This window comes from Microcebus murinus, chromosome 22, assembly GCF_040939455.1.
Source record: "Microcebus murinus isolate Inina chromosome 22, M.murinus_Inina_mat1.0, whole genome shotgun sequence".
NCBI classification, from domain to species: Eukaryota; Metazoa; Chordata; class Mammalia; order Primates; family Cheirogaleidae; genus Microcebus; species Microcebus murinus.
In genome coordinates this window covers 34,739,638-34,810,958 of record NC_134125.1, presented here as the reverse complement: position 1 = coordinate 34,810,958, position 71,321 = coordinate 34,739,638, and the positions used below count along the sequence as shown (strand labels likewise).

General features: G+C 58.2%; 1 non-coding gene and 2 pseudogenes across 1 annotated transcript; all 3 read left to right on the top strand.

Moving 5' to 3' along the window:
• The first annotated feature begins 21,162 nt into the window (after positions 1-21,162).
• On the top strand, positions 21,163-21,281 carry LOC142863821 (5S ribosomal RNA). Its single transcript, XR_012914454.1, has one exon. It is a non-coding gene; the product is annotated as a 5S ribosomal RNA (ribosomal RNA).
• A 13,727-nt stretch (positions 21,282-35,008) lies between these two features.
• On the top strand, positions 35,009-35,126 carry LOC142863759 (uncharacterized; annotated as a pseudogene).
• Positions 35,127-38,511: 3,385 nt separating this feature from the next.
• On the top strand, positions 38,512-38,629 carry LOC142863764 (uncharacterized; annotated as a pseudogene).
• Positions 38,630-71,321: the final 32,692 nt, after the last annotated feature.

The following is a 71,321-nucleotide window of genomic DNA, read 5'->3' as shown; positions in this document are numbered from 1 at the left end:
AGGACACAGCCAGATCCACACTGCGCCTTGCCTACCCGTCTCCCGTGGGTGAGTGGACACAGCCAGATCCGCACTGCGCCCTGCCTTCCCGTCTGCCGTGGTTGATTGCACACAGCCACATCCGCACTGCGCCCTGCCTGCCTGTCTGCCGTGTGTGAGTGGACACAGCCAGATACGCACTGTGCCCTGCCTGCCCGTCTCCCGTGGGAGAGTGGACACAGCCAGATCCGCACTGCGCCCTGCCTGCCCGTCTCCCGTGAGTGAGTGGACACCGCCAGATCCGCACTGCGACCTTCCTTACCGTCTGCCGTGGGTGAGTGGACACAGCCAGATCCGCACTGCGCCCTGCCTGCCCGTCTCCCGTGGGTGAGTGGACACCGCCAGATCCGCACTGCGCCCTTCCTTACCGTCTGCCGTGGGTGAGTGGACACAGCCAGATCCGCACTGCGCCCTGCCTGCCCGTCTGCCGTGGGTCAGTGTACATAGCCAGATCCACACAGCACAATCTCTGCACGTCTCCCGTGGGTGAATGGACACAGCCTGATCCACACTGCGCCTTGCCTGCCCGTCTCCCGTGGGTGAGTGGACACAGCCAGTTCCGCACTGCGCCCTGCATGCCCGTCTGCCGTGGGTGAGTGGACAAAGCCAGATCCGCACTGCGCCCCGCCTGACCGTCTGCTGTGGGTCAGTTTACATAGCCAGATCCACACAGCACCCTCTCTGGCCGTCTCCCGTGGGTGAGTGCACACAGCCAGATCAACACTGCGCCCTGCCTGGCCGTCTGCCGTGGGTGAGCGGACACAGCCAGATCATCACTGCGCCCTGCCTGCCCGTCTGCCGTGGGTGATTGGACACAGCCAGATCCGCACTGCGCCCTGCCTGCCCGTCTGCCGTGGGTGAGTGGACACAGCCAGATCCGCACTGCGCCCTTCCTGCCCGTCTGCCGTGGGTCAGTGTACATAGCCAGATCCACACTGCACCCTCTTTGCCCGTCTCCCGTGGGTGAGTGGACACAGCCAGATCCGCACTGCGCCCTGCCTGCCCGTGTGCCATGGGTCAGTGTACATAGCCAGATCCACACAGCACCGTCTCTGCACGTCTCCCGTGGGTGAGTGGACACAGCCAGATACACACTGCGCCTTGCCTGCCCGTCTCCCGTGGGTGAGTGGACACAGCCAGATCCGCACTGCGCCCTGCCAGCCCGTCTGCCGTGGGTGAGTGGAAAAAGCCAGATCCGCACTGCGCCCTGCCTGCCCGTCTGCCGTGGGTCAGTGGAGATAGCCAGATCCACACAGCACCCTCTCTCCCCGTCTCCCGTCGGTGAGTGGACACAGCCAGATCAACACTGCTCCTTGCCTACACGACTCCCGTAGTAGTGTGGACACAGCCAGATCAACACAGCACCCTCTCTGCCCGTCTCCCGTGGGTGAGTGGACACAGCCAGATCCACACTGCGCCTTGCCTACCCGTCTCCCGTGGGTGAGTGGACACAGCCAGATCCTCAGTGCGCCGTGTCTGCCCGTCTCCCGTTGGTGAGTGGACACAGCCATATCCGCACTGCGCCCTGCCTGCCCGTCTTCCGTGGGGGATTGGACACAGCCAGATCCGCACTGCGCCCTGCCTGCCAGTGTGCTGTGGGTCAGTGGATATAGCCAGATCAACACAGCACCCTCTCTGCCCGTCTCCCGTGGGTGAGTGGACACAGCCAGATCCACACTGCGCCTTGCCTGCCCGTCTCCCATGGGTGAGTGGACACAGCCAGATCCGCACTGCGCCCTGCCTGCCCGTCTGCCGTGGGTGAGTGGACACAGCCAGATCCGCACTGCGCCCTGCCTGCCCGTCTCCCGTGGATGAGTGGACACAGCCAGATCCGCACTGCGGCCTTCCTCACCGTCTGCCGTGGGTGAGTGGACACAGCCAGATCCGCACACCGCCCTGCCTGCCCGTCTGCCGTGGGTCAGTGTACATAGCCAAAACCACACAGCACCCCCTTGCCCGTATCCCGTGGGTGATTGGACACAGCCAGATCCACACTGCACCTTGCCTGCCCGTCTCCCGTGGGTGAGTGGACACAGCCAGATCCGCAGTGTCCTGCCTGCCTGTCTGCCGGGGGTCCGTGGAAACAGCCAGATCCGCACTGCGCCCTGCCTGTCCGTCTGCCCTGGGTCATTGGACACAGCCAGATCTGCACTGAGCCCTGCCTGCCCGTCTGCCGTGGGTCAGTCGACATAGCCAGATCCACAGAGCACACTCTCTGCCCATCTCCCGTGGGTCAGTGGACATAGCCAGATCCACACTGCGCCTTGCCTACCCGTCTCCCGTGGGTGAGTGGACACAGCCAGATCCGCACTGCGCCCTGCCTGACCGTGCCGTGGGTGAGTGGACACAGCCAGATCCGCACTGCGCCCTGCCTGCCCGTCTGCCATGGGTGATTGGACACAGCCAGATCCGCACTGCGCCCTGCCTGCCCGTCTGCCGTGGGTCAGTGTACATAGCCAGATCCACACAGCACCCTCTCTGCCCGTCTCCCGTGGGTGAGTGGACACAGCCAGATCCACACTGCGCCTTGCCTGCCCGTCTCCCGTAGGTGAGTGGACACAGCCAGGTCCGCACTGCGCCTTGCCTGACTGTCTGCCATGGGTGAGTGGACACGGCCAGATGCGCACTGCGCCCTGCCTGCCCGTCTGCCGTTGGTCAGTGGACATAGCCAGATCCACACAGCACCCTCTCTGCCCGTCTCCCGTGGGTGAGTGGACACAGCCAGATCCAAACTGCACCTTGCGTACCCGTCTCCCGTTGGTGAGTGGACACAGCCAGATCCGCACTGCGCCCTGCCTGCCCGTCTCTCGTGGGTGAGTGGACACAGCCAGATCCGCACTGCGCCCTGCCTGATGGTCTGCCTTGGGTGAGGGGACACAGCCAGATCCGCACTGCGCCCTGCCTGCCCGTCTGCTGTGGTCAGTGGACATAGCGAGATCCACACAGCACCCTCTCTGGCCGTCTCCCGTGGGTGAGTGCACACAGCCAGATCCACACTGCGCCCTTTCTGCTCGTCTCCCGTGGGTGAGTGGACACAGCCAGATCCACACTGCGCCCTGCCTGCCCGTCTCCCGTGGGTGAGTGGACACAGCCAGATCCGCACTGCGCCCTGCCTGCCCGTCTGCCGTGGGTGAGTGGACACAGCCAGATCCGCACTGCGCCCTGCCTGCCCGTCTCCCGTGGGTCAGTGGACACAGCCAGATCCGCACTGCGCCCTTCCTGACCGTCTGCCGTGGGTGAGTGGAAACAGCCATATCCGGACTACGCCCTGCCTGCCCGTGTGCCGTGGGTCAGTGGATACAGCCAGATCTGCACTGCGCCTTGCCTGCCCATCTCCCGTGGGTCTGTGGACATAGCCAGATCCGCACTGCGCCCTTCCTGCCCGTCTGCCGTGGGTCACTGGACATAGCCAGATCCACACAGCACCCTCTCTGCCCGTCTCCCGTGGGTGAGTGGACACAGCCAGATCCACACTGCGCCTTGCCTACCCGTCTCCCTTGGGTGAGTGGACACAGCCAGATCCGCACTGCGCCCTGCCTGACCGTCTGCCGTGGGAGAGGGGAGACAGCAGATCCGCACTGCGCCCTGCCTGACCGTCTGCTGTGGGTGAGGGGACACAGCCAAATCCGCAGTGCGCCCTGCCTGCCCGTATACCGTGGGTCAGTGGACATAGCCAGATCCACACGACACCCTCTCTGCCCGTCTCCCGTGGGTGAGTGGACACAGCCAGATCCGCACTGCGCCCTGCCTGACCGTCTGCCGTGGGTGAGTGGACACAGCCACATCCGCACTGCGCCCTGCCTGCCCGTCTGCCGTAGGTCAGTGGACATAGCCAGATCCACACAGCGCCCTTTCTGCCCGTCTCTTGTGAGTGAGTGGACACAGCCAGATCCACACTGCGCCTTGGCTGCCCGTCTCCCGTGGCTGAGTGGACACAGCCATATCCGCACTGCGCCCTGCCTGCTCGTCTGCCGTGGGTGAGTGGACACAGCCAGATCCGCACTGCGCCCAGCCGGCCCGTCTCCCGTGGGTGAGTGGACACAGCCAGATCCGCACTGCGCCCTTCCTGACCGTCTGCCGTGGGTGAGTGGACACAGCCAGATCCGCACATCGCCCTGCCGGACTGTCTGCCGTGGGTCAGTGTACATAGTCAGATCCACACAGCACCCTCTCTGCCCGTCTACCGTGGGTGAGTGGACACAGCCAGATCTGCACTGCGCCATTCCTGCCCGTCTGCCTCGGGTCAGTGGACATAGACAGATCCATACAGCACCCTCTCTGCCCGTCTCCCGTGGGTGAGTGGACACAGCCAGATCCACACTGTGCCTTGCCTGCCCGTTTCCCGTGGGTGAGTGGACACAGCCAGATCCGCACTGCGCCCTGCCTGCCCGTCTCCCGTGTGTGAGTGGACACAGCCAGATCCGCACTGCGCCCTGCCTGCCCGTCTGCCGTGGGTGTTTGGACACAGCCAGATCCGCACTTCGCCCTGCCTGCCCGTCTGCCGTGGGTGAGTGGACACAGCCAGATCCGCACTGCGCCCTGCCTGCCCGTCTGCCGTGGGTCAGTGGACACAGCCTGATCCGCACTGTGCCCTGCCTGCCCGTCTCCCGTGGGTGAGTGGAAACAGCCAGATCCTCACTGCACCCTCTCTGCCCGTCTCCTGTGGGTGAGTGGACACAGCCAGATCCACACTGCGCCTTGCCTGCCCGTCTCCAATGGGTGAGTGGACACAGCCAGATCCGCACTGCGCCCTGCCTGCCCGTCTCCCCTGGGTGAGTGGACAAAGCCAGATCCGCACTGCGCCCTGCCTGCCCGTCTCCCGTGGGTGAGTGGACACAGCCAGATCCGCACTGCGCCCTGCCTGACCGTGTGCCATCGGTGAGGGGACACAGCCAGATCCGCACTGCGCCCTGCCTGCCCTTCTGCCGTCGGTCAGTGGACATAGCCAGACCACACAGCACCCTCTCTGCCCGTCTCCCGTGCGTGAGTGGACACAGCCAGATCCACACTGCGCCTTGCCTGCCCGTCTCCCTTGGGTGAGTGGACATAGCCAGATTCTCACTGCGCCCTGACTGCCCGTCTCCCGTGGGTGAGTGGACACCGCCAGATCCGCACTGCGCCCTGCCTGCTTGTCTCCCGTGGGTGAGTGGACACAGCCGGATCCGCTCTGCGCCCTGCCTGACCGTCTGCCGTGGGTGAGTGGACACAGCCAGATCCGCACTGCACCCTGTCTGCCCGTCTGCCGTGGGTCAGTGTACATACCCAGATCCACACAGCACCCTCTCTGCCCGTCTCCCGTGGGTGAGTGGAGACAGCCAGATGCACACTGCGCCTTGCCTGCCCGTCCCCCGTGGGTGAGTGGACACAGCCAGATCCGCATTGCGCCCTGCCTGCCCGTCTGCCGTAGGTCAGTGGACATAGCGAGATCCACACAGCGCCCTCTCTGCCCGTCTCCCGTGGGTGAGTAGACAGAGCAGATCCACACTGCGCCTTGCCTCCCCGACTCCCGTGGGTGAGTGGACACAGCCAGATCCGCACTGCGACCTGCCTGCCCGTCTGCCGTGGGTGAGTGGACACAGCCAGATCCACACAGGACCCTCTCTGCCCGTTTCCTGTGGGTGATGGACACTGTCAGATCCACACTGCGCCTTGCCTACCCGTCTCCCGTGGGTGAGTGGACACAGCCAATTCCGCACTGCTCCCTGCCTGACCGTCTGCCGTGAGTGAGGGGACACAGCCAGATCCGCACTGCACCCTGCATGCCCGTCTGCCGTGGGTCAGTGGACATTGCCAGATCCACATGGCACCCTCTCTCCTCGTCTCCCGTGGGTCAGTGGACACAGCCAGATCCGCACTGCGCCCTGCCTGCCCGTCTGCCATGGGTGAGTTAACACAGGCAGATCCGCACTGCGCCCTCACTGCCCGTCCGCGTGAGTCAGTGGACATAGCCAGATCCACACTGCGCCTTGCCTACCCGTCTCCCGTGGGTGAGTGGACACAGCCAGATCCGCACTGCGCCCTGCCTGACCGTCTGCCGTGGGTGAGTGGACACAGCCAGATCCGCACTGCGCCCTGCCTGCCCGTCTGCCGTGGGTCAGTGGTCATAGCCAGATCCACACAGCACAATCTCTGCACGTCTCCCGTGGGTGAATGGACACAGCCTGATCCACACTGCGCCTTGCCTGCCCGTCTCCCGTGGGTGAGTGGACACAGCCAGTTCCGCACTGCGCCCTGCATGCCCGTCTGCCGTGGGTGAGTGGACAAAGCCAGATCCGCACTGCGCCCCGCCTGACCGTCTGCTGTGGGTCAGTTTACATAGCCAGATCCACACAGCACCCTCTCTGGCCGTCTCCCGTGGGTGAGTGCACACAGCCAGATCAACACTGCGCCCTGCCTGACCGTCTGCCGTGGGTGAGCGGACACAGCCAGATCATCACTGCGCCCTGCCTGCCCGTCTGCCGTGGGTGATTGGACACAGCCAGATCCGCACTGCGCCCTGCCTGCCCGTCTGCCGTGGGTGAGTGGACACAGCCAGATCCGCACTGCGCCCTTCCTGCCCGTCTGCCGTGGGTCAGTGTACATAGCCAGATCCACACTGCACCCTCTTTGCCCGTCTCCCGTGGGTGAGTGGACACAGCCAGATCCGCACTGCGCCCTGCCTGCCCGTGTGCCATGGGTCAGTGTACATAGCCAGATCCACACAGCACCGTCTCTGCACGTCTCCCGTGGGTGAGTGGACACAGCCAGATCCACACTGCGCCTTGCCTGCCCGTCTCCCGTGGGTGAGTGGACACAGCCAGATCCGCACTGCGCCCTGCCAGCCCGTCTGCCGTGGGTGAGTGGAAAAAGCCAGATCCGCACTGCGCCCTGCCTGCCCGTCTGCCGTGGGTCAGTGGAGATAGCCAGATCCACACAGCACCCTCTCTCCCCGTCTCCCGTCGGTGAGTGGACACAGCCAGATCAACACTGCTCCTTGCCTACACGACTCCCGTAGTAGTGTGGACACAGCCAGATCAACACAGCACCCTCTCTGCCCGTCTCCCGTGGGTGAGTGGACACAGCCAGATCCACACTGCGCCTTGCCTACCCGTCTCCCGTGGGTGAGTGGACACAGCCAGATCCTCAGTGCGCCGTGTCTGCCCGTCTCCCGTTGGTGAGTGGACACAGCCATATCCGCACTGCGCCCTGCCTGCCCGTCTTCCGTGGGGGATTGGACACAGCCAGATCCGCACTGCGCCCTGCCTGCCAGTGTGCTGTGGGTCAGTGGATATAGCCAGATCAACACAGCACCCTCTCTGCCCGTCTCCCGTGGGTGAGTGGACACAGCCAGATCCACACTGCGCCTTGCCTGCCCGTCTCCCATGGGTGAGTGGACACAGCCAGATCCGCACTGCGCCCTGCCTGCCCGTCTGCCGTGGATGAGTGGACACAGCCAGATCCGCACTGCGCCCTGCCTGCCCGTCTCCCGTGGATGAGTGGACACAGCCAGATCCGCACTGCGGCCTTCCTCACCGTCTGCCGTGGGTGAGTGGACACAGCCAGATCCGCACACCGCCCTGCCTGCCCGTCTGCCGTGGGTCAGTGTACATAGCCAAAACCACACAGCACCCCCTTGCCCGTATCCCGTGGGTGATTGGACACAGCCAGATCCACACTGCACCTTGCCTGCCCGTCTCCCGTGGGTGAGTGGACACAGCCAGATCCGCAGTGTCCTGCCTGCCTGTCTGCCGGGGGTCCGTGGAAACAGCCAGATCCGCACTGCGCCCTGCCTGTCCGTCTGCCCTGGGTCATTGGACACAGCCAGATCTGCACTGAGCCCTGCCTGCCCGTCTGCCGTGGGTCAGTCGACATAGCCAGATCCACAGAGCACACTCTCTGCCCATCTCCCGTGGGTCAGTGGACATAGCCAGATCCACACTGCGCCTTGCCTACCCGTCTCCCGTGGGTGAGTGGACACAGCCAGATCCGCACTGCGCCCTGCCTGACCGTGCCGTGGGTGAGTGGACACAGCCAGATCCGCACTGCGCCCTGCCTGCCCGTCTGCCATGGGTGATTGGACACAGCCAGATCCGCACTGCGCCCTGCCTGCCCGTCTGCCGTGGGTCAGTGTACATAGCCAGATCCACACAGCACCCTCTCTGCCCGTCTCCCGTGGGTGAGTGGACACAGCCAGATCCACACTGCGCCTTGCCTGCCCGTCTCCCGTAGGTGAGTGGACACAGCCAGGTCCGCACTGCGCCTTGCCTGACTGTCTGCCGTGGGTGAGTGGACACGGCCAGATGCGCACTGCGCCCTGCCTGCCCGTCTGCCGTTGGTCAGTGGACATAGCCAGATCCACACAGCACCCTCTCTGCCCGTCTCCCGTGGGTGAGTGGACACAGCCAGATCCAAACTGCGCCTTGCGTACCCGTCTCCCGTTGGTGAGTGGACACAGCCAGATCCGCACTGCGCCCTGCCTGACCGTCTCCCGTTGGTGAGTGGACACAGCCAGATCCGCACTGCGCCCTGCCTGCCCGTCTGCCGTGGGTGATTGGACACAGCCAGATCCGCACTGCGCCCTGCATGCCCGTCTGCCGTTGGTCAGTGGACATAGCCATATCCACACAGCACCCTCTCTGCCCATCTCCCGTGGGTGAGTGGACACAGCCCGATCCGCACTGTGCCCTGCCTGGCCGTCTGCCGTGGGTCCGTGGACATAGCCAGATCTACACAGCACCCTCTCTGCCCGTCTCCCGTGGGTAAATGGACACAGCCAGATCCACACTGCGCCCTGCCTGCCCGTCTCCCGTGGGTGAGTATACACAGCTCTGGCCGGGAGAACACGAGAGGTGCCCTCTCACCGCTGCTCCTCATAGCCGAACGGCACTCTGTGGTGTCCACGCGCCACATTTTATTAATGCACTCCTGGATGGATGGGCACTCGGTCGCTTCCACATCTTTGCGATTGTGAATCGTGCCCTAACTGTAACCCTAACCATTACCCAGCTCGTCTCCTCTGCCCCTACCTGACGCACTCCTCCCCACCAGGCCCCTCACTGTCCTGGGCCCCTGCCTGAATGGCTCCTTCCCGCCTGGCCTATCACCATCCTCTGCCCCTGCCTGACACCCTCCTCCCCGCCCGGGCCATCACCTGGGCCCCTGCCTGACTCGCTCCTTCCCTCCTCCCCACCCGGCCTGTCACCGTCCTCGGCCCCTGCCTGACCGGCTCCTTCATGCCCAGCCTGTCACCGTCCTCGGCCCCTGCCTGACGGGCTCTTCCGTCGCCTGGGCCTTCCAAGGGCTTGGTGTGGACGCTGCTGCCAGGAAGCCCTTCAGAAACCCGGCAACAGGGTGGCCGCAGCAGTCTCGAGCAGCCATACCTAAGTGTCCCTGGTGTCTTCCCTGAGGCCCTGCGGCTGCCGCCCCCCACAAGGGGAGAGCCGCAGAGGTGGGGACCGCCTCCTCACGGGGACGTACACCCAGCTCTCCACGTCGGATCCCGGGGCTCTCTGTCCTGCCAGAAGGCCCAGCGGGCCTACGGGTCCTTAGAGTGGCAAAAACATCCGAAAGCTGAGACTGAGGGTCCGGTGGGTGTCTGCACTTTTGTGCTGGGTACCCCAGGGAGGCCCGGGGGCTGGCTGGACAACGTGGTCTGCTGGGCGGGGGGTTTGGAGGAGCAACTGATGCCCTTTGCACTTTGGGTAGCAAGAGTCTGAGGTGTCTCTGAGCCCTGGGCCATGTCAGGGTGGGGGGGAGGAGGAGGAAGAGGAGGAGGAGGAGGATGTGGGAGGGGCCGTAACCTGCAGTCCTGTTCCCGGGGTGGCACAGCATGTGGCTTCTTCCACAGGCTGCTTGGCCTGAGCTCCCTGCACCTGAACCTTGGGAGGACTGGCCCTGTGCTTGCCAACACTTCCTGCAGGGACCCAGAGCTGGGAGGTTGCATCTCTCAGCCCTGGGTCGGGCAGAGCCCCAGCGGGCCATGCCCACAACCTCTCTCAGCACGGTCCCCCAGAAGGCTCCTTTGGGACCAGGATTCTCTTGCGGGTGACTGTTAAGGTCTGGCCCCTGGATGGAGGGGCACCAAGAGTAGAGGAGCAGGAAGGGGAAGGGCGTGGCCATGCGAGGGGACACTTTGAGGCCAAGTCCCAGCTTCAGCCTGATCCTCCTGGGAACCCCGGGGTGTACATCACACCTCCTGGTTGTCCCGCTCTGAGACCGGGAGCCGGGCTTCGCATTCCCACAGCAGCCGGTCGTGGGCTGAGGACACTTGGGGCGTTGGGAACTCCCTGGCTCCTCTTGGATTAACATCTGGAGCTGCTTGTGAATTGTGCCGCCACACACACCCGAGTGCAGGTGTCTTCCGCACAGACTGCGGGCCTTGCTCTTCTGAATGCCGCTAGCTTGCGACCCACCCACGGGTGAACCTGGTCAGGGTACTTTCTCTCAGGGGCAGACTCTGATCTGGGCGGGCTACTGGTGTCTCTGTTTGCTCGTTTCTTTCTTCCATTTCGGGAAAGGCTTCCTTACTGGGTGTGGAAATCTCCTATGCCTTTCCTCGCCTATTCTGTCAGCTTTAAAATTCTCCTTCAGTTGCCACCCTCACAGGTGGATTAGGAAACTCTTTCCGGTGCACTCATTAGTGAAATGACCTCAATGAAGCTGGAATCCAATATCTACTCGCCGATTTTTCGCGAGTCCACACACCAGGGTGGTTGGGGTCCAATGCAGCCCCGGCCAGGCCCAGGCCCCGTGGACTGGGCCACAGGAGGACACAGAGGAGGGTCCCGGCCCCCACGGTAGCGGTGCGGGCAGTTCTCCAAGGGCTTGGGCGTTTTCCAGAGGTAGGAGATGGAGGGGACTGATTTCTTCAGCACCCCACTGTGGACGGAAAAAATCCAAGCCCTGAAATATTTGAAAGAAGTTTATTCTGAGCCAAATTTGAGGACCATGACCCGGAGCCACTCTCAAGAAGCCTTGAGCAAGTGGGCTCGCTGTAGCTGGGTTACAGTTCAGTTTTATACATTTTCAGAGAGACAAAGGTTACAGGCAAGGTCACAAATTAATACATGAGAGGTATACATTGGTTTGGCCCAAAAAGGTGGGACATTTCGAAGCGGGGGCTTACAGGTTATAGGTGGGTTTAAAGATTCTTTGGCTGGCAATTGGCTGAGAGGGTTAGACTTTATCTAGAAGACCAGAAAGGATATGCTTATTTTAAGATAGGGTTGTGGGCACTCTGGGAGGTCCAGACAGGAGGACATTTTAAATTTACAATAGGCGCCTGCTAGGATGCTCAGTTAAGACATTTTAGATTTATGATAGGCATCTGCCAGGATGCTTGAGTTAAGACAGGGGCTTCTTATTTTTTAGGTGATGTTAATGCCATACCAGAATCAGGTCAGGGGGTAAACCACTGCTTCGTTTGGTTAACAAAAGCCGCTTTGTGGGAATTTATTGTTTGTCAGCCTAACCCTGCTGGCCTCCTTAGGAAGGAGTTTTTAGCAAAAAATTAGAGTTCAGTCTTCAGTTCCCCCTGTTGGCCAAAGATCATTCCATGGAATGCATGTGTAGGCCAACAACCAGCATGATGTCTTAGGGCGCTAGGAAGGCTCATTTTTAGAGTTGTCTATCTGGTCCCATGGTGCTAGGAAGGCTCATTCTTAGAGTTGTCTATCTGGTCCCACGGTGCTGTAGAATAGGCGATGTTATATCTTAGGGGAGGGACTTGACTCTATTTGATTTAGTAGTCAATTGTTAAAAGGGGCCAGATAGAGTCAGGCCTTGGGCTTAGTCTAAAAAACGTTTTGGACTAGATTTATTCTGTGAGCTATTATGATTTGGGCCTTTGACTGATTTTTTTTCTTCCTTTTCTTGTATCTGGTATAGCATTTACAAGAAACATATAATAATAATACGGCAATGAGTGTCATAAAAGTACTAAACAGAAGGTGCCCAAGAAAGCCATAGGTAGAATCAGAAGGTAGCAAGCAGCCTAACCAGCCAAAAAATCCTCTGCATGTATCATCATATTTTTTAATCAGACTTACAATATGTTTACCCTCTTTATCAACAGTCAATTGAACTTTATGATAAATTTTATTTGAGGATTGTAAAACTGATACCAATTTGGAGTCTAATAAATTTAATTTTTCCTCTGGCCAATTAGTCTCCATAGGTATAACATTCTGAGGAGGGTATAAATTGAATTCGAGAAACATTTGATTTTTAATATCTAAATTATTATAGGACTTGTTTACAGTTAGCAAATTTATTTTTCCCACCACCTTTGTGTTACACCATATACTAGTATTTAGGAGGGAAAAGGAGGTTTTGTTACAAAAGAAATCATATAATTTTATAATGTCATTTTGTTTTCCCTCTCAGCAAAAACGGCCCTTTTCTATATACCAGATGTTATGCTCTATGGGGGTGGATATTAGGGGCCAAATCTGGGAGAAATCAGGGTTCCAAGTGTTTTGAGGGCATAGCCATTCTCCTTTTCTATTCTCACAATCTGAGAGGGAAATGGGATGCCAGGTGTTTTCATTGGCTAAAATAGCCCATCGACTTCCCATGGGGAGTATTCTAGTATTATTGACAATAGTTCCAATGCCAGCTAGTTGAACTACAGGATATTGTTGAGCCTCATTTAACTTTGGTGCTAGAATTTTTAAAATACAATGTTTAAGATCACATCTATCATCTAAGAATTTTCATAGATTTGGGGAACCATATATTTTCCATAGGTGCCTAGATTGAGCCTCAGCACTGAGTACTGTAGGCCATTGTTTTATAGCCACTTCAGATTCCATTTGTAATAACATGGACATGAGTCCTTGTTGGGTCAGAGCACATGCTCGTTTCTACCTCTGGGTTTGGGCGTATGTCTTTAGGGTTTGTCTGGTCTCTTCTATCCACTTCATTAGAGCTGCATTATCTTTTAGGGCAGCTTCCCATCCCTTCCCTTTTTTTTGGAACAGCATTCCTTCTATGTGGCCTATTTTTGAGAGGGAATCTTTTTTTAGGGAATGTCTTTTTTTATTAGCTGCGAATTTAGCTTGCCCCAATATACCTAACCCAGCTCTAATTTTTCCCGTGAGATGGCGTTTTAGTCTTTTGGATGGCCAATTTTGGTGTATTCACCAGGAATGCTGTTGCCATTGTATACTAATGGCCTCAGTGCAATTTGGATAAATGGAGTCAACCCAGAACCGCTGGGTATCCCAGACAATTGTCAGATGGGTGGAGGTTACTCCTAAGTATGCCTTTGTCTGAGTGTGCCATAAGGCTTCCCAGAGGCGCCCTTGTCTTAGGGTGGAATTTGTACTGTCAGGGACTTCTGTCCACCAACTGACTCCCATAAATAGTTCTTTATGGGCAGTGTCAGTGTGGTTGGTGCTGGACAAGGGCATCCAGCCACAAGCACAGGGCTGGTGGTTGTCTGGGCAGCTTATGCTGCGACAGTTTACACAGGAAGCTGCTAGGTTTTTCTCATCATACCCAGGCAGTTGTCTGAGTTTGTCATCACCAATGTCTATTGTGACGCAGTATTTTATCTGATTAGATCTCTTTAATAATCGTCCTGAGGCATTATTCGGTAAATATTCTTGCAGGGCATTATACTTGGTTAAGGCTTTATAATAGAGGTACCCTGCAAAGGGGGCCCCTCTAGGGAGATTTACAGTGGAACTGTTCCATTCAGTGGCCTTCATTTCATCCTGATCTATGTCATACCAAATGATATGATTTCTACTGGCAGGGAAGGTAGTGAGGTTTGCAGGAAGCCAGGAAAAATCTTTAGGTTTAAAGAGAACAGGAGTGTGGGGTAGGCAGATAGGGGAAATTATGGGAAGGAGGATGATCAAGTGAAATATTTTTCTAATCTTAACAAGGAAATTCATAACCATATTCATTTAGAAAGTTATACCAAGGGAGATTCTACAAATCCCAAACAACCTCTTGGGGGTCTTGGTTAAGGCATTCAGGGTTTGCAGCAATATATTCTATAGCAAGTAAAGTAAGAATAAGAGTTATTTTAGGGTTTATAAGGACTGGCCTGGTCCAATGTCTTGAGAAGAGTGTCCGCTTTAGTTGTTGCTTTGGACGTTGCTTTGGAGGCTGGTTGAGACTCAGATGTTTTTTGAAGTCGTAGGCGGGTGTCAGAGATTAATTTAGAAGTCCAGGTGTGGTCGGGAGCGTGGTCAGGCACTCGTTTTAGATGTGAGACATGAATCTAAGAGGCGACCCCCTTTAATTTTGCAGCACAAGAGTTAGTTAAGAGTACCTGGTAAGGTCCTTTTCAGCGAGGTTGTAAGGAGTCTTTGAGTTGGTGCCTTTTCCAATAAACAAAGTCACTTGGCTGTAATCCATGATCCTTGGGGTCTTTAGCTCCCGTAAGCTCACTGTGGAAAGACTCTGTTACCATTTTTGCATTATTTGTTAGAGCTTTAAGTAGTCCCTGACAATAATGTAGTATTTTTTTTTTAAGTAAGGCTGGCTCATATAAACCCTCGTCCAGCCTCATAGGTCTCCCTGTTATTATTTCATAAGGTGATAGACAGTGCTTCCCAAAGGGAGAGGATCTAAGGTTAAGCAAAACCAGTGGGAGGGCTTTCGGCCAGGGGAGGTTAAAGGCCTCAGTTAATTTAGCTAATTGAGTTTTTATTGTGCCATTTGTTCGTTCTACCAACCCAGACGACTGAGGATGATAGGCACAATGGAAATGTTGTATTATGGGCCAAATTTTGCAGATGGATTGGATAATTTGTCCAGTAAAGTGAGTTCCACGATCACTGTGTAACTCAGAAGGGATTCCCCAAACTGGAATGATTCTTTCTAGCAGTATTTTGCCTACTGTTAAGGCAGTAGCCCTCCGACAAGGAAATGCTTCTACCCAGTGGGAGAACATGCAAACCAGGACCAATACATATTTGTAATTCTGGGATGGTGGCATCTGGATAAAATCCAGTTGCCAAACTTCAAATGGTATTGCAGGCAAAGGAAAGTGGCCTTGGGAGCCATGCAAAGGCTTGCCAGGGTTATGTTTTGGACATATAGTACAACGAAAATATACCTTTTGGGCTATTGTGGGGGATGGTTTCTAGAAATATTGTTTTCCCCATAATATCATTTTCTCAGGGGCCCAGTGAGTCATTTCATGAATGAATTGAAGGAGAGGAAATTGTGCACCTAAAGGAACTATAGGTTTTTTGTTGGGACCCAGCCACAACTCCCTATTTGGGTCAAATACACCTCCCTTTTGCTGCCAGATTTGTTTCTCTTCAGGGGTTGATGCCTGTTGGTACTGTAAAAGAATGTTAGTAAGAGTGTCGGTGGGTCGGAAGGGGCATTCTCGTACAGGACAGGTCATCTTTCCTAGGGCAGCATTTTTTGCTGCAGCATCAGCTAGATTGTTTCTCTTAGCTTCTTCAGTGTTATCTTTGGAATGCCCAGGAATTTTTATGATTGCCAGTTGTTTAGGCATTTGAATTGCTTTTAATAGCTCTGAGACTTGGTGCCCATTTCTTATAGGTTGTCCAGATGAGGTAAGAAATCCTCTCTGTTTTCATAGCATGCCAAAATCATGGGCTATGCTAAAAGCATAGCGGCTATCAGTGTATATATTAGCTACCTTCCCTTCAGCCAAAATACAAGCTCTAGTTAATGCTATTAATTCAGCCATTTGGGCTGATTTTACTCCTTTGAGTTGGGCGCTTTCTATTATGTCTACTGTGGAAGTGACAGCATATCCCGCCTGATAATGTCCCTGATGGTCCTTTAAATAAGAACCATCTGTAAACCAAATTAACTCAGCATTCTCGATAGGAGTTTCCTGCAAATTTGCTCGAGGAGAGAGTAAGATATCAGTTAGTAGACTGCAGTCATGTTTTTCTTCTTGCTCACCTGGAAGAGGGAGAAGAGTTGCAGGGTTAAGAATATTGCAGCGCTTCAAAGTGATGTTAGGGGCAGAAAGCAAAAGCACTTCATAGGAGGCAAGGCGACTTACAGAATAGTGTTGAGTGTGGTGAGAGTTTAGGAGAGATTCCACAGAATGAGGGGCATAAATTATTAGTGGGGACCCCAGGACAAATTCCTCAATTTTTTTTACATAAAATGGCTGCAGCTGATATAGCTCTCATACAAGGGGGGTGTCCTTTTGCTACTGGGTCTAACTGTTGGCTGAAATAACCAACTGGCCTGTGACTGTCGCCATGCTTTTGAGTTAATACTCTAAGCGCATTTCCATCTACTTTATGTACAAAAAGGAAAAAAGGAAGGCTATAGTTGGGGTGTCCTAAAGCAGGTGCCTGGGTAAGAGCCTGTTTTAAATCCTCTATATATTGCTTTTCACTTTCCCCCCAGCAAATTGGATTTGGTTGGTGATGCTTTAGTTTCTTGTATAAGGGCTGGGCCATTAATGAGTAGTTTGGAATCCAACTTCTGCAGTAGCCTGTTAGCCCTAAGAACCCTCTTAACTGTTTTTTTGTTTTGGGCAAAGGAAAGGCCATGATGGCAGAGATTCTTTCGGGGTTTATAAGAAGTCCCTTTGGGGAAATTGTGTGCCCTAAGTATTTAACTTGGGGAAGACAAAATTGTAATTTATCTCTGGACACTTTGTGTCCCTTCAAGGCAAGCTGTTGCAGCAGGTATATAGTGTCTTCTCTGCATTCACTCAGGGAGGGTGAACACAACAGCAAATCATCCACATACTGAATCAGAGTAGATTCATTTTGGAATACAATATCATTTAAATCTGCCTTTAATATTTGAGAAAAATATGTAGGACTTTCAGAGTAACCCTGGGGCAAGACTGTCCATGTATACTGGCGATTTTCCCAAGTGAAGGCAAAAAGATATTGACTATCCTGATCTACAGGTATGCTAAAGAAAGCACTGCATAAGTCAATGACAGAGAAGTGGCTGGCAGTGATAGGAATATTGGACAGTAAGGTGTGGGGGTTAGGGACGACGGGATGCCTCGGAACCACTGTTTTATTTATGGCTCTTAGGTCCTGAACAAACCGCCAGCCTTTCCCATTTGGTTTTTTGACTGGGAGGATTGGTGTGTTACAAGGGCTGGTGCAGGGTATTATGAGTCCTTTATCTAAGTAGTCCTGAATGATTGGCTTGATTCCTAGTAAGGCTTCAGGCCTAAGGGGGTATTGTTTAATGTTTGGCAGGGGCTTAGACTCATCTATGGTGATCTCTATGGGAACTGCTGACTTAATTCGTCCAATATCCGTGGAAGAGTTTGCCCATAGAGAATCTGGTATTTGGGATAAGAAAGGCTCTAAGTCCCCCTGTTCAAAATCTCCATTAACCTTAGCAAGCATGATACTGCATGTAGGGTTTTGTAAGTCTTCTGTGTCTCCCAAATTGAGAATCATCTCTCCCTTCTGTGAAAATGAGATGTGGGCATTATGGGTCTCTAGGAAATTCCGTCCCAGCAGGTGTATAGGAGCACTATCTACTAAAAGGAAAACATGCTGTCCTATAAGCTCTCCCAATTGAAATTGGAGTGGATCAGATTTAAAGGCAACAATTGGGGAGTTTGATACCCCTACCATTTGAATTTTTACTTTACTCTGAGGGAGAGGGTTTTCAATTAAGGTAGGGTTGAGGACTGACAGCGTGGCACCAGTGTCCACAAGGGCTCTGGTGTCTTCCCCATTTATGGATATTTCTATTTCCCCTAGAGTGTTTGTTAGAAGTAAGGGGAAAACCCTCTCTATTCCCTCGGAGCCTCCCTATTCTGGTTTTAAAGTTCCTTTGGTGCCTTCCTCTAAGGCCTTCTGCTCTTTTTGTGCAAGCACCCATTTAAGTTTCTTACAATCTTTTTTAAGGTGTCCCTTCTTTTTGCAGTAATAACAAATCACTTCCTCTGTGGCCAGCTGCGATCTCTGCAGGGGACGGAACCCCTCTGACCTTTTGACTTGGTTACTAAGTTGCTTTAGCTGTAAACTCATAATCTTGGAGGCTGTTTCTTTTTGCTTCTTAACTATTGTCTGTGACAACTGGTCAGCTAGGATGACTAGGTTGCTAGTGGGCAGGGACGCCCAGGCCACATTATTTCTCTTTACCAGGGTCACTAATTCGTCGTCTAAGCCTTGTATAAATCCAGAATTTAGTAAAGTGTCACTTTTACCATGCTCAAAATTTTTAGGAGGTATCCCTGAATATTGTTTGAATGTTTTTTCAAACCTGGTATAAAAGTCAGGTATGGTTTCATTTGGGCGTATTTTACATTGTTGCACTTTTGCCCAATCTATAACTTTAGGGAAAATCTGTGGTAAGTTTTCACAGAGGCGGTCACAGAGCTCCCTGCATTTTTCCCTTCCATTTGCATCTATTTTATCAAAATCTTCTAAAGGTTGTTTCCAACCTGCTACCCTGAACCATTCTTCAGCTTTGTTCTTGGGGACTAGTAACTCAATTAGCTGATACAGGTCAGAAAAACCTGGATCATAGGTCTTAAGTGTTAATTGGAATTCTCTGGCAAACCCAAGGGGGTCTTGAGTTGGATCAGGGAACCCAGACACCAGAGCCTTTAACTCTGTCTTGGTCCAGGGTGTATACAATATATTAGGGTCCCCTCTCTCAGTGGGTTTTATTTTAAAGGGAGCAACAACTATTTTATCTTCTCCTCTAGCTATTCCCGATCCTTTTACAGCTTGAGGCGAAGGAATAGGGGAAGGAGGGGGGAAAATGAAATCATCAGGATAAGGAAATTCAGAGAACAGAGGGTTAGGGGGAGCAGAAGGAGAGACAGTTTTTGGAGCGTTCCTGATTTCAGAAGCGGCTTTTGCTAGTTTCTTTAATTCTGAGACAGTCTCAAGTATTTTCTTATTAACTTCCTGGAGGGAGGCAAGTTTATCATTCCCTCTTTTGGACGATTCCAAGTGCCAGCAATAGTATGATTCCCATTCATTTTCTTTAATTCGAGAACCTAGTTTCTCTAGTTTAGCGCGCAAGAAAACCAATTTGGGAATATTAAAAGTTCCCCATTTTGGAAACCTCAGACCTAGGTCATCTTTAGTAAGATCTTCCCATTTATACAAATACTTGCAAGTAGAGGCGTCATAATTATCAAACATAAAACCAGCTGGGGTGCCTGAAGGAGGTCGTTCTTCTTGCCTTTCCTCATTTTTACATAATTTGTTTCCCATTATTTATTTTTTTTTTTTTTTTTAAGAAGGAACCGAACTGTGGTCTAGGGTTTGGTGTAGTGGATCAGAGTGTGCTGCTTGTGGGTGGGGCTCCTCAGTGTTTCACCACTGAGTCGGTCCCACCCTCTTACGTGTCCCAGTTTCTCTCTTCCGGGGTCTAGTACCTCCGAGAGGGCTCAAAACGCCGAGTGATCAGCTCTTATGCGCGTTACCTGGACAAGCCTTTTTTTTTTAATTAATTTGTTGGGGGGTTCCCTGTGGGGCTACTCGCGCCTCGGGGAATCGCCCCAGGCAACTCCCAATCAGGGCTCTGGTCACCCAGGGCTACCTTAGGTCTGGGAGGAGTAAGCTGCCCCTTATCTTCGGAGCTGAGAAACTCAGTCTCTCATTTATCTACGAATAGGACAGTTGGGTTCCTTATGCAAATATGCAGACAAGCCAATCGAAATTGGTCTTCAAGAGGAATAAGGCAGCAGAGAAAGCCCTTCAGAGTGCACTTTCACATCAAATTAGGATCCCAAACAACAATTCCTAGGAAGAGAACAGACAGCTCAGAATAAACTGGGACCTTCGACCAAGAGTGGGAGGTCCGGATCTCAGGAGGACTTACCGGTTCCCGCCGGAGGAGCGGCTCGAAGTCGGAAGGGCTTCAATGGGCCCGTGCTGGTACCTTAGCTCCGGGTTCGGGCGACTCCTTCGGGGGTCCCGAGTCTTCTCTGAGATCCTGCCGACTACGCCAAAATTGTGGACGGAAAAAATCCAAGCCCTGAAATATTTGAAAGAAGTTTATTCTGAGCCAAATTTGAGGACCATGACCCGGAGCCACTCTCAAGAAGCCTTGAGCAAGTGGGCTCGCTGTAGCTGGGTTACAGTTCAGTTTTATACATTTTCAGAGAGACAAAGGTTACAGGCAAGGTCACAAATTAATACATGAGAGGTATACATTGGTTTGGCCCAAAAAGGTGGGACATCTCGAAGCGGGGGCTTACAGGTTATAGGTGGGTTTAAAGATTCTTTGGCTGGCAATTGGCTGAGAGGGTTAGACTTTATCTAGAAGACCAGAAAGGATATGCTTATTTTAAGATAGGGTTGTGGGCACTCTGGGAGGTCCAGACAGGAGGACATTTTAAATTTACAATAGGCGCCTGCTAGGATGCTCAGTTAAGACATTTTAGATTTATGATAGGCATCTGCCAGGATGCTTGAGTTAAGACAGGGGCTTCTTATCTTTTAGGTGATGTTAATGCCATACCAGAATCAGGTCAGGGGGTAAACCACTGCTTCGTTTGGTTAACAAAAGCCGCTTTGTGGGAATTTATTGTTTGTCAGCCTAACCCTGCTGGCCTCCTTAGGAAGGAGTTTTTAGCAAAAAATTAGAGTTCAGTCTTCACCACAAACCACGCCATCCCACCCCACCCATGGGACACATCCCGAGAGGGAGACGCCCCATACACTCGCTCCCCTCCCCCTTGCGCTGTGCCCCAGCCCTGGCCTGGGGGAATACGCAGCAGCCCACGCACAGGGCGGGGGGCGGGGGGGCACAGGTGAAAGGGGTTGTGGGAGAGGGCGGCCCCTGGCTGGGGTCAAAGGGCGAGCGCCCCGCGCGTGCGCAGTCAGTGGCGGCAGCAGAGGCGGTGGTGGCAGCGGCGGAGACTCGCTGGGGGTGGGCAGCGGGTAGGTGAAGGAGGCCAGGCGAGGAGAGGAGGGGGGCTGGAAGGTCTCCACCTTGGCCAGTCCAGCCGTGGAGGTGCATCTTCTGTGAGTGTGAGTGACTGTGAGTATGTGTGTGTGTGTATAGAGAGACAGCCCCCCACCCCGGCCCGCCCCGCCCCGTCCGTCACCCCTGTCCCTCGGAGCCCGCCGGACCCGGCCGGCGAACTCAACAGTCCCGGCCCGGCGCGGGGCCTGGGGCGGGAGGAGGCGGCGGGGAAGCGCAGAGAGGCTCGGCTTCTTGAGCGTGGCAGGGGCGCCCTCCGCCGTCTAGGGCCACGCCACCCTGAACGCGCCGGATCTCGTCTGTTCTCCGAAGCTAAGCAGGGTCGGGCCTGGTTGGTACTTGGATGGGAGACCGCCTGGGAATACCGGGTGCCGTAGGCTTTTTTTTTTTTTTTTTTTTTTGCCTCTTGTTCTGTCCCCTTTCTGGGAGCGCAGCGGCGGCCCGGGGTGAAGGTAACCTCCACCCTCAGCGCCCGCCGCGGTGCCTGGCGCCCTACCCGGCGCCGTGGGGCCTCCTCTTGTCCCGAGCCGTGACACCACCGCCACGTGGCAGCATGCGTGCCATCTCTACTGTCAGGTGTCAGACCAAAGCTCTGGTGTGTGGGACCGACATGCTGGAGGAAACCTTGAGAACCTTGAGAGTCTGAGAGGGGAGGGAGTCGCAGAAGAATTCCCAGGATGTCATTTTGAGCAAGTATGTGACCAGAACTCGTCCCGTTGCTTTGGGAGTTCTATGGGCTACACTGTAGGAATCTTTGGTGGTGGCACCTGATGTTGGGGGATCCGGAGTCACACCCAGAGCTGCTGGACAGGCCCCATTTTACATTTCTTTTCGGATTCATTTTCTTAAAAAGTGTCTCTTATCTCTATTGTTGCATTTCCTTTTCTCTCTCTTTTCAAGCAGATTATGGGAGTACAAGTATTGAGGTGACATGTACTGCCCGTGCCTCCCTCCACCCTGTTTTCTGATTCATTTATTTCTCATTTTCCCCCAGCGTACTGTGGGGGTACCAATGTTAAGGTCGGGTGTGAGGACTAAACTCTAATTTTTTGCTAAAAACTCCTTCCTAAGGAGGCCAGCTGGGTTAGGCTGGCAAATGGTAAATTCCCACAAGGCGGCTTTTGTTAACCAAATGAAGCAGTGGTTTACTTCCTGACCTGATGCTGGTATGGCATTAACATCACCTAACAGATAAGAAGCCCCTGTCTTAACTCCAGCATCCTGGCAGATGCCTATCATAAATCTAAAATGTCATAACTGAGCATCCTAGCAGGCGCGTATTCTTTAATTTAAAGCATCTTAAAACATCCTAGCAGGCGCCTATTGTAAATTTAAAATGTCCTCCTGTCTGGACCTCCCAGAGTGCCCACAACCTTATCTTAAAGTAAGCATATCCTGCCGCACATGGTGGCTCACGCCTGTAATCCTAGCACTTTGGGAGGCCGAGGGGGGCGGATTGCTCAAGGTCAGGAGTTCGAAACCAGCCTGAGCGAGACCCCGTCTCTACCAAAAATAGAAAGAAATTAATTGACCAACTAAAAATATACAAAAAATTAGCCGGGCATGGTGGCACATGCCTGTAGTCCCAGCTACTCGGGAGGCTGAGGCAGTAGGATCGCTGAGCCCCGGAGATTGAGGTTGCTGTGAGCCAGGCTGATGCCACGGCACTCACTCTAGCCTGGGCAACAAAGTGAGACTCTGTCTCAAAAAAAAAAAAAAATTAAAGTAAGCATATCCTTTCTGGTCTTCTAGATAAAGTCCAACCCTCTCAGCCAATTGCCAGCCAAAGAATCTTTAAACCCACCTATAACCTGTAAGCCCCCGCTTCGAGATGTCCCACCTTTTTGGGCCAAACCAATGTATGCCTCTCATGTATTGATTTGTGACCTTGCCTGTAACCTTTGTCTCTCTAAAAATATATAAAACTGAACTGTAACCCAGCTACAGCGAGCCCACTTGCTCAAGGCTTCTTGAGAGTGGCTCCGGGTCATGGTCCTCAAATTTGGCTCAGAATAAACTTCTTTCAAATATTTCAGGGCTTGGATTTTTTCCGTCCACAATTTTGGCGTAGTCGGCAGGATCTCAGAGAAGACTCGGGACCCCCGAAGGAGTCGCCCGAACCCGGAGCTAAGGTATCAGCACGGGCCCATTGAAGCCCTTCCGACTTCTAGCCGCTCCTCTGGTGGGAACCGGTAAGTCCTCCTGAGATCCGGACCTCCCACTCTTGGTCAAAGGTCCCAGTTTATTCTGAGCTGTCTATTCTCTTCCTAAAAATTGTTGTTTGGGACCCTAATTTGATGTAAAAGTGCACTCTGAAGGGCTTTCTCTGCTGCCTTTTTCCTCTCAAAGACCAATTTCGATTGGCTTGTCTGCATATTTGCATAAGGAACCCAACTGTCCTATTCATAGATAAATGAGAGACTGAGTTTCTCAGCTCCAAAGATAAGGGGCAGCTTACTCCTCCCAGACCTAAGGTAGCCCTGGGTGACCAGAGCCCTGATTGGGAGTTGCCTGGGGCGATTCCCCGAGGCGCGAGTAGCCCCACAGGGAACCGCCCAACAAATTAATTTAAAAAAAGGCTCGTCCAGAAAACGCGCATAAGAGCTGATCACTGGGCGTTTTGAGCCCTCTCAGAGGTACTAGACCCCCAAAGAGAGAAACTGGGACACATAAGAGGGTGGGACCGAATCAGTGGTGAAGCACTGAGGAGCCCCACCCACAAGCAGCACACTCTGATCCACTACACCAAACCCTAGACCACAGTTCGGTTCCTTCTTAAAAAAAAAAAAAAAATGGGAAACAAATTATGTAAAAATGAGAAAAGGCAAAAAGAACGACCTCCTTCAGGCACCCCAGCTGATTTTATGTTTAATAATTATGGCGCCTCTACTTGCAAGTATTTATATAAATGGAAAGATCTTACTAAAGATGACCTAGGTCTGAGGTTTCCAAAATGGGGAACTTTCAATATTCCCAAATTGGTTTTCTTGCGCGCTAAACTAAAAAAACTAGGTTCTCCAATTAAGAAAAATAAATAAAAATCATACTATTGCTGGCACTTGGAATCATCCAAAAGAGAGAATGATAAACTTGCCTCCCTCCAGGAAGTTAATAAAAAAATACTTGAGACTGTCTCAGAATTAAAGAAACTAGCAGAAGCCGCTTCTAAAATCAGGAACGCTCCAAAAATTGTCTCTCCTTCTGCTCCCCCTAACCCTCTGTTCTCTAAATTTCCTTATCCTGATGATTTCATTTTCCCCCCTCCTTCCCCTATTCCTTCGCCTCGAGCTGTAAAAGGATCAAAAATAGCTAAAAAAGAAGATAAAATAGTTGTTGCTCCCTTTAAAATAAAACCCACTGGGAGAGGGGACCCTAATATATTATATACACCCTGGACCAAGACAGAGTTAAAGGCTCTGGTGTCTGGGTTCCCTGATCCAACTCAAGACCCCCTCGGGTTTGCCAGAGAATTCCAATTAACACTTAAGACCTATGATCCAGGTTTCTCTGACCTGTATCAGCTAATTGAGTTACTAGTCCCCAAAAACAAAGCTAAAAAATGGTTCAGGGTAGCAAGTTAAAAACAACCTTTAAAAGATTTTGATAAAATAGATGCAAATAAAAAAAAAATGCAGGGAGCTCTGTGACCGCCTCTATAAAAACTTACCACAGATTTTCCCTAAAGTTATAGATTGGGCAAAAGTGCAACAATGTAAAATACGCCCAAATAAAACCATACCTGACTTTTATAACAGGTTTAAGAAAACATTCAAACAATATTCAGGGATACCTCCTAAAAATTTTGAGCATGGTAAAAGTGACACTTTACTAAATTCTGGATTTGTACAAGGCTTAGACGACAAATTAGTAACCCTGATAAAAAAAAATAATGTGGCCTGGGCTTCTCTGCCCACTAGCAGCCAGTTGTCACAAACAATAGTTAAGAAGCAAAAGAAAACGGCCTCCAAGATTATGAGTTTACAGCTAAAGCAACTTAGTAACCAAGTCAAAAGGTCGGAGGGGTTCCGTCCCCTGCAGAGATCGCAGCTGGCCACCGAGAAAGTGATTTATTATTACTGCAAAAAAAAGGGACACCTTAAAAAAGATTGTAAAAAACTTAAATGGGTGCTTGCACAAAAGGAGCAAAAGGCCTTAGAGGGAGGCACCAAAGAAACTTTAAAACCAGAATAGGGAGGCTCCGAGGGAATAGAGAGGGTTTTCCCCTTACTTCTAACAAACACTCTAGGGGAAATAGAAATATCCATAAATAAAAAAGACACCAGGCCGGGCGCTGTGGCTCATGCCTGTAATCCTAGCTCTTGGGAGGCCGAGGCGGGCGGATTGCTCAAGGTCAGGAGTTCAAAACCAGCCTGAGCAAGAGCGAGACCCCGTCTCTACTATAAATAGAAAGAAATTAATTGGCCAACTGATATATATATAAAAAATTAGCCGGGCATGGTGGCACATGCCTGTAGTCCCAGCTACTCGGGAGGCTGAGGCAGAAGGATCGCTCGAGCCCAGGAGTTTGAGGTTGCTGTGAGCTAGGCTGACGCCAAGGCACTCACTCTAGCCTGGGCAACAAAGCGAGACTCTGTCTCAAAAAAAAAAAAAAAAAAAAAAAAAAGACACCAGAGCCCTTGTGGACACTGGTGCCACGCTGTCAGTCCTCAACCCTACCTTAATTAAAAACCCTCTCCCTCAAAGTAAAGTAAAAATTCAAATGGTAGGGGTTTCAAACTCCCCAATTGTTGCCTTTAAATCTGATCCACTCCAATATCAATTGGGAGAGCTTATAGGACAGCATGTTTTCCTTTTAATAGATAGTGCTCCTATACACCTGCTGGGACGGGATTTCTTAGAGACCCATAATGCCCACATCTCATTTTCACAGAAGGGAGAGATGATTCTCAATTTGGGAGACACAGAAGACTTACAAAACCCTACATGCAGTATCATGCTTGCTGAGGTTAATGGAGATTTTGAACAGGGGGACTTAGAGCCTTTCTTATCCAAAATACCAGATTCTCTATGGGCAAACTCTTCCATGGATATTGGACAAATTAAGCCAGCAGTTCCCATAGAGATCACCATAGATGAGTCTAAACCCCTGCCAAACATTAAACAATACCCCCTTAGGCCTGAAGCCTTACTAGGAATCAAGCCAATCATTCAGGACTACTTAGATAAAGGACTCACAATACCCTGCACCAGCCCTTGTAACACACCAATTCTCCCAGTCAGAAAACCAAATGGGAAAGGCTGGCGGTTTGTTCAGGACCTAAGAGCCATAAATAAAACAGTGGTTCCGAGGCATCCTGTCGTCCCTAACCCCCACACCTTACTGTCCAATATTCCTATCACTGCCAGCCACTTCTCTGTCATTGACTTATGCAGTGCTTTCTTTAGCCTACCTGTAGATCAGGATAGTCAATATCTTTTTGCCTTCACTTGGGAAAATCGCCAGTATACATGGACAGTCTTGCCCCAGGGTTACTCTGAAAATCCTACATATTTTTCTCAAATATTAAAGGCAGATTTAGATGATATTGTATTCCAAAATGAATCTACTCTGATTCAGTATGTGGATGATTTGCTGTTGTGTTCACCCTCCCTGAGTGAATGCAGAGAAGACACTATATACCTGCTGCAACAGCTTGCCTTAAAGGGACACAAAGTGTCCAGAGATAAATTACAATTTAGGCTCCCCCAAGTTAAATACTTAGGGCACACAATTTCCCCAAAGGGACTTCTTATAAACCCCGAAAGAATCTCTGCCATCATGGCCTTTCCTTTGCCCAAAACAAAAAAACAGTTAAGAGGGTTCTTAGGGCTAACAGGCTACTGCAGAAGTTGGATTCCAAACTACTCATTAATGGCCCAGCCCTTATACAAAAAACTAAAGCATCACCAACCAGACCCAATTTGCTGGGGGGAAAGTGAAAAGCAATATATAGAGGATTTAAAACAGGCTCTTACCCAGGCACCTGCTTTAGGACACCCAAACTATAGCCTTCCTTTTTTCCTTTTTATACATGAAGTAGATGGAAATGCGCTTGGAGTATTAACTCAAAAGCATGGCGACAGTCACAGGCCAGTTGGTTATTTCAGCCAACAGTTAGACCCAGTAGCAAAAGGACACCCCCCCTTATATGAGAGCCATATCAGCTGCAGCCATTTTATATAAAAAAATTGAGAAATTTGTCCTGGGGTCCCCACTAATAATTTATGCCCCTCATTCTGTGGAATCTCTCCTAAACTCTCACCACACTCAACACTATTCTGTAAGTCGCCTATAAAGTGCTTTTGCTTCCTGCCCCTAACATCACTATGAAGCGCTGCAATATTCTTAACCCTGCAACTCTTCTCCCTCTTCCAGGTGAGCAAGAGGAAAAACATGACTGCAGTCTACTAACTGATATCTTACTCTCTCCTAGAGCAGATTTGCAGGAAACTCCTATCGAGAATGCTGAGTTAATTTGGTTCTTATTTAAAGGACCATCAGGGACATTATCAGGCGGGATATGCTGTCACTTCCACGGTAGACATAATAAAAAGCGCCCAACTCAAAGGAGTAAAATCAGCCCAAATGGCTAAATTAATAGAATTAACTAGAGCTTATATTTTGGCTGAAGGGAAGGTAGCTAATATATACACTGATAGCCGCTATGCCTTTAAAATAGCCCATGATTTTGGCATGCTATGGAAACAGAGAGGATTTCTTACCTCATCTGGACAACCTATAAGAAATGGGCACCAAGTCTCAGAGCTATTAAAAGCAATTCAAATGCCTAAACAACTGGCAATCATAAAAATTCCTGGGCATTCCAAAGATAACACTAAAATAGCTAAGGGAAACAATCTAGCTGATGCTGCAGCAAAGAATGCTGCCCTAGGAAAGATGACCTGTCCTGTACGAGAATGCCCCTTCCGACCCACCGACACTCTCACTAACATTCTTTTACAGTACCAATAGGCATCAACCCCTAAAAAAAACAAATCTGGCAGCAAAAGGGAGGTGTATTTGACCCAAATAGGGAGTTGTGGCTGGGTCCCAACAAAAAACCTATAGTTCCTTTAGGTGCACAATTTCCTCTCCTTCAATTCATTCATAAAATGACTCACTGGGCCCCTGAAAAAATGATATTATGAAAAAAACAATATTTCTAAAAACCATCCCCCACAATAGCCCAAAAGGTATATTTTCGTTATACTATATGTCCAGAACATAACCCTGGCAAGCCTTTGCATGGCTCCCAAGGCCACTTTCCTTTGCCTGCAGGACCATTTAAAGTTTGGCAACTGGATTTTATCCAGATGCCACCATCCCAGAATTACAAATATGTATTGGTCCTGGTTTGCATGTTCTCCCACTGGGTAGAAGCATTTCCTTGTCGGAGGGCTACTGCCTTAACAGTAGGCAAAATACTGCTGGAAAAAATCATTCCAGTTTGGGAAATCCCTTCTGAGTTACACAGTGATCGTGGAACTCACTTTACAGGACAAATTATCCAATCCATCTGCAAAATTTGGCCCATAATACAACATTTCCATTGTGCCTATCATCCTCAGTCGTCTGGGTTGGTAAAACAAACAAATGGCACAATAAAAACTCAATCAGCTAAATTAACTGAGGCCTTTAACCTCCCCTGGCCAAAAGCCCTCCCACTGGTTTTGCTTAACCTTAGATCCTCTCCCTTTGGGAAGCACTGTCTATCACCTTATAAAATAATAACAGGGAGACCTATGAGGCTGGACGAGGGCTTATATGAGCCAGCCTTACTTAAAGGAGAAATACTACATTATTGTCAGGGACTACTTAAAGCTCTAACAAATAATGCAAAGATGATAACAGAGTCTTTCCACAGTGAGCTTACGGGAGCTAAAGACCCCAAGGATCATGGATTACAGCCAAGTGACTTTGTTTATTGGAAAAGGCACCAACTCAAAGACTCCTTACAACCTCGCTAAAAAAACCTTACCAGGTACTCTTAACTAACTCTTGTGCTGCAAAATTAAAGGGGGTCGCCTCTTGGATTCATGTCTCACATCTAAAACGAGTGCCTGACCACGCTCCCGACCACACCTGGACTTCTAAATTAATCTCTGACACCCGCCTACGACTTCAGAAAACATCTGAGTCTCAATCGGCCTCCAAAGCGACGTCCAAAGCAACAACTGAAGCGGACAGTCTTCCCAAGACATTGGACCAGGCCAGTCCTCATAAACCCTAAAATAACTCTCATTCTTACTTTATTTGCTATAGAGTATATTGCTGCAAACCCTAAATGCCTTAACCAAGACCCCCAAGAGGTTGTTTGGGATTTGTAAAATCTCCCTTGGTATAACTTTCTAAATGGATATGGTTATAAATTTCCTTGTTAAGATTAAAAAAATATTTCACCTGATCATCCTCCTTCCCATAATTTCCCCTATCTGCCTACCCCACACTCCTGTTCTCTTTAAACGTAAAGATTTTTCCTGGCTTCCTGCAAATCTCACTACCTTCCCTGCCGGTAAAAATCATATCATTTGGTATGACATAGATCAGGATGAAATGAAGGCCACTGAATGAAACAGTTCCACTGTAAATCTCCCTAGAGGGGCCTCCTTTGCAGGGTACCTCTATTATAAAGCCTTAACCAAGTATAATGCCCTGCAGAAATATTTACCAAATAATGCCTCAGGACGATTATTGAGGAGATCTAATCAGATAAAATACTGCGTCACAATAGACATTGGTGATGACAAACTCAGACAACTGCCTGGGTATGATGGGAGAAACCTAGCAGCTTCCTGTGTAAACTGTCACAGCATAAGCTGCCCAGACAACCACCAGCCCTGTGCTTGTGGCTGGATGCCCTTGTCCAGCACCAACCACACTGACACTGCCCATAAAAAACTATTTATGGGAGTCAGTTGGTGGACAGAAGTCCCTGACAGTACAAATTCCACCCTAAGACAAGGGCGCCTCTGAAAAGCCTTATGGCACACTCAGACAAAGGCATACTTAGGAGTAACCTCCACCCATCTGACAATTGTCTGGGATACCCAGCGGTTCTGGGTTAACTCTATTTATCCAAATTGCACTGAGGCCATTAGTATACAATGGCAACAGCATTCCTGGTGGATACACCAAAATTGGCCATCCAAAAGACTAAAACGCCATCTCACGGAAAAAATTGGAGCTGGGTTAGGTATATTGGGGCAAGCTAAATTCGCAGCTAATGAGGAGAGACATTCCCTAAAAAAAGATTCCCTCTCAAAAATAGGCCACATAAAAAAAATGCTGTTCCAAAAAAAAGAAAAGGGATGGAAAGCTGCCCTAAAAGATAATGCAGCTCTAATAAAGTAGATAGAAGAGACCAGACAAACCCTAAAGACATACGCCCAAACCCAGAGGTGGGAGCGAGCATGTGCTCTGACCCAACAAGGACTCATATCCATGTTATTACAAATAGAATCTAAAGTGGCTATAAAACAATGGCCTACAATACTCAGTGCTAAGGCTCAGTCTAGGCACCTATGGAAAATATATGGTTCCCCAAATCTATAAAAATTTTTAGATGGTAGATGTAATCTTAAACATTATATTTTAAAAATTCTGGCACCAAAGTTAAATGAGGCTCAACAATATCCTGTAGTCAACTAGCTGGCATTAAAACCATTGTCAATAATACCAAAATACTCCCCATAAAAAGTCGATGGGCTATTTTAGCTGATAAAAACACCTGGCATCCCATTTCCCTCTCAGATTGTAAAAATAAAAAAGGAAAATGGCTATGCCCTCAAAACACTTAAAACCCTGATTTCTCCCAGATTTGGCCCCTAGTATCCACCCCCATAGAACATAACATCTGGTATATGAAAAAGGGCCGATTTTGCTGGGAGAAAAAACAAAATGACATTATAGAATTATATTTCTTTTGTAACAAAGCCTCCTTTGCCCTCCTAAATACTAGTATATGGTGTAACACAAAGGTGGTGAGAAAAATAAATTTGCTAACTGTAAACAAGTCCTATAATAATTTAAATATTAAAGATCAAATGTTTCTCAAATTCAATTTATACCCTCCTCAGGATGTTATACCTATGGAGACTAATTGGCCAGAGGAAAAATTAAACTTATTAGACTCCAAATTGGTATCAGTTTTACAATCCTCAAATAAAATTTACCATAAAGTTCAATTGACTGTTGATAAAAAAGATAAACATATTATAAGTCTGATTAAAAAATATGATGATGCATGCAGAGGATTTTTTGGCTGGTTAGGCTGCTTGCTACCTTCTGATTCTACCTATGACTTTCTTGGGCACCTTCTGTTTAGTACTTTTATGACACTCATTGCCATATTATTATATGTTTCTTGTAAATGCTATACCAGATACAGAAAAAGGAAAAAAAAAAATCAATCAAAGGCCCAGATCATGATAGCTTGCAAAATAGATCTGGTCCAAGACGTGTTTTTAGACTAAGCCCGAGGCCTGACTCTATCTGGCCCCTTTTAACAATTGGCTACTAAATCAAGTAGAGTCAAGTCCCTCCCCTAAGATACAACACGGCCTATTCTACAGCACCATGGGACCAGATAGGCAACTCTAGGAATGAGCCTTCCTAGCACCGTGGGACCAGATAGACAACTCTAAATTTGAGCCTTCCTAGCGCCATGGGACATCATGCTGGTTGTTGGCCTACACATGCATTCCATGGAATGATCTTTGGCCAACAGGGGGAACTGAGGACTAAACTCTAATTTTTTGCTAAAAACTCCTTCCTAAGGAGGCCAGCTAGGTTAGGCTGGCAAATGGTAAGGAGGCCAGCAGGGTTAGGCTGACAAATGGTAAATTCCCACAAAGCGGCTTTTGTTAACCAAACGAAGCAGTGGTTTACTTCCTGACCTGATTCTGGTATGGCATTAACATCACCTAAAAGATAAGAAGCCCCTGTCTTAACTCAAGCATCCTGGCAGATGCCTATCATAAATCTAAAATGTCTTAACTGAGTATCCTAGCAGGCGCCTATACTTAAATTTAAAGCATCTTAAAACATCTTAGCAGGTGCCTATTGTAAATTTAAAATGTCCTCCTGTCTGGACCTCCCAGAGTGCCCACAACCTTATCTTAAAGTAAGCATATCCTTTCTGGTCTTCTAGATAAAGTCTAACCCTCTCAGCCAATTGCCAGCCAAAGAATCTTTAAACCCACCTATAACCTGTAAGCCCCCGCTTCGAGATGTCCCACCTTTTTGGGCCAAACCAATGTATGCCTCTCATGTATTGATTTGTGACCTTGCCTATAACCTTTGTCTCTGTAAAAATATATAAAACTAAACTGTAACCCAGCTACAGCGAGCCCACTTGCTCAAGGCTTCTTGAGAGTGGCTCCAGGTCATGGTCCTCAAATTTGGCTCAAAATAAACTTCTTTCAAATATTTCAGGGCTTGGATTTATTCCGTCCACAGGTGCATCGCCCTTTCCCCGCCCCCCCCTCGGGTGGGGTCAGAGCTTCAAGTGCGCCCATGCCCCGGTTGGTGCGCACCCACCCCATTCCTAATGGATGTGCATGCCCATCCCCTCCCCAGGCCCGCCCGACACCCACTCGATGAAAGCGATCCCTCTGTGTCCACTTAGGTGTCCATTGGTTCCTACCAATTTGCTGGCGAGCGCACGCACGTGGTGCTCGTGTGTCCATTCTTGGGACACTTGGCTCACTGGAACGGGTTCCAGCTCTGGCCGGGAGAACACGAGAGGTGCCCTCTCACCGCTGTTCCTCATAGCTGAACGGCACTCCGTGGTGTCCACGTGCCACATTTTATTAATGCACCCGTGGATCGATGGTCACTCGGGTCGCTTCCACATCTTTGCGATTGTGAATTGTGCCCAGACTATAACCCTAACCCTTACCCAGCCCGTCTCCTCTGCCCCTGCCTGCTCCTTCCCGCCCGGCCCGTCACCGTCACCGTCCTCGGCCCCTGCCTGACGGGCTCCTCCGTCGCCTGGGCCTTCCAAGGGCTTGGTGTGGACGCTGCTTCCAGGAAGCCCTCCAGGAACCCGGCAGCAGGGCGGCCGCGACGACTCGCATGCGGGGGACGTGCCCTGGCTGTGCCGCGGGGGCCCAGCCTGGTGTCTTCCCTGATGCCCTGTGGCTGCCGCTCCCCGCAAGGGGAGAGCCTTGCCATGGAGGTGGGGGCCGCCTCCTGATGGGGACGTACACGCAGCTCTCCACGTCGGATTCCGGGGCTCTCTGTCCTGCCCGGAGTCCCAGCTGGCCTGCGGGTCCTCAGGGTGGCAGAAACATCCTCAAATTGATATTGCGAGTCCGGTGGGTGTCTGCACTTTTGTGCTGGGCACCCCAGGGAGGCCCAGGGGCTGGCTGGACAGCGCGGTCTGCTCGGAGGCTTTGGAGGAGCAAGTGATGCCCTTAGGACTTTGGTAGCAGTGTCTGAGGTGTCTCTGAGCCCTGGAGGCTTCTTCCACAGGCTGCTCGGCCTGGGCTCCCTGCACCTGGGCCTTTGCAGGAACGGCCCTGTTCTTGCCGACACTTCCTGCAGGGACCCAGAGCTGGGAGGTTGCATCTCCCAGCCCTGGGTCGGGCAGAGCCCCAGCGGGCCATGCCCACAACCTCTCTCAGCACGGGTCCCCCAGAAAGCTCCTTTGGGACCAGGATTCTCCTGCGGGTGATTTTTGAGGTCTGGCCCCTGGATGGAGGGGCACCAGGAGTAGAGGAGCAGGAAGCGGAAGGGGCTGCCCATGCGAGGGAACACTTTGAGGCCAAGTCCCAGCTTCAGCCTCATCCTCCTGGGCACCCCCCGGACTGTACATCACACCTCCTGGCAGTCCCGCTCTGAGACCAGGAGCCGGGCTTCGCGTTCCCATAGCAGCCAGTACTGGGCTGAGGACATCTGGGGCATCAGGAACTCCCTGGCTTCTCTTTCTGGTACCATTTGGAGCTGCTTGTGAATCGTGCCGCCACACACACCGGAGTGCAGGTGTCTTCTGCACAGACTGCGGGCCTCGCTCTTCTGAATGCCGCTAGCTCGCCACCCACCCACGGGTGAACCTGGTCAGGGTACTTTCTCTCAGGGGCAGACTCTGATCTGGGCGGGCTACCGGTGTCTCTGTTTGCTCCTTTCTTTCTTCCATTTCGGGAAAGGCTTCCTTACTGGGTGTGGAAATCTCCTATGCCTTCCCTCTCCTATTCTGTCAGCTTTAAAATTCTCTTTCAGTTGCCACCCTCACAGATGGATTAGGAAACTCTTTCCGTTGTACTCCTTAGTGAAATGACCTCAATGAAGCTCCAATCCAATATCTAATCGCCGATTTTTAGCAAGTGCACACCCCGGGGTGGTCGGGGTCCAATGCAGCCCCGGCCAGGCCCAGGCCCCTTGGGCTGGGCCACAGGAGGACACAGAGGAGGGTCCCGGCCCCCACGGTAGCGGTGCGGGCAGTTCTCCAAGGGCTTGGGCGTTTTCCAGAGGTAGGAGATGGAGGGGACTGATTTCTTCAGCGCCACACAAACCACGCCACCCCACCCCACCCATGGGACACATCCCAAGAGAGAGAGAGAGAGAGAGAGAGAGAGTGAGAGAGAGAGAGAGAGAGAGAGACGCCCCATACACTCGCTCCCCTCCCTTTTGCACTGTGCCCGGGACCTGGTCTGGGGGAATAGGGGGCAGCCCACCCACAGGGCTGGGGAGGCGCAGCTGAAAGGGGTTGTGGGGGAGGGCGGCCCCTGGCTGGGGTCAAAGGGCAAGAGCCTGGCATGCACAGTCAGCAGTGGCAGCAGCAGGGACACACTGGGGGTTGGGCAGCTGGTAGGTGAAGTAGGCCAGGCGAGGAGAGGAGGGGGGCTGGAAGGTCTCCACCTTGGCAAGTCCAGCCGTGGAATCGCATCTTGTTGAGTGAGTGTGAGTGTGTGTGGGTGTGTATAGAGAGACAGCTCCCCACCCCGGCCCGCCCCGCCCCGCCCGTCACCCCTGTCCCTCGGAGCCCGCCAGACCCGGCCACCGAACTCAACAGTCCTGGCCCAGCGCGGGGCCTGGGGCGGGAGGAGGCAGCGGGGAAGCACAGAGAGGCTCGGCTTCTTGAGCGTGGCAGGGGCGCCCTCCACCGTCTTGGGCCACACCACCCTGAACGCACAGGATCTCGTCTGTTCTCGGAAGCTAAGCAGGGTCGGACCTGGTTAGTACTTGGATGTAGACCGCCTGGGAATACCGGGTGCGGTAGGCTGCTGCTGCTTTTTTTTTTTTGCCTCTTGTTCTGTCCCCTTTCTGGGAGCGTGGCGGCGGACCGGGGTGGGGGTCACCCCCACCCTCAGCGCCCGCCGCGGTGCCTGGCACCCCAGCCCGCACCGTGGGGCCTCCTCTTGTCCCAAGCCGCGACACCGCCCCACGCGACAGCATGCGTGGCATCTGGACTGTCAGGTCTCAGACCAAAGGTCTGGTCTGTGGGAACCGACACGCTGGAGGAAACCTTGAGAGTCTGAGAGGGGAGGGAGTTCCAGAAGAAGGCCAGGATGTCATTTTGAGGGAGTATGTGACCAGAACTCGTCCCGTTGCTTTTGGGGTTCTATGGGCTCCACGTAGGAATCTTTGGTGGTGGCACCTGATGTTGGGGGATCCGGAGTCACACCCAGACCTGCTCCACAGGCCTCCTTTTACTTTTCTCTTCGGATTCATTATTTTTAAAACGTGTCTCTTACCTCTATTATTGCATTTTCTTTTCTCTCTCTTTTCAAGCAGTTGATGGGAGTCCAAGTATCCAGGTGACATGTGTTGCCCGTGCCCCCCTCCCCCCTGTGTTCTTATTCATTTACCTCTCATGTTGTTCCAGCGTACTGTGGGGGTACCAATGTTAAGGTCGGGTACGTTGCCCTCTCCCAGCCTCCCCCCTCCGGTCATTAGCTTCAAGTGTGCCCATCCCCCAGTCGGTGCGCACCCACCCCATTCCTAATGGATGTGTATGCCCATCCCCTCCCCCCGCCCGCCCGACACCCACCCGATGAAGGTGATTCCTCTGTGTCCACTTAGGTGTCCATCCGTTCGTACCAATTTGGTGGTGAGCGCGCTCACGTGGTGCTCGTGTGTCCATTCTTGGGACACTTGGCTTACTGGAACGGGTTCCAGCTCTGGCCGGGAGAACACGAGAGGTGCCCTCTCACCGCTGCTCCTCATAGCCGAATGGCACTCCGTGGTGTCCACGTGCCAGATTTTATTAATGCACTCCTGGATGGATGGGCACTCGGGTCGCTTCCACATCTTTGCGATTGTGAATTGTGCCCTAACTGTAACCATAACCCTTACCCCGCCCGTCTCCTGTGCCCCTGCCTGACACACTCCTCCCCGGCCAGGCCCGTCACCGTCCTTGGCCCCTGCCTGAACGGCTCCTTCCTACCCTGCCCGTCACCGTCACCGTCTTCGGCCCCTGCCTGACATGCTCCTCCTTGCCCGTCACCATCCTCGGCCCCTACATGACCGGCTCCCCCGTCGCCTGGGCCTTCCAAGGGCTTGGTGTGGACGCTGCTTCCAGGAAGCCCTCCAGAAACCCGGCAGCAGGGTGGACGCAGCAGTCTCGAGCAGCCATCCCTAAGTCGCGTGTGGGGGACGTGCCCCCGCTGTGCCGTGGGGGCCCAGCCTTGTGTCTTCCCTGAGGCCCTGCGGCTGCCGCTCCCTGCGAGGGGAGAGCGGCGGAGGTGGGGACGGCCTCCTGATGGGGACGTACACGCAGCTCTCCACACGCAGCTCTCCACGTCGGATTCCGGGGCTCTCTGTCCTGCCAGAAGGCCCAGCTGGCCCGCGGGTCCTTAGAGTGGCAAAAACATCCGAAAACTGAGATTGAGGGTCCGGTGGGTGTCTGCACTTTTGTGTTGGGAACCCCAGGGAGGCCCGGGGGCTGGCTGGACAACGTGGTCTGCTGGGCGGGGGGTTTGGAGGAGCAACTGATGCCCTTTGCACTTTGGGTAGCAAGAGTCTGAGGTGTCTCTGAGCCCTGGGCCATGTCAGGGTGCGGGGGAGGAGGAGGAGGAGGAGGAGGATGTGGGAGGGGCCGTGACCTGCAGTCCTGTTCCCGGGGTGGCAAGGCATGTGGCTTCTTCCACAGGCTGCTTGGCCTGGGCTCCCTGCACCTGGGCCTTTGGAGGACTGGCCCTGTGCTTGCCAACACTTCCTGCAGGGACCCAGAGCTGGGAGGTTGCATCTCTCAGCCCTGGGTCGGGCAGAGCCCCAGCGGGCCATGCCCACAACCTCTCTCAGCAGGGGTCTCCCAGAAGGCTCCTTTGGGACCAGGATTCTCTTGCGGTGACTCTTTAAGGTCTGGCCCCTGGATGGAGGGGCACCAGGAGTAGAGGAGCAGGAAGGGGAAGGGGGTGGCCAGGCGAGGGGACACTTTGAGGCCAAGTCCCAGCTTCAGCCTGATCCTCCTGGGAACCCCGGGGTGTACATCACACCTCCTGGTTGTCCCGCTCTGAGACAAGGAGCTGGGCTTTGCATTCCCACAGCAGCCGGTCGTGGGCTGAGGACACCTGGGGCGTTGGGAACTCCCTGGCTTCTCCTTGGTTTAACATCTGGAGCTGCTTGTGAATTGTGCTGCCACACACACCCGAGTGCAGGTGTCTTCCGCACAGACTGCGGGCCTCGCTCTTCTGAATGCCGCTAGCTCGCCAACCACCCACGTGTGAACCTGGTCAGGGTACTTTCTCTCAGGGGCAGACTCTGATCCGGGCGGGCTACCGGTGTCTCTGTTTGCTCGTTTCTTTCTTCCATTTCGGGAAAGTCTTCCTTGCTGGGTGTGGAAATCTCCTATGCCTTCCCTCGCCTATTCTGTCAGCTTTAAAATTCTCTTTCAGTTGCCACCCTCACAGATGGATTAGGAAACTCCGGTGCACTCATTAGTGAAATGACCTCAATGAAGCTGGAATCCAATATCTAATCGCCGATTTCTAGCGAGTCCACACGCCAGGGTGGTCGGGGTCCAATGCAGCCCCGGCCAGGCCCAGGCCCCTTGGACTGGGCCACAGGAGGACACAGAGGAGGGTCCCGGCCCCCACGGTAGCGGTGCGGGCAGTTCTCCAAGGGCTTGGGGGTTTTCCAGAGGGAGGAGATGGAGGGGATTGATTTCTTCAGAGCCCCCCAAACCACCCCATCCCACCCCACCACACCCATGGGACACATCCCGAGAGACGCCCCTACACTCGCTCCCCTCCCCCATGCGCTGTGCCCCAGCCCTGGCCCTGGGGAATAGGCGGCAGCCCACGCACAGGGCGGGGGGCACAGCTGAAAGGGTTTGTGGGGGAGGGCGGGCCCTGGCTGGGGGCAAAGGTCGAGCGCCCCGTGCGCATGCGCAGTCAGCAGGGGCGGCGCGCTGGGGGTGGGGTCAGGTAGGTGAAGGAGGCGAGGAGAGGAGGGGGGCTGGAAGGTCTCCACCTTGGCGGGTCCAGCCGTGGAGGCCCATCTCTGTGTGTGTGTGTGTGTGTGTGTGTGTACAGCCCCCCCCACCGCCCCGCCCCACTCCCCAGTCCCGCGGAGCCCACGGGACCCAGCCGACTAACGCAACAGGCCCGGCGAGGGGAAGCGCAGTTAGGCTCCGCTTCTTGAGCGGGGCAGGGGCGCCCTCCACCCTCTCTGGCCACGCTGGCCTGAACGCGCCCGGTCTCGTCTGATCTCCGAAGCTAAGCAGGGTCGGGCCTGGTTAGTACTTGGATGGGAGACCGCCTGGGAATACCGGTCCCGTAGGCTTTTTTTTTCTTTTTTTTTTTTTTCCACTTGCTCTATCCCCTTTCTGGGAGCGCGGCGGCGGTCAGGGGGGTCACCCCCACCCTCAGCGCCCGTCGCGGTGCCAGGCGCCCCAGCCCGCACCGTGGGGCCTCCTCTTGTCCCGAGCCGTGACACCGCCGCCACGCGGCGGCATGCGTGGCATCTGGACTGTCAGGTGTCAGACCAAAGGTCTGGCACCCTTTCTGACCGTCCCCCATGGGTGTGTGGACACACCCAGATCGACACATCGCACGGCCTGCCCGTCTCCCATGGGTGTGTGGACACAGCCAGATCCACACAGAGCCCTGCCTGCCCGTCTCCCATGGTGAGTGGACACAGCTAGATCCACACCGCGCCCTGACTGCCTGTGTCCCTTTGGTGTGTGTACACAGCCAGTTCCACACTGCGCCCTGACTGCCCGTCTCCCATGGGTGAGTTTACACAGTCACATCCACTGCGCCCTGCCCGCCTGTCTCTGGTGGGTGTGTGGACACAACAAGTTCCACACAGCGCCCTGCCTACCCGTCTCCCGTGGATGAGGGGACACAATAAATCCACACGGCGCTCAGCTTACCCCTCTCCCGTGGGTGAGTGGACACAGCCACGTCCACACAGCGCCCTGCCTACCCGTCTCTGTTTGATGTGTGGACACAGCAAGTTCCACACTGCTCCCTGTCTGCCCGTGCCCCGTGGGAGTGTGGACACTGACAGTTCCACACATAGCCCAGCCTGCACGTCACCCATGGGTGAGTGGATACACAAGTTCCACACTGTGCCCTGTCTGCCCATGTCCCGTGCGTGTGTGGACACAGAAAGTTCCACAAAGAGCCCTGCATGCCCGCCTCCCATTGGTTTGTGGACACAGCCAGTTCCACACTGCGCCCTGCCTGCCCGTCTTTCGTGGGTGAGTGGACAGAGCCAGTTCCACACTTCGCCCTGCCTGCCTGTCTCCGATGGGTGAGTGGACACAGCCAGTTCCACACAGAGCCCGGCCCGCCCGTCTCCCATCGGTGATTAGACACTGCCAGTTCCACACTGCGCCCTGCCCGCCCGTCTCCCGTGGGTGTGTGGACACAGCCAGTTCCACAAGGAGCCCTGTCTGCCCGTCTCCCGTGGGTGAGTGGACACAGCCATTTGCAGACTGTGCCCTGTCTGCCCATCTCCCGTGGGTGGGTGGACACTCCCACATCCACACTGTGCCCTGCCTGCCCATATCCCGAGGGTGAGTGGACACAGCCACATCCACACTGCGACCTGCCTGCCCGTCTCCCGTGGGTGAGTGGACACAGCCAGATCGACAAGGTGCCCAGCCTGCCCATCTCAGGTGGGTGAGTGGACACAGCCACATCCACACAGCACCCTGCCTAACAGTCTCCCATGGGTGTGTGGACACAGCCAGTTCCACACTATGCCCTGCCTGCCCACCTCCGGTGGGTGTGTGGACGCATCAAGTTCCACACAGCAACGTTCCTGCCCGTCTCCCGTGGGTGTTTTTACACAGCCAGATACACACAGCGCCCTGCCTGAACGTATCCCTTGGGTGTGTGGAAACAGCCAGATCCACACAGCGCCCTGCCTGCCCATCTCCCTTGGGTGAGTACACACAGCTAGTTCCACACTGCGCCCTGCCTTCCCATCTTCCGTGGGTGAGAGGAGACAGCCACATCCACACAGCGCCCAGCCTGCCCGTCTCCCAGGGGTGAGTGGACAAAGCCACATCCACACTGCACCCAGCCTGCCCGTCTGCAGTGGGTGCGTGGACACAGCCAGTTCCACACTGCGCCCTGCCTGCCCGTCACCCATTGGAGATTGGACAAGCCAGATCCACCCTGCACCCTGCCTGCCCGTCTCCCGTGGGTGTGTGGACATGGCATGATCCACACTGCACCCTGCCAGACCGTCTCCCGTGAGTGAGTGGGCACAGACAGATCTACACAGCGCCCTGTCTGCCCGTCTCCCGTGGGTTAGTGGATACAGCCAGATCCAAACAGCGCCCTGCCTGCCCGTCTGCCGTAGGTGTGTGGACACAGCCCGATCCACAGAGTGCCTTGCCAGCCCGTCTCCCATGGGTGTGTGGACACAGCCAGTTCCACACAGCTCCCTGCCTGCTCGTCTCCCCTGAGTGAGTAGACACAGACAGATCCACACTGCGCCCTGCATTCCCGTCTCTGGTGGGTGTGTGGACACAGCAAGTTCCACACTGTGCCCTGCCTGCCCGTCACCCATGGGTGTGTGGACACGGCCACATCCACACTGCGCCCTGCCTGCCCATCTCCCGTGGGTTGTGGACAGGGCCACATCCACACTGCGCCCTGCCTGCCCATCTCCCGTGGGAGTATGGACACGGCCAGTTCCACACTGTGCACTACCTGACCGTCTCCCGTTGGTGAGTGGACACAGCCACATCAGCACTGCGCCCTGCCTGCCCGTCTCCCATGCGAGTATGGACACGGCAAGTTACACACTGCGCCCTGCCTGCCCAACTTCCGTGGGTGAGTGGAGACAGCCACATACACACAGCGCCCTGCCTGTGGAGATGGGCAGGCAGTGCGCTGTGTGGAACTGGCTGTGTCCACACACCCACTAGAGATGGGCAGGCAGAGGGTACTGTGGATGTGGCTGTGTCCTCTCACCCATGGGAGACGGGCAGGCAGGGCGCAGTGTGGATCTGGCTGTGTCCACTCACCTACGGGAGACGGGCAGGCAGGGCGCAGTGTGGATCTTGCCGTATCCACACACATACGGGAGACGGGCAGGCAGGGCGCAGTGTGGATGTGGCTGTGTCCACTCACCCACGGGAGATGGGCAGACAGGCCACAGTCTGGAACTGGCTGTGTCCACTCACCCACGGGAGACGGGCAGACAGGGCTCTGTGTGGAACTGGCTGTGTCCACTCACCCACGGGAGACGGGCAGGCAGGGCACAGTGTGGATCTTGCTGTGTCCACACACCCATGGGAGACAGGCAGGTACGGCGCAGTGTGATTCTGGCAGTGTCAACTCACCCATGAGTGATGGACAGGCAGGGCACAGTGTGCAACTAGCTGTGTCCACACACCCACGGGAGACGGGCAGGTAGGGCGCAGTGTGGATTTGACTGTGTCCACTCACCCACGGGAGTCGGGCAGGTAAGGCGCAGTGTGGAAATGGCTGTGTCCACTCACCCACGGGAGATGGGCAGGCAGGGTGCAGTGTGGATCTTGCCATGTCCATACATCCATGGGAGACAGGCTGGCAGGGCGCAGTGTGGATGTGGCCGAGTCCTCTCACCCACGAAGAGACGGGCAGGAGGGCGCAGTGTGGATCTTGCTGTGTCCACACACCCACCGGAGACGTCAGGTAGGGCGCTTTGTGGAACTGGCTGTGTCCACAGACCCATGAGAGACAGTGAAGCAGGGTACTGTGTGGATGTGGCTGTGTCCACTCACCCACGAGAGACGGGCAGGCTGTGTGCCGTGAGGATCTGGCTGTGTCCACTCACCCACGGGTGACGGGCAGGCAGGGCGCTGTGTGGATGTGGCTGTCTCCACTCACCCACGGGAGACGGGCATGTAGGGCGCAGTGTGTAACAGGCTGTGTCCACTTACCCACGGAAAACGGGGAGGCAGGGCACAGTGTGGATGTGGCTGTGTCCACTCACCAACGGGAGACGGGCCGACAGGGCACATTCTGGAACTGGCTGTGTCCACTCACTCACAGGAGACGTGCAGACAGGGCTCTGTGTGGAACTGGCTGTGTCCACTCACCCACGGGAGATGGGCAGGCAGGGCGCAGTGTGGATCTTGCTGTGTCCACACTCCCATGGGAGACTGGCAGGCACGGCGCAGTGTGGATCTGGCTGTGTCCACTCACCCATGGGAGATGAGCAGGCAGGGTGCACTGTGGATTTGGCTGTGTCCACACACCCACGGGAGAAGGGCAGGCAGGGTTCAGTGTGGATCTTGCCGTGTCCACACATACACGGTAGACAGGCAGGCAGTGCACAGTGTGGAACTGGCTGTGTCCACTCACCCATGGGTGACGGGCAGACAGGTCGCAGCATGGAACTGGCTGTGTCCACACACCCACCGGAGACACGCAGGCAGGGCACAATGTAGATGTGGCTGTGTCCACACACCCACGGGAGACAGGCACGCTGGGCGCCGTGTGGATCTGGCTGTGTCCAAACACCCACGGTAGATGGGCAGGCAAGGCGCAATGTGGATGTGCCTGTGTCCACTCACCACGGGAGACATACAGGAAGGTCACAGTGTGGAATGGCTATGTCCACTCACCCACAGGAGATGGGGAGGCAGGGCACAGTGTGGATCTGGCTTTTCCACTCATCCAAGGGTGACTGGCAGGCAGGGCGCAGTGTGAAACTGTCTGTGTCCACTCACCCACGGGAGACATACAGGAAGGTCACAGTGTGGAATGGCTATGTCCACTCACCCACAGGAGATGGGGAGGCAGGGCACAGTGTGGAGCTGGCTGTGTCCACTCACCGATGGGAGACGGATAGGCAGGGCGCAGTGTGGATCTTGCTGTGTCCACACACCGATGGGAGACGGGCAGGCACAGCGCAGTGTGAATGTGTCTGTGTCCACTCACCCACGGGTGACGGGCAGGCAGGGTGCAGTGTGGAAGTGGCTGTGTCCACTCACCCACGGGTGACGGGCAGGCAGGGCGCTGTGTGGATGTGGCTGTCTCCACTCACACACGGGAGACGGGCATGTAGGGCGCAGTGTCTAACAGGCTGTGTCCACTTACCTACGGGAACCGGGGAGGCAGGGCACAGTGTGGATCTTGCCGTGTCCACACACCCACAGGAGACGGGCAGGCAGGGTGCAGTGTGGATGTGGCTGTGTCCACTCACCAACGGGAGACGGGCAGACAGGGCACAATCTGGAACTGGCTGTGTCCACTCACTCACAGGAGACGTGCAGACAGGGCTCTGTGTGGAACTGGCTATGTCCACTCACCCACGGGAGATGGGCAGGCAGGATGCAGTGTGGATCTTGCTGTGTCCACAATCCCATGGGAGACTGGCAGGCACGGCGCAGTGTGGATCTTGCTGTGTCCACATACCCACGGGTGAAGGGCAGGCAGGGCGCTGTGTGGATCTGGCTGTTTCCACACACCAATGGGATATGTTCAGGCAGGGCACTGTGTTGATCTGGCTGTGTCCACACACCCAAGTGAGACGGGCAGGTAGGGCGCAGTGTGGATCTTGCCTTGTCCACACACCCACGGGAGACGGGCACCAGTGGGCAGTGTGGAACTGGCTGTGTCCACTCACCCATGGGTGACTGGCAGGCAGGGCGCTGTGTGGATCTGGCCATGTCCACACACCCACGGGAGACTGGCAGGCAGGGCGCAGTGTGGATGTGGCCGTGTCCACAAACCCACGGGAGACGGTCAGGTAGTGTGCTGTGTGGATCTGGCTGTCTCCACTCACCCACGGAAGACGAGCAAGCAGGGCGCTGTGTGGATCTGGCCATGTCCACACACCCACGGGAGACTGGCAGGCAGGGCGCAGTGTGGATGTGGCCGTGTCCACAAACCCACGGGAGACGGTCAGGTAGTGCGCTGTGTGGATCTGGCTGTCTCCACTCACCCACGGGAGACGGGCAGGCAGGGCGCTGTGTGGATCTGGCTCTGTCCACTCACCCATGGGAAACGGGCTAGCAGGGCGTTTTGTGAATCTGGCCGTGTCCACATACCCACGGGAGATGGACATGCAGGGAGTAGTGTGGATGTGGCCGTGTCCACACACCCACAGGAGACGGGCAGGCAGTGCGCTGTGTGGATCTCGCTGTGTTCACTCACCCACGGGAGACGGGCATGCCGGGCGCTGTGTGGAACTGGCTGTGTCCACACACCCATGGGAGAAGGGCAGGCAAGGGGCTGTGTGGATGTGGCTATGTCAACTCACCCACGGGAGATGGGCAGGCTGGCAGCCATGTGGATTTGGCTGTGTCCACACACCCATGGGAGACGGGCAGGCAGGGCACTGTGTGGATATGGCTGTGTCCACACACCCACGGGAGATGGGCAGGAAGGGCGCTGTGTGGATGTGGCTGTGTCCACACACCCATGGGAGATGGGCCAGCAGGGCGCAGTGTGGAACTGGCTTTGTCCACTCACCCACCAGAGATGGCCAGGCTGGGCCCTGTGTAGAACTGCCTGTGTCCACACACCCACGGGAGACGGGCAGGCAGGGTGCATTGTGGATCTGGCTGTGTCCACTCACACACGGGAGACGGGCAGACAGGGCGCAGGGTGGATCTGGCTGTGTCCACTCACTCATGGGTGACGGGCAGGCAGGGCACACTCTGGAACTGGCTGTGTCCACACACACACCGGAGACGGGCAGGCAGGGCGCTGTGTGCATCTGGCTCTGTCCTTGCACCCAGGGGAGACGGGTAGTCAGGGCTCAGTGTGGATCTGGCTGTGTCCACTCACCCACGGTAGACGGGCAGCCAGGGCGCACTATGGATGTGGCTGTGTCCACTCACCCAAGGGAGAGAAGCAGGCAGGGCACTGTGTGGAACGGGCTGTGTCCACACACCCATGGGAGACGGTCAGGCAGGCCTCTGTGTGCATCTGGCTGTGTCCACTCACCCACGGGAGTCAGGCAGGCAAGGCGCTGTGTGGAACTGGATGTGTCCACACACCCATGGGAGACAGTCAGGCAGTGTGCTGTGTGGATGTGGCTGTGTCCACTCACCCACGGGTGAGGGGCAGGCAGGACGCCGTGTGGATCTGCCTGTGTCCACTCACCCATGGGTGATGGGCAGGCAGAGCTCTGTGTGGATCTGGCTGTGTCCACTCACCCACAGTAGACGGGCAGGCAGGGCGTAGGGTGGAACTGGCTGTGTCCACTCACCCATGGGAGACGGTAAGGCAGGGCGTTGTGTGGATCTGGCTGTGTCCACACACCCACGGAAGACGAGCAAGCAGGGCGCTGTGTGGATTGGCCGTGTCCACACACCCACGGGAGACTGGCAGGCAGGGCGCAGTGTGGATGTGGCCGTGTCCACAAACCCACGGGAGACGGGCAGGCAGGGCGCTGTGTGGATCTTGCTCTGTCCACTCACCCATGGGAAACGGGCAGGCAGGGCGTTTTGTGAATCTGGCCATGTCCACATACCCACGGGAGATGGGCAGGATGGGAGTAGTGTGGATGTGGCCGTGTCCACACACCCACGGAAGACGGGCAGGCAGTGCGCTGTGTGGATCTCGCTGTGTTCACTCACCCACGGGAGACGGGCATGCCGGGCGCTGTGTGGAACTGGCTGTGTCCACACACCCATGGGAGAAGGGCAGGCAAGGGGCTGTGTGGATGTGGCTATGTCAACTCACCAACAGGAGACGGGCAGGCTGGCAGCCGTGTGGATTTGGCTGTGTCCACACACCCATGGGAGACCGGCAGGCAGGGCGCTGTGTGGAACTGGCTGTCTCCACTCACCCAGGGGAGACGGGCAGGCAAGGCGGTGTGTGGATCTGGCTGTGTCCACACACCCACGGGGGACGGGCAGGCAGGGTGCTGTGTGGATTTGGCTGTGTCCACACACCCACGGGAGATGGGCAGGAAGGGCGCTGTGTGGATCTGGCTGTGTCCACACACCCATGGGAGACAGGCAGGAATGGCGCTGTGTGGATCTGGCTGTGTAAACTAACCCACGGGAGACGGGCAAGCAGGGCGCAGTGTGGATCTGGCTGTATCCACACACCCTTGGGAGACGGGCAGGCAGGGCGCTGTGTAGATCTGTCTGTGTCCACTCACCCATGGGAGACGGCCTGGCAGGGCGCAGTGTGGATCTCGCTGTGTCCACACACCCACGGGAGACGGGCATGCAGGGCGCTGTGTGGATCTGGCTGTGTCCACACACCCACCGGAGACGGGCAAGCAGGGCGCAGTGTGGATGTGGCCGTGTACACAAGCCCACGGGAGACGGGCGTGCAGGGCGCTGTTTGGTCTGGCTGTGTCCACTCACACATGGGAGAGGGTCAGGCAGGGTGCTGTGTGGATGTGGCAGTGTCCACTCACCCACGGATGATGGGCAGGCTGGATGCCGTGTGGATCTGGCTCTGTCCACTCACCCACGGGAGACGGGCAGGCAGGGCGCAGTTTTGACCTGGCTGTGTACACACACCCACCAGGGACGGGCAGGCAGGGCGCTGGGTGGATTTGGCTGTGTCCACTCACCCACGGGAGATGGGCAGGCAGGGCGCTGGGTGGATCTGGCTCTGTCCACTCACCCACGGGAGATGGGCAGGCAGGGCGCTGTGTGGATCTGGCTGTGTACACACACCCACGGAAGATGGGCAGGCATGGTGCAGTGTGGATGTGGCTGTGTCCACTCACCCATGGGAGACGGGCAGGCAGGGCGCAGTGTGGATGTGGCCGTGTCCACTCACCCACGGGAGATAGGCAGGAAGGCGCAGTGTGGAACTGGCTGTGTCCACACACCCACGGGAGACAGGAAGGCAGGGCGCAGTGTGGATCTGGCTGTGTCAACTCACCCATGGGAGACGGGTAGACAGGGCGCAGTGTGGATCTTGCCGTGTCCACAAACCCACGGGAGATGGGCAGGCAGGGTGTTGTGTGGATCTGGCTGTGTCCACACACCCATGGGAGACGGTCAGGCAGGGAATTGTGTGGATGTGGCCGTGTTCACACACCCACAGGAGAAATGCAGGCAGGGCGCTGTGTGGAACTGGCTGTGTCCACACACCCATGGGTGACGGGCAGGCAGGGCGCTGTGTGGAACTTGCTGTGTCCACACACCCACTGGAGACGGACAGGTAAGGCACTGTGTGGACATGGCTGTGTCCACTCACCCATGGGACATGGTCACGCAGGGCGCTGTGTGGACCTGGCTGTGTCCACTCACCCTCAGGAGACAGGCAGGCAGGGCGCTGTGTGGATCTGGGTGTGTCCACACACCCACGGGAGACAGGCAGGATGGGCGCCGTGTGGATCTGGCTGTGTCCACTCACCCATGGGAGATGGGCAGGCAGGGCGCTGTGTGGAACTGGCTGTGTACACACAGCAACCGGAGACAGGAGGGAAGTGCGCAGTGTGGATGTGGCTGTGTGGACTCACCCATGGGAGACTCAGGCAGGGCGCAGTGTGGATCTTGCTCTTTCCACTCACCACGGGAGGCAAGAAGGCAGGGTGCAGTGTGGAACTGATTGTGTCCACACTCCCAACGGTGACGGGCAGGCAGGGCGCAGGGTGGAAATTGCCGTGTCCACACACCCACCGGAGACGGACAGGTAGGGTGCTGTGCAGACGTGGCTGTTTCCACTCACCCACGGGAGATGGGCAGGAAGGGTGCTGTGTGGACGTGGCTGTGTCCACTCACCCACGGGAGACAGGCAGGCAGGGCAATGTGTGGATCTGGGTGTGTCCACACACCCACCGGAGACAGGCAGGCTGGGCCCCATGTGTATCTGGCTGTGTCCACTCACCCATGGGAGACGGGCAGGCAGGGTGCAGGGTGGGTCTTGCCGTGTCCACACACCCACGGGAGACGGGCAGGCAGGGTGCAGGGTGGGTCTTGCCATGTCCACACACCCACGGGAGACGGGCAGGCAGGGTGCAGGGTGGGTCTTGCCGTGTCCACAAAGCCACGGTAGACAGGCAGGCAGGCACAGTGTGGATCTGGCTGTGTCCTCTCACCCATGGATGACGGGCAGGCAGGGCGCAGTGTGGAACTGGCTGTGTCCACACACTCACCGGAGTCGGGCAAGCAGGACGCAGTGTGGATGTGGCCGTGTCCACACACCCACGGGAGATAGGCAAGAAGGAGCAGTGTGGAACTGGCTGTGTCCACACACTCACGGGAGACGGGAAGGCAGGGCGCAGTGTGGATCTGGCTGTGTCAACTTGCCCATGGGAGACGGGTAGTCAGGGCGCAGTGTGGATCTTGCCCTGTCCACAAACCCACGGGAGATGGGCAGTCAGGGTGTTGTGTGGATCTGGCTGTGTCCACACACCCATGGGAGATGGTCAGGCAGGGTATTGTGTGGATATGGCCGTGTCCACACACCCACGGGAAACAAGCAGGCAGGGCACTGTGAGGAACTGGCTGTGTCCACACACCCATGGGTGATGGGCAGGCAGGGGGCAGTGTGGAACCCGCTGTGTCCACACACCCACCGGAGACGGGCAGGTAAGGCACTGTGTGGACGTGGCTGTGTCCATTCACCCACGGGACATGGTCAGGCAGGGCGCTGTTTGGACGTGGCTGTGTCCACTCACCCTCAGGAGACAGGCAGGCAGGGCGCTGTGTGGATCTGGTTGTGTCCACACACCCAAGGGGGACAGGCAGGCTGGGCACCGTGTGGATCTGGCTGTGTCCACTCACCCACGGGAGACGGGCAGGCAGGGCGCTGTGTGGAACTGGCTGTGTCCACACAGCAACCGGAGATGGGCAGGAACTGCGCAGTGTGGATGTGGCTGTGTCGACACACCCACGGGAGACGGGAGGCTGGGCGCTGTGTGTATGTGGCTGTCTCCACTCACCCACGGAAGTTGGGCAGGCAGGGCGCAGTGTGTAACTTGCCGTGTCCATACTCGCATGGGAGACGGGCAGGCAGGGCGCAGTGCTGATGTGGCTGTGTCCACTCACCAACGGGAGACGGTCAGGTAGTACACAGCCAGATCCGCACTGCGCCCTGCCTCACCGCCTGCCGTGGGCGAGTGGACACAGCCAGATCCGCACTGCACCCTGCCTGCCCGTCTGCCGTGGGCGAGTGGACACAGCCAGATCCGCACTGCGCCCTGCCTGACCGTCTGCCGTGGGTGAGTGGACACAGATAGATCGTCACTGTGCCCTGCCTGACCGCCTGCCGTCTGTGAGTGGACACAGCCAGATCCGCACTGCGCCCTGCCTGCACGTCTGCCGTGGGTCAGTGGACATAGCCATATCCACACAGCACCCTCTCTGCCCGACTCCCGTGGGTGAGTGGACACAGCCAGATCCACACTGCGCCTTGCCTGCCCGTCTCCCCTAGGTGAGGGGACACAGCCAGATCCGCACTGCGCCCTGCGTGCCCGTCTCCCGTGGGTGAGTGGACACAGCCAGATCCGCACTGCGCCCTGCCTGCCCGTCTCCCGTGGGTGAGTGGACACAGCCAGATCCGCACTGCGCCTTGCCTGCCCGTCTCCCGTCAGTGAGTGGACACAGCCAGATCAGCACTGCGCCCTGCCTGCCCGTCTCCCGTGGGTGAGTGGACACAGCCAGATCCGCACTGCGCCCTACCTGCCCGTCTCCCGTGGGCGAGTGGACACAGCCAGATCCGCACTGCGCCTTGCCAGCCCGTCTGCCGTGGGTGAGTGGACACAGCCAAATTCGCACTGCGCCCTGCCTGACCGTCTGCCGTGGGCGAGTGGACACAGCCAGATCCGCACTCCGCCCTGCCTGACCGTCTGCCGTGGGCGAGTGGACACAGCCAGATCCGCACTGCGTCCTGCCTGCGGTCTGCCGTGGGCGAGTGGACACAGCCAGATCCGCACTGGGTCCTGCCTGCCAGTCTCCCGTGGGCGAGTGGACACAGGCAGATCCACACTGCGCCCTGCCTGCCCGTCTGCCGTCGGCGAGTGGACAGAGCCAGATCCGCACTGCGCCCAGCCTGACCGTCTGCCGTGGGTGAGTGGACACAGCTAGATCCACACTGCGCCCTGCCTCCCCGTCTGCCGTGGGCGACTGGACACAGCCAGATCCGCACTGCGCACTGCCTGACCGACTGCCGTGGGTGAGTGGACACAGCCAGATCCGCACTGCGCCCTGCCTGACTGCCTGCCGTCTGTGAGCGGACACAGCCAGATCCGCACTGCGCCCTGCCTGCCCGTCTCCCGTGGGTGAGTGGACACAGCCAGATCCGCACTGCGCCCTGCCTGCCCGTCTCCCGTGGGTGAGTGGACACAGCCAGATCCGCACTGCGCCTTGCCTGCCCGTCTCCCATGGGTGAGTGGACACAGCCAGATCCGCACTGCGCCTTGCCTGCCCGTCTCCCGTGGGTGAGTGGACACAGCCAGATCCGCAATGCGCCCTGCCTGCCCGTCTCCCGTGGGTGAGTGGACACAGCCAGATCCGCACTGCGCCCTGCCTGCCCGTCTCCCGTGGGTGAGTGGACACAGCCAGATCCGCACTGCGCCTTGCCTGCCCGTCTCCCGTGGGTGAGTGGACACAGCCAGATCCGCACTGCGCCCTGCCTGCCCGTCTGCCGTGGTTGAGTGGACACAGCCAGATCCGCACTGCGCCCTGCCTGACCGCCTTCCGTGGGTGAGTGGACACAGCCAGATCCGCACTGCACCCTGCCTGCCCGTCTGCCGTGGGCGAGTGGACACAGCCAGATCCGCACGGCGCCCTGCCTGACCGTCTGCCGTGGGTGAGTGGACACAGCCAGATCGTCACTGCGCCCTGCCTGACCGCCTGCCGTCTGTGAGTGGACACAGCCAGATCCGCACTGCGCCCTGCCTGCCCGTCTCCCGTGAATGAGTGGACACAGCCCGATGCACACTGAGCCTTGCCTGCCCGTCTCCCGTGGGTGAGTGGACACAGCCAGATCCGCACTGCACCCTGTCTGACCGTCTCCCGTGGGTGAGTGGACACAGCCAGATCCGCACTGCGCCCTGCCTGCCCGTCTGCCGTGGGTCAGTGAACATAGCCATATCCACACAGCACCCTCTCTGTCCGACTCCCGTGCGTGAGTGGACACAGCCAGATCCACACTGCGCCTTGCCTGCACGTCTCCCCTGGGTGAGGGGACACAGCCAGATCCGCACTGCGCCCTGCCTGCCCGTCTCCCGTGGGTGAGTGGACACAGCCAGATCCGCACTGCGCCCTGCCTGCCCGTCTCCCGTGGGTGAGTGGACACAGCCAGATCCGCACTGAGCCTTGCCTGCCCGTCTCCCGTCAGTGAGTGGACACCACCAGATCCGCACTGCGCCCTGCCTGCCCGTCTCCCATGGGTGAGTGGACACAGCCAGATCCGCACTGCGCACTGCCTGCCCGTCTCCCGTGGGCGGGTGGACACAGCCAGATCCGCACTGCGCCCTGCCTGCCCGTCTCACGTAGGTGAGTGGACACAGCCAGATTCGCACTGCGCCCTGCCTGCCCGTCTCCCGTGGGTGAGTGGACACAGCCAGATCCGCACTGCACCCTGTCTGACCATCTGCCGTGGGTGAGTGAACACAGCCAGATCCGCACTGCGCCCTGCCTGCCCGTCTGCCGTGGGCGAGTGGACACAGCCAGATCCGCATTGCGCCCTGCCTGACCGACTGCCGTTGGTGATTGGACACAGCCAGATCCGCACTGCGCCCTCCCTGACCGCCTGCCGTGGGTGAGTGGACACAGCCAGATCCGCAATGCGCCCTGCCTTCCCGTCTCTTGTGGGCGAGTGGACAAAGCCAGATCCGCACTGCGTCCTGCCTGCCCGTCTGCCGTGGGTGAGTGGACACAGCCAGATCCGCACTGCGCCCTGCCTGCCCGTCTGCCGTGGGTGAGTGGACACAGCCAGATCCACACTGCGCCCTGCCTGACCGTCTGCCGTGGGTGAGTGGACACAGCCAGATCCGCACTGCGCCCTGCCTGACCGCCTGCCGTGGGCGAGTGGACACAGCCAGATCCGCACTGCGCCCTGCCTGCCCGTCTGCCGTGGGCGAGTGGACACAGCCAGATCCGCACTGCGCCCTGCCTGACCGTCTGCCGTGGGCGAGTGGACACAGCCAGATCCGCACTGCGCCCAGCCTGACCGTCTGCCGTGGGTGAGTGGACACAGCCAGATCCGCACTGCGCCCTGCCTGCCCGTCTCCCGTGAATGAGTGGACACAGCCAGATCCGCACTGAGCCTTGCTTGCCCGTCTCCCGTGGGTGAGTGGACACAGCCAGATCCGCACTGCGCCCTGCCTGCCCGTCTCCCGTGGGTGAGTGGACACAGCCAGATCCGCACTGATCCTTGCCTGCCCATCTCACGTGGGTGAGTGGACACAGCCAGATTCGCACTGCGCCCTGCCTGCCCGTCTCCCGTGGGTGAGTGGACACAGCCAGATCCGCACTGCACCCTGTCTGACCGTCTGCCGTGGGTGAGTGGACACAGCCAGATCGGCACTGCGCCCTGCCTGCCCGTCTCCCCTGGGTGAGGGGACACAGCCAGATCCGCACTGCGCCCTGCCTGCCCGTCTGCCGTGGGTGAGTGGACACAGCCAGATCCGCACTGCGCCCTGCCTGCCCGTCTCCCGTGGGTGAGTGGACACAGCCAGATCCGCACTGATCCTTGCCTGCCCATCTCACGTGGGTGAGTGGACAGAGCCAGATTCGCACTCCGCCCTGCCTGCCCGTCTCCCGTGGGTGAGTGGACATAGCCATATCCACACAGCACCCTCTCTGCCCGTCTCCCGTGGGTGAGTGGACACAGCCAGATCCACACTGCGCCTTGCCTGCCCGTCTCCCCTGGGTGAGGGGACACAGCCAGATCCGCACTGGGCCCTGCCTGCCCGTCTCCCGTGGGTGAGTGGACACAGCCAGATCCACAATGCGCCCTGCCTGCCCGTCTGCCGTGGGCGACTGGACACAGCCAGATCCGCACTGCACACTGCCTGACCGACTGCCGTGGGTGAGTGGACACAGCCAGATCCGCACTGCGCCCTGCCTGACTGCCTGCCGTCTGTGAGCGGACACAGCCAGATCCGCACTGCGCCCTGCCTGCCCGTCTCCCGTGAATGAGTGGACACAGCCAGATCCGCACTGAGCCTTGCCTGCCCGTCTCCCGTGGGTGAGTGGACAAAGCCAGATCCGCACTGCGCCCTGCCTGCCCGTCTCCCGTGGGTGAGTGGACACAGCCAGATCCGCACTAATCCTTGCCTGCCCGTCTCCCGTGGGTGAGTGGACACAGCCAGATTCGCACTGCGCCCTGCCTGCCCGTCTCCCGTGGGTGAGTGGACACAGCCAGATCCGCACTGCACCCTGTCTGACCGTCTGCCGTGGGTGAGTGAACACAGCCAGTTCCGCACTGCGCCCTGCCTGCCCGTCTACCGTGGGTCAGTAGACATAGACATATCCACACAGCACCCTCTCTGCCCGTCTCCCTTGGGTGAGTGGACACAGCCAGATCCGCACTGCGCCCTGCCTGGCCTTCTGCCATGGGTCAGTGGACATAGCCATGTCCACACAGCACCCTCTCTGCCCATCTCCCGTGGGCGAGTGGACACAGCCAGATCCGCACTGCGCCCTGCCTGACCGTCTGCCGTGGGTGAGTGGACACAGCCAGATCCGCACTGCGCCCTGCCTGCCCGTCTGCCGTGGGTGAGTGGACACAGCCAGATCCGCGCTGCGCCCTGCCTGACCGTCTGCCGTGGGTGAGTGAACACAGCCAGATCCGCACTGCGCCCTGCCTGACCGTCTCCCGTGGGTGAGTGGACACGGCCAGATCCGCACTGCGCCTTGCCTGCCCGTCTGCCTTCAGTGAGTGGACACAGCCAGATCCGCACAGCGCCCTGCCTGCCCGTCTCCCGTGGGTGAGTGGACACTGACAGATCCGCACTGCGCCCTGCCTGCCCGTCTCCCGTGGGCGAGTGGACACAGCCAGATCCGCACTGCGCCCTGCCTGACCGTCTCCCGTGGGTGAGTGGATACGGCCAGATCCGCACTGCGCCTTGCCTGCCCGATTGCCTTCAGTGAGTGGACACAGCCAGATCCGCACGGCGCCCTGCCTGCCCGTCTCCCGTGGGTGAGTGGACACTGACAGATCCGCACTGCGCCCTGACTGCCCGTCTTCCGTGGGCGAGTGGACACAGCCAGATCCGCACTGCGCCCTGCCTGCCCGTCTGCCGTGGGTGAGTGGACACAGCCAGATCCGCACTGCGCCCTGCCTGACCGTCTGCCGTAGTAGAGTGGACACAGCCAGATCCACACTGCGCCCTGCCTGCCCGTCTGCCGTGGGCGAGTGGATACAGCCAGATCAGAACTGCGCCCTGCCTGACCGTCTGCCGTGGGTGAGTGGACACAGCCAGATCCGCACTGCGCCCTGCCTGACCGCCTGCCGTGGGTGAGTGGACACAGCCAGATACGCACTGCGCCCTGCCTGCCCGTCTCCCGTGGGCGAGTGGACACAGCCAGATCCGCACTGCGCCCTGCCTGCCCGTCTGCCGTGGGTAGGTGGACACAGCCAGATCCGAAACTGCGCCCTACCTGAACGTCTGACGTGGGTGAGTGGACACAGCCAGATCCACACTGCGTCCTGCCTGCCCGTCTGCCGTGGGTGAGTGGACACAGCCAGATCCGCACTGTGCCCTGCCTGACCGCCTGCCGTGGGTGAGTGGACACAGCCAGATCCGCACTGCGCCCTGCCTGACCGTCTGCCATGGGTGAGTGGACACAGCCAGATCCGCACTGCGCCCTGCCTGACCGCCTGCCGTGGGCGAGTGGACACAGCCAGATCCGCACTGCGTCCTGCATGCCCGTCTCCCGTGGGCGAGTGGACACAGGGAGATCCGCACTGCGCCCTGCCTGCCCATCTGCCGTGGGCGAGTGGACACAGCCAGATCCGCACTGCGCCCAGCCTGACCGTCTGCCGTGGGTGAGTGGACACAGCCAGATCCGCACTGCGCCCTGCCTGCCCGTCTCCCGTGAATGAGTGGACACAGCCAGATCCGCACTGAGCCTTGCTTGCCCGACTCCCGTGGGTGAGTGGACACAGCCAGATCCGCACTGCGCCCTGCCTGCCCGTCTCCCGTGGGTGAGAGGACACAGCCAGATCCGCACTGATCCTTGCCTGCCCATCTCACGTGGGTGAGTGGACACAGCCAGATTCAAACTGCGCCCTGCCTGCCCGTCTCCCGTGGGTGAGTGGACACAGCCAGATCCGCACTGATCCTTGCCTGCCCGTCTCACGTGGGTGAGTGGACACAGCCAGATTCGCACTGCGCCCTGCCTGCCCGTCTCCCGTGGGTGAGTGGACACAGCCAGATCCGCACTGCACCCTGTCTGACCGTCTGCCGTGGGTGAGTGGACACAGCCAGATCGGCACTGCGCCCTGCCTGCCCGTCTCCCCTGGGTGAGGGGACACAGCCAGATCCGCACTGCGCCCTGCCTGCCCGTCTGCCGTGGGTGAGTGGACACAGCCAGATCCGCACTGCGCCCTGCCTGCCCGTCTCCCGTGGGTGAGTGGACACAGCCAGATCCGCACTGATCCTTGCCTGCCCATCTCACGTGGGTGAGTGGACACAGCCAGATTCGCACTGCGCCCTGCCTGCCCGTCTCCCGTGGGTGAGTGGACATAGCCATATCCACACAGCACCCTCTCTGCCCGTCTCCCGTGGGTGAGTGGACACAGCCAGATCCACACTGCGCCTTGCCTGCCCGTCTCCCCTGGGTGAGGGGACACAGCCAGATCCGCACTGGGCCCTGCCTGCCCGTCTCCCGTGGGTGAGTGGACACAGCCAGATCCACAATGCGCCCTGCCTGCCCGTCTGCCGTGGGCGACTGGACACAGCCAGATCCGCACTGCACACTGCCTGACCGACTGCCGTGGGTGAGTGGACACAGCCAGATCCGCACTGCGCCCTGCCTGACTGCCTGCCGTCTGTGAGCGGACACAGCCAGATCCGCACTGCGCCCTGGCTGCCCGTCTCCCGTGAATGAGTGGACACAGCCAGATCCGCACTGAGCCTTGCCTGCCCGTCTCCCGTGGGTGAGTGGACAAAGCCAGATCCGCACTGCGCCCTGCCTGCCCGTCTCCCGTGGGTGAGTGGACACAGCCAGATCCGCACTAATCCTTGCCTGCCCGTCTCCCGTGGGTGAGTGGACACAGCCAGATTCGCACTGCGCCCTGCCTGCCCGTCTCCCGTGGGTGAGTGGACACAGCCAGATCCGCACTGCACCCTGTCTGACCGTCTGCCGTGGGTGAGTGAACACAGCCAGTTCCGCACTGCGCCCTGCCTGCCCGTCTACCGTGGGTCAGTAGACATAGACATATCCACACAGCACCCTCTCTGCCCGTCTCCCTTGGGTGAGTGGACACAGCCAGATCCGCACTGCGCCCTGCCTGGCCTTCTGCCATGGGTCAGTGGACATAGCCATGTCCACACAGCACCCTCTCTGCCCATCTCCCGTGGGCGAGTGGACACAGCCAGATCCGCACTGCGCCCTGCCTGACCGTCTGCCGTGGGTGAGTGGACACAGCCAGATCCGCACTGCGCCCTGCCTGCCCGTCTGCCGTGGGTGAGTGGACACAGCCAGATCCGCGCTGCGCCCTGCCTGACCGTCTGCCGTGGGTGAGTGGACACAGCCAGATCCACCCTGCGCCCTGCCTGCCCGTCTGCCGTGGGTCAGTGGACACAGCCAGATCCACACTGCGCCCTGCTTGCCCGTCTGCCGTGGGTGAGTGGACACAGCCAGATCCGCACTGCGCCCTGCCTGCCCGTCTCCCGTGGGTGAGTGAACACAGCCAGATCCGCACTGCGCCCTGCCTGACCGTCTCCCGTGGGTGAGTGGACACGGCCAGATCCGCACTGCGCCTTGCCTGCCCGTCTGCCTTCAGTGAGTGGACACAGCCAGATCCGCACAGCGCCCTGCCTGCCCGTCTCCCGTGGGGGAGTGGACACTGACAGATCCGCACTGCGCCCGGACTGCCCGTCTTCCGTGGGCGAGTGGACACAGCCAGATCCGCACTGCGCCCTGCCTGCCCGTCTGCCGTGGGTGAGTGGACACAGCCAGATCCGCACTGCGCCCTGCCTGACCGTCTGCCGTAGGAGAGTGGACACAGCCAGATCCACACTGCGCCCTGCCTGCCCGTTTGCCGTGGGCGAGTGGATACAGCCAGATCCGCACTGCGCCCTGCCTGACCGTCTGCCGTGGGTGAGTGGACACAGCCAGATCCGCACTGCGCCCTGCCTGACCGCCTGCCGTGGGTGAGTGGACACAGCCAGATACGCACTGCGCCCTGCCTGCCCGTCTCCCGTGGGCGAGTGGACACAGCCAGATCCGCACTGCGCCCTGCCTGCCCGTCTGCCGTGGGTGAGTGGACATAGCCAGATCCGCACTGCGCCCTACCTGACCGTCTGCCGTGGGTGAGTGGACACAGCCAGATCCACACTGCGCCCTGCCTGACCGTCTGCCGTGGGTGAGTGGACACAGCCAGATCCGCACTGCGCCCTGCCTGCCCGTCTGACGTGGGTGAGTGGACACAGCCAGATCCGCGCTGCGCCCTGCCTGACCGTCTGCCGTGGGTCAGTGGACACAGCCAGATCCACACTGCGCCCTGCTTGCCCGTCTGCCGTGGGTGAGTGGACACAGCCAGATCCGCACTGCGCCCTGCCTGCCCGTCTCCCGTGGGCGAGTGGACACAGCCAGATCCGCACTGCGCCCTGCCTGACCGTCTCCCGTGGGTGAGTGGATACGGCCAGATCCGCACTGCGCCTTGCCTGCCCGATTGCCTTCAGTGAGTGGACACAGCCAGATCCGCACGGCGCCCTGCCTGCCCGTCTCCCGTGGGTGAGTGGACACTGACAGATCCGCACTGCGCCCTGACTGCCCGTCTTCCGTGGGCGAGTGGACACAGCCAGATCCGCACTGCGCCCTGCCTGCCCGTCTGCCGTGGGTGAGTGGACACAGCCAGATCCGCACTGCGCCCTGCCTGACCGTCTGCCGTAGGAGAGTGGACACAGCCAGATCCACACTGCGCCCTGCCTGCCCGTCTGCCGTGGGCGAGTGGATACAGCCAGATCCGCACTGCGCCCTGCCTGATCGTCTGCCGTGGGTGAGTGGACACAGCCAGATCCGCACTGCGCCCTGCCTGACCGCCTGCCGTGGGTGAGTGGACACAGCCAGATACGCACTGCGCCCTGCCTGCCCGTCTCCCGTGGGCGAGTGGACACAGCCAGATCCGCACTGCGCCCTGCCTGCCCGTCTGCCGTGGGTAGGTGGACACAGCCAGATCCGCACTGCGCCCTATCTGAACGTCTGACGTGGGTGAGTGGACACAGCCAGATCCACACTGCGTCCTGCCTGCCCGTCTGCCGTGGGTGAGTGGACACAGCCAGATCCGCACTGTGCCCTGCCTGACCGCCTGCCGTGGGTGAGTGGACACAGCCAGATCCGCACTGCGCCCTGCCTGACCGTCTGCCATGGGTGAGTGGACACAGCCAGATCCGCACTGCGCCCTGCCTGACCGCCTGCCGTGGGCGAGTGGACACAGCCAGATCCGCACTGCGTCCTGCATGCCCGTCTCCCGTGGGCGAGTGGACACAGGGAGATCCGCACTGCGCCCTGCCTGCCCATCTGCCGTGGGCGAGTGGAAACAGCCAGATACGCACTGCGCCCAGCCTGACCGTCTGCCGTGGGTGAGTGGACACAGCCAGATCCGCACTGCGCCCTGCCTGCCCGTCTCCCGTGAATGAGTGGACACAGCCAGATCCGCACTGAGCCTTGCTTGCCCGACTCCCGTGGGTGAGTGGACACAGCCAGATCCGCACTGCGCCCTGCCTGCCCATCTCCCATGGGTGAGAGGACACAGCCAGATCCGCACTGATCCTTGCCTGCCCATCTCACGTGGGTGAGTGGACACAGCCAGATTCAAACTGCGCCCTGCCTGCCCGTCTCCCGTGGGTGAGTGGACACAGCCAGATCCGCACTGCACCCTGTCTGACCGTCTGCCGTGGGTGAGTGGACACACCCAGATCCGCACTGCGCCCTGCCTGACAGTCTCCCCTGGGTCAGGGGACACAGCCAGATCCGCACTGCGCCCTGCCTGCCCGTGTGCCGTGGGTGAGTGGACACAGCCAGATCCGCACTGCGCCCTCCCTGACCGCCTGCCGTGGGTGAGTGGACACAGCCAGATCCGCACTGCGCCCTGCCTGCCCGTCTCCCGTGGGTGAGTGGACATAGCCATATCCACACAGCACCCTCTCTGCCCGTCTCCCGTGGGTGAGTGGACACAGCCAGATCCACACTGCGCCTTGCCTGCCGGTGTCCCCTGGGTGAGGGGACACAGCCAGATCCGCACTGGGCCCTGCCTGCCCATCTCCCGTGGGTGAGTGGACACAGCCAGATCCGCACTGCGCCCTGCCGGCCCGTCTCCCGTGGGTGAGTGGACACAGCCAGATCCGCACTGTGCCTTGCCTGCCGGTCTCCCGTCAGTCAGTGGACACAGCCAGATCCGCACCGCGCCCTGCCTGCCCGTCTGCCGTGGGTGAGAGGACACAGCCAGATCCGCATTGCGCCCTGCCTGACCGCCTGCCGTGGGTGAGTGGACACAGCCAGATCCGCACTGCGCCCTGCCTGACCGTCTGCCGTGGGTGAGTGGACACAGCCAGATCCGCACTGCGCCCTGCCTGACCGCCTGCCGTGGGCGAGTGGACACAGCCAGATCCGCACTGCGTCCTGCCTGCCCGTCTCCCGTGGGCGAGTGGACACAGGGAGATCCGCACTGCGCCCTGCATGCCCATCTGTCGTGGGCGAGTGGACACAGCCAGATCCGCTATGCGCCCAGCCTGACCGTCTGCCGTGGGTGAGTGGACACAGCCAGATCCGCACTGCGCCCTGCCTGCCCGTGTCCCGTGAATGAGTGGACACAGCCAGATCCGCACTGAGCCTTGCTTGCCCGTCTCCCGTGGGTGAGTGGACACAGCCAGATCCGCACTGCGCCCTGCCTGCCCGTCTCCCGTGGGTGAGTGGACACAGCCAGATCCGCACTGATCCTGCCTGCCCATCTCACGTGGGTGAGTGGACACAGCCAGATTCGCACTGCGCCCTGCCTGCCCGTCTCCCGTGGGTGAGTGGACACAGCCAGATCCGCACTGCATCCTGTCTGACCGTCTGCCGTGGGTGAGTGGACACAGCCAGTTCCGCACTGCGCCCTGCCTGCCCGTCTCCCCTGGGTGAGGGGACACAGCCAGATCCGCACTGCGCCCTGTCTGCCCGTCTGCCGTGGGTGAGTGGACACAGCCAGATCCGCACTGCGCCCTGCCTGCCCGTCTCCCGTGGGTGAGTGGACACAGCCAGATCCGCACTGATCCTTGCCTGCCCATCTCACTTGGGTGAGTGGACACAGCCAGATTCGCACTGCGCCCTGCCTGCCCGTCTCCCGTGGGTGAGTGGACATAGCCATATCCACACAGCACCCTCTCTGCCCGTCTCCCGTGGGTGAGTGGACACAGCCAGATCCACACTGCGCCTTGCCTGCCCGTCTCCCCTGGGTGAGGGGACACAGCCAGATCCGCACTGGGCCCTGCCTGCCTGTCTCCCGTGGGTGAGTGGACACAGCCAGATCCGCACTGCGCCCTGCCGGCCCGTCTCCCGTGGGTGAGTGGACACAGCCAGATCCGCACTGTGCCTTGCCTGCCGGTCTCCCGTCAGTGAGTGGACACAGCCAGATCCGCACCGCGCCCTGCCTGCCCGTCTCCCGTGGGTGAGTGGACACAGCCAGATCCGCACTGCGCCCTGCCTGCCCGTCTCCCGTGGGCTAGTGGACAAGCCAGATCAGCACTGAGCCCTGCCTGCCCGTCTGCCGTGGGTGAGTGGACACAGCCAGATCCGCACTGCGCCCTGCCTGACCGTCTGCCGTGGGTGAGTGGACACAGCCAGATCCGCACTGCGTCCTGCCTGCCCGTCTGCCGTGGGCGAGTGGACACAGCCAGATCCGCACTGCGCCCTGCCTGACCGTCTGCCGTGGGTGATTGGACACAGCCACATCCGCACTGCGCGCTCCCTGACCGCCTGCCGTGGTTGAGTGGACACAGCCAGATCTGCACTGCGCCCTGCCTGCCCGTCTCCCGTGGGCGAGTGGACACAGCCAGATCCGCACTGCGCCCTGCCTGCCCGTCTGCCGTGGGGGAGTGGACACAGCCAGATCCGCACTGCGCCCTGCCTGACCGTCTGCCGTGGGTGAGTGGACACAGCCAGATCCACACTGCGCCCTGCCTGCCCATCTGCCATGGGTCAGTGGACATAGCCAGATCCACACAGCACCGTCTATGCCCATCTCCCGTGGGTGAGTGGACACAGCCGGATCCGCACTGCGCCCTTCTTGCCCGTCTCCCGTGGGAGAGTGGACACAGCAAGATCCGCATTGCGCCTTGCCTGCCCGTCTCACGTGGGTGAGTGAACACAACCAAATCCGCACTGCGCCCTGCCTGCCCGTCTGCCGTGGGTGAGTGGACACAGCCAGATCCACACTGCGCCCTGCTTGCCCGTCTGCCGTGGGTGAGTGGACACAGCCAGATCCGCACTGCGCCCTGCCTGCCCGTCTCCCGTGGGAGAGTGGACACAGCCAGATCCGGACTGCGCCCTGCCTCCCCGTCTCCCGTCGGTGAGTGGACACAGCCAGATCCGCACTGCGCCTTGCCTGCCCGTCTGCCGTCAGTGAGTGGACACAGCCAGATCCGCACTGCGCCCTGCCTGCCCGTCTCCCGTGGGTGAGTGGGACAGACAGATCCGCACTGCGCCCTGCCGGCCCGTCTCCCGTGGGCGAGTGGACATAGCCAGATCCGCACTGCGCGCTGCCTGCCCGTCTGCCGTGGGCGAGTGGACACAGCCAGATCCGCACTGTGCCCTGCCTGACCGTCTGCCGTGGGTGAGTGGACACAGCCAGAACCACACTGCGGACTGCCTGCCCATCTGCCGTGGGCGAGTTGACACAGCCAGATCCGCACTGCGCCCTGCCTGACCGTCTGCCGTGGGTGAGTGGACACAGCCTGATCCGCACTGCGCCCTGCCTGACCGCCTGCCGTGGGTGAGTGGACACAGCCAGATACGCACTGCGCCCTGTCTGCCAGTCTCCCGTGGGCGAGTGGACACAGCCAGATCCGCACTGCGCCCTGCCTGACCGCCTGCCGTGGGTGAGTGGACACAGCCAGATCCACACTGCGCCCTGCCTGACCGCCTGCCGTGGGTGAGTGGACACAGCCAGATCCGCACTGCGCCCTGCCTGACCGCCTGCCGTGGGTGAGTGGACACAGCCAGATCCACACTGCGCCCGGCCTGCCCGTCTCCCGTGGGCGAGTGGACACAGCCAGATCCGCACTGCGCCCAGCCTGCCCGTCTGCCGTGGGGGAGTGGACACAGCCAGATCCGCACTGCGCCCTGCCTGAAGGTTTGCCGTGGGTGAGTGGACACAGCCAGATCCACACTGCGCCCTGCCTGCCCATCTGCCATGGGTCAGTGGACATAGCCAGATCCACACATCACCGTCTATGCCCATCTCCCGTGGGTGAGTGGACACAGCCGGATCCGCACTGCGCCCTGCCTTCCCGTCTCCCGTCGGTGAGTGGACACAGCCAGATCCGCACTGCGCCTTGCCTGCCGGTCTGCCGTGGGTGAGTGGACACAGCCACATCCGCACTGCGCCCTGCCTGCCCGTCTCCCGTGGGTGAGTGGACACAGCCAGATCCGCACTGCGCCCTGCCTGACCGTCTGCCGTGGGTGATTGAACACAGCCAGATCCACACTGCGGACTGCCTGCCCGTCTGCCGTGGGTGAGTGGACATAGCCAGATCTGCACTGCGCCCTGCCTGACCGCCTGCCGTGTGTGAGTGGACACAGCCAGATACGCACTGCGCCCTGCCTGCCCATCTCCCGTGTGCAAGTGGACACAGCCAGATCCGCACTGCGCCCTGCCTGACCGCCTGCCGTGGGTGAGTGGACACAGCCAGATCCGCACTGAGCCCTGCCTGACCGTCTGCCGTGGGTGAGTGGACACAGCCGGATCCGCACTGCACCCTGCCTGCCCGTCTACCGTGGGTCAGTAGACATAGACATATCCACACAGCACCCTCTCTGCCCGTCTCCCTTGGGTGAGGGGACACAGCCAGATCCGCACTGCGCCCTGCCTGGCCTTCTGCCATGGGTCAGTGGACATAGCCATGTCCACACAGCACCCTCTCTGCCCATCTCCCGTGGGCGAGTGGACACAGCCAGATCCGCACTGCGCCCTGCCTGACCGTCTGCCGTGGGTGAGTGGACACAGCCAGATCCGCACTGCGCCCTGCCTGCCCGTCTGCCGTGGGTGAGTGGACACAGCCAGATCCGCGCTGCGCCCTGCCTGACCGTCTGCCGTGGGTGAGTGGACACAGCCAGATCCACACTGCGCCCTGCCTGCCCGTCTGCCGTGGGTCAGTGGACACAGCCAGATCCACACTGCGCCCTGCTTGCCCGTCTGCCGTGGGTGAGTGGACACAGCCAGATCCGCACTGCGCCCTGCCTGCCCGTCTCCCGTGGGTGAGTGAACACAGCCAGATCCGCACTGCGCCCTGCCTGACCGTCTCCCGTGGGTGAGTGGACACGGCCAGATCCGCACTGCGCCTTGCCTGCCCGTCTGCCTTCAGTGAGTGGACACAGCCAGATCTGCACAGCGCCCTGCCTGCCCGTCTCCCGTGGGTGAGTGGACACTGACAGATCCGCACTGCGTCCGGACTGCCCGTCTTCCGTGGGCGAGTGGACACAGCCAGATCCGCACTGCGCCCTGCCTGCCCGTCTGCCGTGGGTGAGTGGACACAGCCAGATCCGCACTGCGCCCTGCCTGCCCGTCTGCCTGGGGCAGTGGATATAGCCAGATCCACACAGCACCCTCTTTGCCCGTCTCCCGTGGGTGAGTGGACACAGCTAGATCCACACTGCGCCTTCCCTACCCATCTCCCGTGGGTGAGTGGACACAGCCAGATCCGCACTGCGCCATGCCTGACCGTCTGCTGTGGGTCAGTGAACATAGCCAGATCCACACGGCACTCTCTCTGCCCGTCTGCCGTGAGTGAGTGGACACAGCCAGATCCACACTGCGCCTTGCCTGCCCGTCTCCCGTCGGTGAGTGGACACAGCCAGATCCGCAATGTGCCATGCCTGCCCGTCGGCCGTGGGTAAGTGGACATAGCCAGATCCACACAGCACCCTCTCTGCCCGTCTCCCGTGGGTGAGTGGACACAGCCAGGTCCACACAGCGCCTTGCCTGCCCATCACCCGTGGGTGAGTGGACACAGCAAGATCCGCACTGCGCCCTGCCTGCCCGGCTGCCGTGGGTGAGTGGACACAGCCTGATCCGCACTGCGCCCTGCCTGCCCGTCTGCTGTGGGTCAGTGGACATAGCCAGATCCACACAGCACCCTCTCTGCCCGTCTCCCATGGGTGAGTGGACACAGGCATATCCACACTGCGCCTTGCCTGCCCGTCTCCCGTGGGTGAGTGGACACAGCCAGATCCACACTGCGCCCTGCCTGACCGTCTGCCGTGGGTGAGTGGACACAGCCAGATCCGCACTGTGCCCTGCCTGCCCGTCTGCCGTGGGTCAGTGGACATAGCCAGATTCACACAGCACCCTCTCTGCCCGTCTCCAGTGGGTGAGAGGACACAGCCAGATCCACACTGCGATTTGCCTTCCCGTCTCCCGTGGGTCAGTGGACACAGCCAGATCCATACTGCGACCTGCCGGCCCGTCTGCCATGGGTCAATGGACATAGCCAGATCCACACAGCACCGTCTCTGCCCGTCTCCCGTGGTCGAGTGGACACAGCCAGATGCACACTGCGCCTTGCCTGCCTGTCTCCCGTGGGTGAGTGGCCAAGCCAGATCCGCACTCTGCCCTGCCTGCCCGTCTGCCGTGGGTGAGTGGACACATCCAGATACGCACTGCGCCCTGCCTACCCTTCTCCCGTGGGTCAGTGGACATAGCCAGATCCACACAGCACCCTCTCTGCCCATCTCCTGTGGGTGAGTGGACATAGCCAGATCCACACTGCGCCTTACCTGCCCGTCTCCCGTTGGTCAGTGGACACAGGCAGATCCCCACTGCACCCTGCCTGCCCGTCTCCCGTGGGTGATTGGACACAGCCAGATCCGCACTCGTCCTGCCTTCCCGGCTGCCGTGGGTGAGTGGACACAGCCAGATCCGCACTGCGCCCTGCCTGCCCATCTCCCGTGGGTGAGTGGACACAGCCAGATCCGCACTGCGCCCTGCGTGCCCGTCTGCCGTGGGTGAGTGGTCTCAGCCAGATCCGCACTGCGCCCTGCCTGCCCGTCTCCCGTGGGTGAGTGGTCACAGCAAGATCCACAGTGCGCCTTGCCTGCCCGTCTCCCGTGGGTGAGTGGACACAGCCAGATCCGCACTGCACCCTGTCTGCCCGTCTGCCGTGGGTGATTGGACACAGCCAGATCCGCACTGCGCCCTGCCTGCCCGTCTGCCGTGGGTGAGTGGACACAGCCAGATCCACACAGCACCCTCTCTACCCGTCTCCCGTGGGTGAGTGGACACAGCCAGATCCACACTGCGCCCTGCCTGCCCATCTGCTGTGGGTGATTGGACACAGCGAGATCCGCACTGCGCCCTGCCTGCCCGTCTGCCATGGGTCAGTGGACATAGCCAGATCCACACAGCGCCCTTTCTGCCCGTCTCCCGTGGGTGATGGACACAGCCAGATCCACACTGCACCTTTCCTGCCCTTCTCCCGTGAGTGAGTGGACACAGCCAGATCCGCACTGCGCCCTTTCTGCCCGTCTCTTGTGGGTGAGTGGACACAGCCAGATCGGCACTGCGCCCTGCCTGCCCTTCTGCCGTGGGTCAGTGGGCATAGCCAGATCCACACAGCACCCTCTCTGACCGTCTCCCGGGCGTGAGTGGACACAGCGAGATCCGTACTGCGCCCTGACTGCCTGTGTACCGTGGGTGAGTGGACACAGCCAGATCCGCACTGCGCACTGCCTGCCCGTCTGCCGTGGGTCAGTGGACATAGCCAGATCCACACGGCACCCTCTCTGCCCGTCTCCCGTGGGTGAGTGGACACAGCCATATCCACACTGCGCCTTGCCTACACGTCTCCCGTGGGTGAGTGGACACAGCCAGATCTTCACTGCTCCCTGCCTGACCGTCTGCCGTGGGTTAGTGGACACAGCCAGATCCGCACTGTGCCTTGCCAGCCCGTTTGCCGTGGGTGAGTGGACACAGCCAGATCTGCACTGCGCCCTGCCTGACCGTCTGCCGTGGGTCAGTGTACATAGCCAGATCCACACAGCACCCTCTCTGCCCGTCTCCCGTGGGTGAGTGGACACAGCCAGATCCGCACTGCGCCTTGCCTGCCCGTCTCCTGTTCGTGAGTGGACACAGCCAGATACGCACTGCGCCCTGCCTGCCCATCTGCCGTGGGTGAGTGGACAGAGCCAGATCCGCACTGCGCTCTGCCTGCCCGTCTCCCGTGGGTGAGTGGACACAGCCAGATCCGCACTGCGACCTGACTGACCGTCTGCCGTGGGTGAGTGGTCACAGCCAGATCCGCACAGCGCCCTGCCTGCCTGTCTGCCATGGGTGATTGGACACAGCCAGATCCGCACTGCGCCCTGCCTGCCCGTCTGCCGTGGGTGATTGGACACAGCCTGATCCGCACTGCGCCCTGACTGCCCGTCTGCCTGGGGCAGTGGACATAGCCAGATCCACACAGCACCCTCTTTGCCCGTCTCCCGTGGGTGAGTGGACACAGCTAGATCCACACTGCGCCTTCCCTACCCGTCTCCCGTGGGTGAGTGGACACAGCCAGATCCGCACTGCGCCATGCCTGACCGTCTGCTGTGGGTCAGTGAACATAGCCAGATCCACACGGCTCTCTCTCTGCCCGTCTGCCGTGAGTGAGTGAACACAGCCAGATCCACACTGCGCCTTGCCTGCCCGTATCCTGTCGGTGAGTGGACACAGCCAGATCCGCAATGTGCCCTGCCTGCCCGTCGGCCGTGGGTAAGTGGACATAGCCAGATCCCCACAGCACCCTCTCTGCCCGTCTCCCGTGGGTGAGTGGACACAGCCAGGTCCACACAGCGCCTTACCTGCCCATCACCCGTGGGTGAGTGGACACAGCCAGATCCGCACTGCGCTCTGCCTGCCCATCTCTTCTGGGTGAGTGGACACAGCCAGATCCGCACTGCGCCCTGCCTGCCCGGCTGCCGTGGGTGAGTGGACACAGCCAGATCCACACTGCGCCTTGCCTGCCCGTCTCCCGTGGGTGAGTGGACACAGCGAGTTCCGCACTGCGCCCTGCCTGCCCGACTACCGTGGGTGATTGGACACAGCCAGATCCGCACTGTGCCCTGCCTGCCCGTCTGCCGTGGGTCAGTGGACATAGCCAGATCCACACAGCACCCTCTCTGCCCGTCTCCAGTGGGTGAGAGGACACAGCCAGATCCACACTGCGATTTGCCTTCCCGTCTCCCGTGGGTCAGTGGACACAGCCAGATCCACACTGCGACCTGCCGGCCCGTCTTCCGTGAGTGAGTGGACACAGCCAGATCCGCACTGCGCCGTGCCTGCCCATCTGCCGTGGGTGAGTGGACACAGCCAGATCCGCACTGCGCCCTGCCTGCCCGTCTGCCATGGGTCAATGGACATAGCCAGATCCACACAGCACCGTCTCTGCCCGTCTCCCGTGGTCGAGTGGACACAGCCAGATGCACACTGCGCCTTGCCTGCCTGTCTCCCGTGGGTGAGTGGCCAAGCCAGATCCGCACTGCGCCCTGCCTGCCCGTCTGCCGTGGGTGAGTGGACACATCCAGATACGCACTGCGCCCTGCCTACCCTTCTCCCGTGGGTCAGTGGACATAGCCAGATCCACACAGCACCCTCTCTGCCCATCTCCTGTAGGTGAGTGGACATAGCCAGATCCACACTGCGCCTTACCTGCCCATCTCCCGTTGGTCAGTGGACACAGGCAGATCCCCACTGCACCCTGCCTGCCCGTCTCCCGTGGGTGATTGGACACAGCCAGATCCGCACTCGTCCTGCCTTCCCGGCTGCCGTGGGTGAGTGGACACAGCCAGATCCGCACTGCGCCCTGCGTGCCCGTCTGCCGTGGGTGAGTGGACTCAGCCAGATCCGCACTGCGCCCTGCCTGCCCGTCTGCCGTGGGTTAGTGGACACAGCCAGATCTGCACTGCGCCCTGCCTGACCGTCTGCCGTGGGTCAGTGTACATAGCCAGATCCACACAGCACCCTCTCTGCCCGTCTCCCGTGGGTGAGTGGACACAGCCATATCCGCACTGCGCCTTGCCAGCCCGTCTCCTGTTCGTGAGTGGACACAGCCAGATACGCACTGCGCCCTGCCTGCCCATCTGCCGTGGGTGAGTGGACACAGCCAGATCCGCACTGCGCTCTGCCTGCCCGTCTCCCGTGGGTGAGTGGACACAGCCAGATCCGCACTGCGACCTGACTGACCGTCTGCCGTGGGTGAGTGGTCACAGCCAGATCCGCACAGCGCCCTGCCTGCCTGTCTGCCATGGGTGATTGGACACAGCCAGATCCGCACTGCGCCCTGCCTGCCCGTCTGCCGTGGGTGATTGGACACAGCCTGATCCGCACTGCGCCCTGTCTGCCCGTCTGCCTGGGGCAGTGGACATAGCCAGATCCACACAGCACCCTCTTTGCCCGTCTCCCTTGGGTGAGTGGACAGAGCCAGATCTGCACTGCGCCCTGCCTGCCCATATGCCGTGGGTGAGTGGACACAGCCAGATCCACACTGCGCTTTGCCTACCCGTGTCCCGTGGGTGAGTGGTCACAGCAAGATCCACAGTGCGCCTTGCCTGCCCGTCTCCCGTGGGTGAGTGGACACAGCCAGATCCGCACTGCACCCTGCCTGCCCGTCTCCCGTGGGTGAGTGGACACAGCCAGATCCGCACTGCGCCCTACCTGCCCGTCTGCCGTGGGTGATTGGACACAGCCAGATTTGCACTGCGCCATACCTGCCCGTCTGCCGTGGGTCAATGGACATAGCCAGATCCACACAGCGCCCTTTCTGCCCGTCTCCCGTGGGTGATGGACACAGCCAAATCCACACTGCGCCCTGCCTGCCCGTCTGCTGTGGGTGATTGGACACAGCGAGATCCGCACTGCGCCCTGCCTGCCCGTCTGCCGTGGGTCAGTGGACATAGCCAGATACACACAGCGCCCTTTCTGCCCGTCTCCCGTGGGTGATGGACACAGCCAAATCCACACTGCACCTTTCCTGCCCATCTCCCGTGAGTGAGTGCACACAGCCAGATCCGCACTGCGCCCTTTCTGCCCGTCTCTTGTGGGTGAGTGGACACAGCCAGATCGGCACTGCGCCCTGCCTGCCCTTCTGCCGTGGGTCAGTGGGCATAGCCAGATCCACACAGCACCCTCTTTGCCCGTCTCCCGTGGGTGAGTGGACACAGCTAGATCCACACTGCGCCTTCCCTACCCATCTCCCGTGGGTGAGTGGACACAGCCAGATCCGCACTGCGCCATGCCTGACCGTCTGCTGTGGGTCAGTGAACATAGCCAGATCCACACGGCACTCTCTCTGCCCGTCTGCCGTGAGTGAGTGGACACAGCCAGATCCACACTGCGCCTTGCCTGCCCGTCTCCCGTCGGTGAGTGGACACAGCCAGATCCGCAATGTGCCATGCCTGCCCGTCGGCCGTGGGTAAGTGGACATAGCCAGATCCACACAGCACCCTCTCTGCCCGTCTCCCGTGGGTGAGTGGACACAGCCAGGTCCACACAGCGCCTTGCCTGCCCATCACCCGTGGGTGAGTGGACACAGCAAGATCCGCACTGCGCCCTGCCTGCCCGGCTGCCGTGGGTGAGTGGACACAGCCTGATCCGCACTGCGCCCTGCCTGCCCGTCTGCTGTGGGTCAGTGGACATAGCCAGATCCACACAGCACCCTCTCGGCCCGTCTCCCGTGGGTGAGTGGACACAGGCATATCCACACTGCGCCTTGCCTGCCCGTCTCCCGTGGGTGAGTGGACACAGCCAGATCCACACTGCGCCCTGCCTGACCGTCTGCCGTGGGTGAGTGGACACAGCCAGATCCGCACTGCGCCCTGCCTGCCCGTCTGCCGTGGGTCAGTGGACATAGCCAGATCCACACAGCACCATCTCTGCCCGTCTCCTGTGGGTGAGTGGACACAGCCAGATCCACACTGCGCCTTGCCTGCCCGTCTCCCTTGGGTGAGTGGACACAGCCAGATCCGCACTGCGCCCATCCTGCCCGTCTGCCTTGGGTGAGTGGACACAGCCAGATCTGCACTGCGCCCTGCCTGCCCGTCTGCCGTTCGTCAGTGGACATAGCAGATCCACACAACACCCTCTCTGCCCGTCTCCCGTGGGTGAGTGGACACAGCCAGATTCACACTGCGCCTTTGCTGCTCGTCTCCCGTGGGTGAGTGGACACAGCGAGTTCCGTACTGCGCCCTGCCTGCCCGGCTGCCTTGGGTGAGTGGACACAGCGAGTTCGGCACTGCGCCTTGCCTGCCCGTCTCCCGTGGGTGAGTGGACACAGCCAGATCCGCACTGTGCCCTGCCTGCCCGTCTGCCGTGGGTCAGTGGACATAGCCAGATCCACACAGCACCCTCTCTGCCCGTCTCCAGTGGGTGAGAGGACACAGCCAGATCCACACTGCGACCTGCCGGCCCGTCTCCCGTGGGTCAGTGGACACAGCCAGATCCACACTGCGACCTGCCGGCCCGTCTGCCGTGGGTGAGTGGACACAGCCAGATCCGCACTGCACCCTGCCTGCCCATCTGCCGTGGGTGAGTGGACACAGCCAGATCCGCACTGCGCCCTGTCTGCCCGTCTGCCATGGGTCAATGGACATAGCCAGATCCACACAGCACCGTCTCTGCCCGTCTCCCGTGGTCGAGTGGACACAGCCAGATGCACACTGCGCCTTGCCTGCCTGTCTCCCGTGGGTGAG